At 40.6% G+C, this 72,089-nt stretch overlaps 2 long non-coding RNA genes across 3 annotated transcripts; one reads left to right on the top strand and one right to left on the bottom strand.

Annotated features, from left to right (window-relative positions):
- Positions 1-15,910: 15,910 nt before the first annotated feature.
- Positions 15,911-49,459, top strand: LOC113889828. 2 transcript variants are annotated; one of them, XR_003510359.1, is made up of 5 exons: positions 15,911-15,992; positions 16,349-16,555; positions 31,940-32,167; positions 47,005-47,086; positions 49,418-49,459. It is a non-coding gene; the product is annotated as an uncharacterized LOC113889828 (long non-coding RNA). The 2 variants fall into 2 exon arrangements; XR_003510358.1 differs by lacking the exons at positions 15,911-15,992; positions 16,349-16,555 and adding an exon at positions 28,080-28,128.
- On the bottom strand, positions 32,103-33,728 carry LOC113889829. The gene is made up of 2 exons (XR_003510360.1): positions 33,586-33,728; positions 32,103-32,635 (listed from the first exon to the last, which is right to left on the bottom strand). It is a non-coding gene; the product is annotated as an uncharacterized LOC113889829 (long non-coding RNA).
- Positions 49,460-72,089: the final 22,630 nt, after the last annotated feature.

Here is a 72,089-nt window from a genome sequence, read left to right on the forward strand (position 1 = left end):
GTCAGGAAGCAACAGTTAGAACTGGACATGGAACAACAGACTGGTTCCAAATAGGAAAAGGAGTACGTCAAGGCTATATATTGTCACCCTGTTTATTTAACTTATATGCAGAGTACATCATGAGAAACACTGGACTGGAAGAAACACAAGCTGGAATCAAGATTGCTGGGAGAAATATCAATCACCTCAGATATGCAGATGACATCACCCTTATGGCAGAAAGTGAAGAGGAATTCAAAAGCCACTTGATGAAAGTGAAAGTGGAGAGTGAAAAAGTTGGCTTAAAGCTCAGCATTCAGAAAACGAAGATCATGGCATCTGATCCCATCACTTCATGGGAAATAGATGGGGAAACAGTGTCAGACTATTTTTCTGGGCTCCAAAATCACTGCAGATGGTGACTGCAGCCATGAAATTAAAAGATGCTTACTCCTTGGAAGGAAAGTTATGACCAACCTAAATAGTATATTCAAAAGTAGAGACATTACTTTGCCAACAAAGGTCCGTCTGGTCAAGGCTATGGTTTTTCCTGTGGTCACGTATGGATGTGAGAGTTGGACTATGAAGAAGGCTGAGTGCCGAAGAATTGATGCTTTTGAACTGTGGTGTTGGAGAAGACTCTTGAGAGTCCCTTGGACTGCAAGGAGATCCAACCAGTCCATTCTGAAGGAGATTAGCCCTGGGATTTCTTTGGAAGGAATGATGCTAAAGCTGAAACTCCAGTACTTTGGCCACCTCATGCGAAGAGTTGACTCATTGGAAAAGACTCTGGTGCTGGGAGGGATTGGGGTCAGGAGGAGAAGGGGACGACAGAGGATGAGATGGCTGGATGGCATCACTGACTTGATGGACGTGAGTCTCAGTGGACTCCAGGAGTTGGTGTTGGACAGGGAGGCCTGGTGTGCTGCAATTCATGGGGTCGCAAAGAGTCGGACACAACTGAGCGACTGATCTGATCTGATCTGATATATATGTCAATGCCACTCTCTCAATTTGTCCCACCCTCTCTCCTCCACCCCACTGTGTCCACAAGTCTGTATCTCTATTCCTCTTCTTCAAATAGGTTCATCAGTACATTTTTTTCTAGATTTCAAATATATGCTTTAATATATGATATTTGTTTTTCTTCTTGATGACTTATTAATAGAATCAAATTTGCAAACACCTACTAGTGTTCTTAGTAGCAGTAAGCCAGCTGCAAACACCTACTATTGTTCTAAGTAGCAGTAATTCAGTTCTGTTTGTGTGTTTTGATTTTCTCTCCTTCTGGGAGGTGAAGCAGAGCCTCAACCACAGAGCCATCTGAATAAGCTTCTTCTCTCTCCCTTCTGCTTGTCTATTTTTAATTTGGGCAAAACTGAATTAACTGAGCTTGTTAAAACCGAGTGCTGACTATGAATGAGCCAGTCTCTATGTAGACTCAGTCATAAAATATGTGGTGTTGGTGCAGGGTATTTGAGATTTTCATGGTAGCGTTCAGAGATCTTTTCTGGCCTAAGATTAGAGAGTGAAAGCTATTAGAAAAGCTCACCTCAGGATGGACACATGGAGCCTGAAGTCTGAATCCTTTGAATATCTTTGGTCTGCCCTCATCTCTCTCATGTTTCAGCATAGGTGGGTACAAGTGTGCTCATCACCATTTTATAGTCAGTGAAGAATGAAGCCTGAGACAGAAGGATTGGTGTTAGGAACATGGACGTGTCTTGAGGACCTGTGGGGCATTCCCATTCAACTAAGTTAAACTCTTTATTTAGACTCAGAGTCATACAGTTCAGGGACTTCCCTTCTGGTCAAGTGATTTATATTCTGTGCTTCCACTGCAGGGGGTGCAGGTGGGCAAGTTCTTCATGCCATGAGGTGCAGCCAATGGAAAAAAAAAAAAAGAAAAAAATTTAAAAATCAGCAGTAATCACATTTTAAAAAGAATCATACAGTTCATCAGAATAGATTATTAGGTATGTTTCTTCTCTGGATTAATTTTACCCCAATAAACTATTGTTTTAGAAGCATCAACTCTCACTATGATGGAATCATGAAAGAATCACAAGACATTCATGCTAGAAGAAACCTTCCAGGTGAAACAGACTGTGGTTCCCTGATGCTATTCTAAAGGTCCTTGTTGGCCCTGAAAAAATTTTTCCAGTCTGGAAAAATGAGGAAAATGGGAAAATTCAGCCATTTTTAAAAAAATAAAGTTAACTCATTCCATTTAAAGAAATGCCTTGTATCCTATAATTTTGCTCTTCTTTCTTTTCTGATGTCCTCTATCCTTTTATTTAAAATGATTGTAATGGTAAGTGCCAGTTCTCTGAAAGGGATCTAAATATTTATCAAGTCAAAAGTTTGAATTCTATGTCAGGCTTCTGGTTTGTGATTACTCTGGTTTTATTGTTTGATCTATAAATTTCAAGTTTGAGAATTTAAGAGTTAAAACTTAAGACTTTCAACCAGCTCCTTTATTTTCAGATGGGAGAACAGAGACCCTGAGGAAATCACCAAAGAGAACACAACCAGAAAGCTGGAAAGCCAGAACCAAAGGCTGGCCTTGCTGTTCTTTCTGCTCCACATCTCTGTCCTTCAATAGGTAGGATGTTAGTCTTATTACCAATTCTGTGGGATGAAAAACATGAAGTGTTTTTTTTTTAAATTATTTTATTTTTTAACTTTACAATATTGTATTGGTTTTGCCATATATCAACATGAATCCGCCACAGGTATACACATGTTCCCCATCCTGAACCCTCCTCCCTCCTCCCACCCCGTACCATCCCTCTGGGTCATCCCAGTGCACCAGCCCCAAGCATCCAGTTTCGTGCATCGAACCTGGACTGGCAACTCGTTTCATACATGATATTATGCATGTAAACATGAAGTTTTTAAAGAGGAAGGGATTGGAGAAAAGGGAACTCTATTCCTCAAACACGCTGATGTATCAGACAATCTGAATACTTCATCTATGTTATTTTGTTTATTCTTTTAGACAACTCTAAAAGGAAGTTTAAAATTGGATGCACATTATAACTGGAGAAAACTAAGTTCAGAGATGTGAAATAACTTGATGATTCAGAGTCCACCAAATCACATTATCACCTAGTTATTGGTCATTCAACAAATATCTATAGAGTGTCTTCCCCATACAGGATAAGTCTAATGCAAGTAATTAAATAATTTAGCAAATTATAAAGTGATAACCAAGCAATCAGTAATTGTTTACAATTCCTCTCAAACAGTGCTGTTTATCTCCATTTTACAGATGAGGAACACAAGCTAACAGAGTTTAAGTGGCTTGCCCAAAGCCATGTATTTGCCATGTTGTTGAGCTGAGGCTGGCTTTCTGACTTTTAATCTTATCTTCCTTGCCCTATTTTATGTTAGGCGTATCTTTTTCTAGAGAGGAAACATGATGCACTGGCAAAACTTTAGTCTACAAAGGATCATGAGTCCATAAGCTGCAACTGTTGCTTTGAAAAGGCAGAAGTAAAAGAAGAGTTGATGGAGATACCAGACATGAAAGGGATGTAAGTTCTGGGCTTTCCAATAATAAGCCATCCTCCTCCAGATGATTTTAATAATCTCCAGCACATGTGTTCTAACCCCTTGATGCTGTACAATATGTGTAACCAAATAAAAGATCTCTCCAGATTCAGAGATTTACTGTTTGTGATGGGAAAAGGCCAACCAGATGACATCATTTATATTCCAAATATGAGCTGCTGCCAAAGCTGGTGATGTTAAGCTGGAGAAATTGATCCTCAACATTATTCTATGAAGGAAAAAAGAAAAAGGTCTTGGCCTAGATAGTATCATTTTTAAAAATTTATGTGACTACAAAGACAAGTTTAATAAACTTCTATTTTATCTAGAATTGCTTAAGTCCAATGTGTGGGTTGTTTAGGCACACAATCACTTCCATATATTGCAAGTTACCAGGTTAGGGACTAAGAGTTATCATTTTGTTGTTGCTATTGAATGCTGTTGAATTGGTGGGGAGATTGACCTGAGGCTGTCTGCTCCAGCAGAGCACGCAGCTTTCAGGGCTGTGCTCACTTGTTCCAAATCAAAGGTCCCCAGTTTATATGTGCAGTATAATAGTCTCTGCTCCCATTTCTCAACTTCTTCATGTCTAACACAATCATGGTTTCTTTTTTTTTCTTCAGGTATCAACATCCTGCACTACCATGAGATACAGGGAGAGTTGGCCCCATTACCAGTTACAAAGGTAGATCGTGATTCAGTTCAGTTCATTTCAGTTGCTCAGTCGTGTCTGACTCTTTGCAACCCCATAGACTGCAGCTCACCAGGCTTCCCTGTCCATCACCAACTTCTACTTAAACTCATGTCCATCGAGTCAATGATGCCATCCAACCATCTCATCCTCTGCCATACCCTTCTCCTCCCACCTTCAATCTTTCCCAGCATCAAGGTCTTTTCCAATGAGTCAGTTCTCCACATCAGGTGGCCAAAGGATTAGAGTTTCAGCTTCAGCATCAGTCCTTCCAATGAATATTCGGGACTGATTTCTTTAAAGATTCACTGGTTGAACCTCCTTGCAGTCTAAGAGACTCTCAAGAGTCTTCTCCAACACCACAGTTCAAAAGCATCAATTCTTCGGCACTCATCTTGCCTTATAGTCCAACTCTCACATCCATACATGACTACTGGAAAAACCATAGCTTTGACTAGATGGACCTTTGTTGGCAAAATAATGTCTTTGTTCTTTAATGTGCTGTCTAGGTTGGTCATAGCTTTTCTTCCAAGGAGCAAGCGTTTTTTAATTTCATGGCTGCAGTCACCATCTGCAGTGATTTTGGAGTCCAAGAAAAGAAAGTCTGTCACTATTTCCATTGTTTCCCCATCTCTTTGCCATGAAGTGATGGGACCAGATGCCATGAACTTAGTTTTCTGAATGTTGAGTTTGAAGCCAACTTTTTCACTCTCCTCTTTCACTTTCATCAAGAGGCTCTTTAGTTCTTCTTCGCTTTCTGCCATAAAGGTGGTGTCATCTGCATATCTGAGGTTATTGATATTTCTCCCAGCAATCTTGATTCCAGCTTGTGCTTCATTCAGCCCAGCGTTCCTCATGATGTGCTCTGCATATAAGTTAAATAAGCTGGTGACAATATACAGCCTTGACGCACTCCTTTCCTGATTTGGAACCCGTCTATTGTTTCCTGTGCAGTTCTAACTGTTGCTTCTTGACCTGCATACCGATTTCTCAGGAGGCAGGTAAGGTTGTCTGGTATTCCAATCTCTTTAAGAATTTTCCACAGTTTGTTGTGATCTACACAGTCAAAGTCTTCGTCATAGTCAATAAAGCAAAAGTAGATGTTTTTCTGGAACTCTCTTGCTTTTCGATGATCCAACGGATGTTGGCAATTTGATCTCTGGTTCCTCTGACTTTTCTAAATCCAGCTTAAACATCTGGAAGTTCACAGTTCACATAATGTTAAAGCCTGGCTTGGAGAATTTTGAGCGTTACTTTGCTAGAGTGTGAGATGAGTGCAATTGTGCAGTAGTTCGAACATTCATTGGCATTGCTTTTCTTTGTGATTGGAATGAAAACTGACATATTCCAGTCCTGCGGCCAGCTCTGAGTTTTCCAGATTTGCTGCCATATTGGTTTAGATCTTGATTAATCTAAACCAATATACACATGTCATTCCCCTATGACCAGTGATCCAAGAGTGACCTGTTATACTCAGACAAAGGAAAGGGCTTGGGTTCTGCTTGAGGGAAAGGACTTTTCATCTCTCTCTCTTGATATATGATTAAAAATAGGTATAGAGCCCCAATTACTCTTGGCATCCCATTTATAATTTCAGGGTGGAAGGATCAGGTTTAGAATGAGGCCAATGTTGGGGATGGCTGATTGGAGAGATGAAAAAAAATTCAATATATTTGATTATATCATTGAGCTTCAGATTGTCCTATGCTTTCCCTATCCTTAGACTTTTATGGAAATACTGCTTTTCCTTATTACTTAAGCCAGTTTTTATTTCTGTTGCTTGTAGCTGAAGCATCCTGATTGGAAGAGGTGACAGAATTTGCTTCCTGAGGTCCTATCAACTTTTTGCACCACACCCTCATGATGTTTGCATTGTCTTAAATCTATGCTGAATGAATCACTTTATGTGTTCAGTTGTCACCACATGTGGATTTAGTAATTTTAAATCAAGAATTACTCACTATACTCCCTGGCTCTTGTTGATACCACTTCCAGCTTCATCTCTAGCCCTGCTCATCAGTCACTCTATCATCTTTCAATTATTCTGATATGCCAGTCTTTCTCTCACCTCTAGCCTTGTTCATGCTCTTTCCACTGACTCTGACAATTTCCTTGATGACCTCTTTCCCCAAACTTCCCTCCCACTGAATCTTGACTTAGGCATAATTTCCCCTGGGAAGCCTTCTCCTCATTGACCTTCTTATACTTCTCTAGCATGCTCTTCTTCCTTTATCAGAGCGCTTTCCATTGTATATGGAAATGACCCATCATCTCTGTTGGCCTGTGGATCCTTTGAGGACAGGAAACATCTGTTTATAGTTTTGTTCCCAGTGCTTAACACATAGTTGGTACTACATAAAATATTTGTTGAAAGAATGATGAATTAATTACTTAAAGCTATTCAGACATGCCACATGCCTAGTGCCCAAGTGCCTTAATATGGCTTTCAATGATCTGGCCCTGACTTCCTGTCCAGACCCCTCTACTGTTACTTACCAGAAATTTCTTATTTAAAGTCTACTGAATCACATATCCTTTGCTGTTTCACGTCTCAATGCCCATGATAGGCATCTTGCTACTTCCTAAACCTACCCATTGTTTTGTGGCTCTGCTTCCTTAGGTGGGGAGGGTGCTATAAAATGATAAAATGAGTTAAAAACAAAAACAAAACCCACCCCAAAAAGCCCAACCTGGGTTCAAATTCTGATCACTCTTCTCAGTGACATTGGGTAGTATAATTCATCACTTGATCACAATGTGGGTATATAATTGCACCCAATGGGTTGTCATGAGGATAAATGGATTAAGAAGTCACCTGGCACAATACTCTTTGCACCAAATTCTTGGAATATCTGTTTGCTTAATCATTGTTGAACTCTGCCCTTCTGGCTTTAGAAACAACTGGCAATTTGATTCTATACTATTTCTTTGAATTAGTAAAATCAAAGAATAAAAATTGACCATGAAGTTTGGCTTCAGGAAAAGAAAATGTTTGTGAAGGAACAAAGTGGCCTTGCAGGGCCTTTATTTGTCTCTACTTTAAAGTCTGGAGAGTTTTGGGTCAGCGGGAATACTGTTTGGGGTTAGTGGGAATACTCTTTGGGAAATTAACTTGGTTTTGGCTAAAATGATTACTTCATTAAGGCTGAACCTGCAATTTCCAGGAAGTTTCAGAGTTTCCACAGTTTCAACAAAAATTTCAGAGCCCACAGGGCAATCCTTCAAGGCCAGATGAAAACACAATGGCAGGTGTTTAGTGGTGCTTTTCAGATGCTGCTGGGCAAGAGGTGAAGAACTGGGGAGAAACTCATTAAAACATGTTCCAGCTAGGAGGGAACCATGCTCTCTGGGTTCACAGAATAAGCTGGGCTGACTGTCCTTGCAACTTCCTCCCATCTTATTTGGTTCTATTTCTTGAATAAGCTCCTAGTTTCTGATCCCTGGCTTCAGCTCAGTGGTTTCTGTGGTTTGGGGCACTTTACCTTTTCAGCAACCAGCTTTTCCTTGACACATATTACAGGGGCAGAGGAGGAAACAAGATAGCTTCTAGAAAAGGGTACAGAAATTAGAGGCTGCATCTAACAGGACTTTGCCATCACTTAAATGTCTTCAGTGTTGATTGAGAGGGGACAACATGTGCTTTGGAACCCCAGAGAGTCAGTTTTGAGTTTTGGCTTATCCGCATGACTTTGGGCATGCTATTTAACCTCTTTGAGCCTCAGATTTTTCATCTATAAAATAGGGATAATATCTGCCTTGTAGAGTTTTTATGGTGACGAAATGAGGCCATGAATGCAAGACATCCAGAAAAACGCAGAATACTTAGTAGGTGTTTAACAAAGGTGACTTTATTGCTAATCTTTTATTATCACTAGAAAGTTGTATTCCCTGTAAATTGACTATAGTCACTTCAGAGTGGGGTGGGAGGGACAGTTCTCTTTTAACCTGATTTACATTTTATAAGGGAAGAGATATAATTCAGAAAGTGTCAGAATCACATTCACTTTATATTTTAACCTCTCTGAAAGCCTTATCCCTAGGAGAGAGGGCCAACACAGTGTCTTAGAATACCAAGAACCAGATCCACGTTCTTCACTGTGAATGAAGTTAAGGGTGGGGCGAGCTCTCCATGGAGGGAGAATTAAGTATGATCTCTCATAGAGGCAAGAAGTAAATGGGCAGAGAGAAGGAGAACTAAAGGTAGAAATGGCAGTAAGAATGTCCTGAGACTCGGTTTCCTCATTTGTAGAATAAAGAGGTGGATGACTGTGAACTGCCAAATTATTTACATTTCCTTCAAGGGGCCCAGGGAGAGCAGGGATGAAAGGAAGAAGAGAGAAGAGAAAAACAGTATCATCACTGTACTAAGGATCAGGAGTGGGTAGGATAAATGTAGTGATATTTTCTGTCTTTGGTCCATGGACTCCAGCTAATGCTTAAAGTCCCTTCCAACAATTTTCCTTTTTTTTTTAAAATTAAGAACCAACAAATAATCAATATTCCAAGGAGAATATACTCAAACTAAACATTTTCTGAACAGCTACAAGCAGCTAAGGATATGAAGATGATTAGAATGTGGTCCATGACTCCATTGACTCCTACAGTCTAGTGGGAGAGACAGAGACCATATACATCACTTCTGTTTAGAGCCATGAATGCTGTGATTGGGTAAGCCTAGGGACCGTGAAGTTTTGAGGAAGCAACTTGATGGCAAATTTTGGAGAGGTCACCCTCAAGGATGTGATACCTTGCTGAGTCTTGAAGGATGAGTAGGAGTCAGCCTTGTAAGGAAAGGGTCTCCATTCAGAGTGACCCTAGTAATCCTGGGTTATTTTTCTGAATCACCCTTGGGGCAACAACATGGAAATCATTCCAAATCATTGGCTTGGGATGGTTTATTTTGGATGTGCTCAATCACTGAGTACATATTTTTCCAGGATTTGTGAGGAGATGGATTTCCATGTGTGCTGTGCTTCAGCGTGTCTCCTCGGGGTGTTTATTTACTGTGCTTTATTCCATAACTTAGCAGGGTGTCACAGCTGGAGGCAGCTGGTGGTAAATAAATAGCTTCCATTACCCAATCCCATCATAATCCTCCATTCTGCTTCAGAAATATGGTTTCAGCCTATGGTTCCTTCACCCTCAAATCCATTGCAATATCAAAGCCCCGTGGAGTTGCAGGAGTTTCTTTTTAAAAATAAAATTGAGAGATAAAGCAAAAGACAATTTAGGGCACCAGGGAATTTAGACTCTAAGAAGGTAGACTTTCTTAGTGAAGCCTAATCAATCACATCAGTTCCTCGGTAGGAAAACAGAGACACAAACAAACCAAACTCCTCATATTTTGGTCTGCTATGAATGTGATTTTGGGGTGATTTAATTAAACATGGTTTGGTTGAGACTCCTCTGTGTGTCTCTGCTTTCCCATACTTTATCTCGTTTGGTGAATAATATGTGCTAAGGTTTCCAAACTAATAATGAATGAAGGCAGAGCAAATGGGAAGGATGAAGGAAGGAAACTAGAATTATCTGCTTTCTTCCTGGTAGAGGGTTGGTGTAATAAAATTCAGATCCAGACTCACAATTAATGTGGTGCTGTTGTATCCAACACTACAGTGCAGAAAAGAAGGAGGGGGCTCTTCATGAGTCAACAGCCAAACATTCTCAGTCCAGTTCCTTAATATATGCAACTTACAGGCTTTCAGTTATATACAAATTCAACCTAAGCTCTCCTCCTGTGCTGTCTGGGAGGAGGGGGTCTAGTGGTATACATGAAGAGGAGGGGACCACTTAGACACTTAGTGGAGGAGAGGAAGGCAGGCCTTAGATTCCTGAGTTAGCAAACTCTAAGAAGCCTCTAAAAAAGTGAAGCTGAAAACACACATTAGAAGTGTATATGGTATTTATCCATTGAGATATTTAGCATTTAAAAAGCAAAGTACTTGTCCAAGGGAGGAAAACATTGAGTGCATATTATTTTATTTTTTCATTTAGTATAGCATTAGCAAACACATGATGAAGTGGAATAAGGAATTCTTAGATCTTTGCCTTGATAACATCCCTGATAATATTCTTTTACTAGGCAGGTGTTTTTCTTGAAGTAATGCTTGGTAAGTCTCCATGAATAGCTCTTGGCAAGTAACAGATCAGAGAAAGACCGAACTATTGCCACAAAAACAGTTTCTGTTAGACTCTGAAACAACAAGTACCAATCCTGTTGGCACTTGAGCAGTCAGGAGGCCAGCGTGAAAAATGGAAGCCTTGTTGTAGAAATAAATGCATTTCTTCTTCAACAAGTTTGAATATGATCTCCCTTCTGAGCCTTTCCTGTTATCTTGATAAACTTGACGTCAAATGAGTTCTCTGAGGAGAACAGGAGAGACCAGCACATGAAGAAGAATCATGGTAGAAAAGAAAGCACATTTTGCCTTTTGGGAGCAATTCTTTCATTTTAACAAGATCCTATAAATAGTTTTTGTTCATTTATTTGTTTGTTTTAGCTGGGGACAGTTTTTTGTATCTATGGAGCCACAGTGTTATGGGGTATTGAACTTATTTCAAGGTATTCTAAAAACTGAGACCAGAAAAGATTTGCCACAGAAATTTGGATGCATATCTGAAGGCTTCCAAAATGCAAATGGTTAGTGTGTAGTTATCATAAAAGCAAATTTTATATTCATCTTGTATAAAAATGTTCAAGTTTGAAACTTATGAGAACGGTCATAAAGCTTGAGATCTGTCTGTATGCACAGAAAGATGCTATTTCATAGTATTAAGAAATTATTTTTTAATATTTCTATATTTCATTTGTTAATTGCATTTAATTATAGGCCATATTGAAAGCAAAGACTGGATAATCAAGTAGTTGAGATTTTTTGATGGTTTCTTTGTTTTGTATTTTGGTGTCCATTTAATTTAAGGAAAACTGTTCTCTATGGGCCCTATGCACATGTAAGTGTGCTAAAGCCAACAAAATATTTTTTTTGTCTGACCTTATCTTTTTCCTAAATTTACCAGCCCATAGTAGTATCATGCTATAGACGTTCTTATATAATCCTTATCATTTGACATTTTAAAATCTATTGACTTGTCCATAGATGGCACAAAACACCATTTATTAAATGTTAGAGCACTCATCTGCCCCAGCCCTTTTTTCCTTTTCTGCCTGTGGAGATAGAGTAGATGAGGAATCTTTCAAAATAGATGGATAGAGAGATTAATGCATAACTTGAGATATGCTATCATTTAGACCAAAGGGATCAGATGTTATCGGCTCTGCAACTATAAACGCTTTGAGGTTGTAGAATGTCACATGACTCATAGGCATAAAAGCTCATCTAGGCTTTTTCTTTCCTTTCAAGCTCTAATAGCATGACAAGAATCCTCATAAATTCACCCAGCACAAGACCTATATGTGGCAGTCTGCTGACTCCTTGGCTCCTGTGTTTCTTTTCTCAGCACAGCTAAGCGGCTTCGTTATCACCTTGCATGTTTAACTTGGTCTTTCCATTAGAAAAAGTCTGGCCACTGTGCTCCTATTTCCTTGTCCATAATGTGGGAATAATCATTCCTGTCTTTGGGGAGAAGAGGTCTTGTGAGGATTAAATCAGATAATAAAGTAGTATATCTAGTTCCTGATATTGAGCAAGTTTTCAACATGGTAATTTATACCTTCTCTGTCTCCTTGAAGGTCAATAGTCAGTGCTGTTTTAGGGGTGAAGTCCCCTAATTAAGTGTATATGGTGACTAAGGTTCAAGGTAACCTACTTAATAGTTCTGCAATGAATGTATATTTCATTTCTAAAATCTTGGTTTTTTAATCTTATTCCTAGGGTGGTGGGGGGGAGGAACTTATCCTGTATTTGAAGAAGAAACTTTGGATCTCTCTCTCTTTTCAATCTTGACCTAATTGGTGCTTTCCATCCAGCTGTTCAGAATGAGCCCCAAGGCTATTATAGCTTTTCCTGCCCAGCCAAAGTTTCCTGCCAGCAATGAATTGCAATCTAGCCTCATTCACCAATGCCATTAGTGATCTTTTAGACGACACAGTTAAGAGTTGAGCTCTCTTTGAGATCTAAAGAAGATTGGTTCCAATCCTTACTTCTCTGCCTTTCTCAAGATGCCTGTGACTTTCAAGAGACTTAAGTGATGGTGCCTATCTTTGACTCTGTTTTCTCTCTTATGAATGATCTCACTATTTCTATCTAATTTCTCTGTTCTACATTATATTGTTCCTCTGCCTTGATTTCTATGCAAAATCAGCTCGTACAGTTGAGCTGATTTATTTGTGATACATTTATTGAGGATAAACAGAGGATTCTAAGAAGGAATTTACACTGCTACAGTGAAAGCAATTTTAAATTTAGTGTGAAGCTTTCGGTATATTAGATCATTGTTTAGCAAATATCTACTCCATACTGCTACTTTTGCCTTCATCAGAGTTTACCTCTCTACTCCAATGATAATAGGCTTGGTCATGTGACTTGCCTCAGCCAACAGAACATTATCAAAGGTAACAAGGAGCAGAGGCTAGAAATGTGATGTGATTGTGAGAAGGGATCTGGCCCTTGCAGGACCCCGCTGGTCCCAGAGGAATGAAGGCCATATGTAGCAGACCTGAGACAAACACAAGGCCTAGAGCCAAAATTAGCCTAGACTTTCAAACTCACAAATGTTAGTTAATAATTACTTATTGTTGTTTTCTGTTTTGGAATCACTTGTTATACAGAAATATCTAACTGATACAAGGTCTCATTGTTCTTGAATATCTTTCAGAAATGGAGAATTTCTTTGGCCATGGTGAATTTCCACTGTTCTCTTCATTCTTTACAGCGGCCTAGTCCCATGCCATTTAATTTTTCTCCACTTCCCCTACTTTTCACTAATCTTGTCTTTTTCCTCTATCACCCAAAGTCATATTAATTTTGGATGTAGTGTACATTATTTCTTCTTTTCTGCCTTAGCTTCTGCATCCCCCAGAACGGTAGTTTCATTTCAAGATGCTTTATAAGTTTTTAACAAACAAAGAAAAATTTTCCCTTAGAGGAATTCTTGCTCTACTTGTTAAATCATTTTCTCTTATCTGTCATCTGCTCCCATCTCCATTCCCCATTTCAGAGCTCAGATCCACATATGGTAGCATCTTGGAGAATTTCAGCAATGATATCAGGTGGCAGGCCAAGCTTGATTGGTCTGGGCTTGCTTAGATTACAATGTTTGCTTAGTATTCATACTGGCCTGAGCATTTAAACTGGTGTGATCAACACTAAACAGCATGTGTCCTTGAAAAAGTATTGTGAAACCTCTCTTTTTGGCCCTACCTCTGGCCTCATTCTCCTATCCATTCCAATACTTCTGTAGTTCTATATCATTTGATTTTGTCTCCTAGTCTTTGGGCTTCCTTGGTAGCTCAGCTGGTAAAAAATCCACCTGCAATACAGGAGACCCTTGTTGGACTCCTGGGTCAGGAAGAACCTTGGAAAGGGATAGATTACCCACTCCAGTTTTCTTGGGCTTCCCTGGTGGCTCAAATTGTTAGTCTTTTATTCTCTGCGACTGTTTTGTTGTTTTTTTTAACTTTTATTTTATATTGAAGTATAGTTAAGTGATGGCACCCCACTCCAGTACTCTTGCCTGGAAAATCCCGTGGACGGAGGAGCCTGGTGGGCTGCAGTCCATGGGGTCACTAGGAGTTGGACACGACTGAGCGACTTCACTTTCACTTTTCACTTTCATGCATTGGAGAAGGAAATGGCAACCCACTCCAGTGTTCTTGCCTGGAGAATCGCAGGGACGGGGGAGCCTGGTGGGCTGCCATCTCTGGGGTCTCACAGAGTTGGACACGACTGAAGCGACTTAGCAGCAGCAGCATAGTTAAGTGACAATATTGTGATAGTTTCAGAAGCACAGCAATATGATTCAGTTATACATATATATGTATCTATTCTTTTCCATATCCTTTTCCCATTTAGGTTGTTAATATAGTATTGAGCAGAGTTCCCTGTGCTGTATATGAGATTCTTGTTGGTTATCCATTTTAAATACAGCAGTGTATATGTGTTAATCCCAAGCTCCCTAACTCTCCCACTGATTTTTAACTAGCAAGTATTCACTTGATCTTTCCTATTTCAGGTCCCTTATATAACTGCAACTTTCTTCTCTGCTCAACTTTAATGACAAAAGACTCCCATACACCAGAACAGTGCCTCAGTTGCCCTGATCAGAAGGCTCTGAGATAAGGGTAATCGCGGTTTTTCCATCCACTCAGGGCCTAATGAAGGGATGGGGGAAATACAACCCACAATCCCAGCCATGTTTGACACTGTCGTTTCTGTTTCTTGCCAGTACTGCATCTAGAATATCTTTCCTTCTGTGTTTTGGACAAAGTTCTGGCTGATTCTGTTCTTTCTGGAGCTGTTGCCTTCTCTGGCCTGGGCTCCTAAGATCAGTCTCTGTCCCACCCCTCTTGATTCCCATGCTCCCCAGAACTGTGTTTCATCTGCTACCCTGACCCATCCTTGTGACTTGTATGTAGAAGTGTTCACCCTTCTACAGAGTGACCACTGCTGTTTGCCTCATGTTCCTGCTGAAGCATGCCATTTCTTGCACTCAACACCTCTCTGCTATGGGCATGTCAGGCAGAAGGACTCTCAGGTTGTGGTCCTACCTTTTAGGAGCTCTTGTTGACACTCAGTACCCCAGTGCCTCCTGGATCAGAATCAGGGTCACTAGATATCTAAGGCACTGAACTGAAAGGATTATGGTGTCCCTCCCTCATATGCAAATCAAAATAAAATTGAATAAAGCCATAAAACTGATAGGCTAGGTGAAATTAAAATCACCTCCTCCTTCAGTTTTGTATTATTAATAGAACATTCTGGATCTACCAGAGCAGAACTTCTATTATATTGTTTCTTGTAAAATTACTCATTCATTCATGTATTTAATTATGTATTAGGTAACCTTTCCTAAGGCATGGTTCAGATGGCTGCAATTAGAAAACCCCACACTGATGAAATCTCTCAGCCTTGTTCACACTGCCCCACCCCTTGCCCATGTTACCTTTATGCACGCATGTGTTCTCAGTCGCTTCAGTCTGTCCCACTCTGCCTCCCCATGGACTGTAGCCTGCCAGGCTCCTCTGTTCATGGGATTTTCCTGTCATAATACTAGAGCTAGTTGCCATGCCCCCTCCAGGGAATCTTTCTGACCCAGGGATTGAACCCACGTCTCCTGCACTGCAGGTGGATTCTTTATCGTGGAGCTACTGGGGAAGCCCTGCTACCTTTATAGCATGTCTTTATACACTTGCATGCTACACATTTCCTCTTTCCAGGCCCTCCAGAACGATGAATGGTCTTGTCCACTATTTAGAAAGGCCTTCCTCTCCTGCTTCCTGTCTTGTGGGGAGAGAAACCTAGTTAGTGCTGTGAGTGGCTAAGCCTAGGTAGTGCTGTAAGGAGCACTTATATTTCCTTCACTAAATTTCCAGGCTGGTTTGCTTTTGCAGGGCAAGGACAGGGAGGGGCAGTGAGTAACGTCAGCAAGGCCTCTTATGTTGAAACCCAAACACACTCAGGTTGTGCGCTTAGAACCAGCCCAGGAAGGCTGCCAGGTGTTTATACTGCCTTTCCATGGAAAGCAAAGCTCTTTAGTTTTGTTTGCTTATTTGTTAAGTTGTGAAAGGGAAGTTTGAGTAAGACCCGTTCCTGGGCAATGAAGGGCAGAATGTTTAGAGGTCCTGATGAAATACATGACTGATCTCTAGGTGGGTGATGGTCTTGCTGTTTGATAGCTGGGGAAATTGGAGGTCCTTGGAGCACAGATGGGACAGGATCTTGTTCTGGCTTGTCATTTGGAGAGCTGTGTGCTTGTTGGAAAGTCACAGTCCCTAGGGAATATGGCTTTGTAGCTAAGAACCTAGGCTCTGGAATTAGTTCTGGGATTGAATCATAGTTCCACCTTAGGCAAGTTGTATCCTATGTCTGGGCCTTAGTTTCCTCAGTTAAAAGTGGGGATCATATCTTACTGGGCTCTTTATTTTAGAAATTAATGATATAATCTAGTTCAAACAATTAACTCAGTACCTGGAACTTCCCGGAAACTCTACTCCTTCATCTACAGGTGAGATATAGGACTTCATCTGGCTCACGTGTTCTTGGGATCCACGGTGGTACCAGGACTGCTCTGGGATGCTTGCTTTCACAGGCAGACACCCCTTTCTTGGCCTCTGGATGATCTTCAAGGTTTTCCTTGTCTTTTCTTGTTGTCCTGACAACTCAGGTCCTGACTCATGAAGAGCCTCTCTCCACATGAACAAACACATTGATGGTATGTATGTATCTTAGACCAGAAGTTGTGGTCTGTGTAACCAAGGGAGAATTTCTCTTGAGTCACAAAATTAGCTGCTAGCATTTAGACACTAGAGGTCAGAAAATGTAAGGGTGTATGTTATGGGGATGTTTTCTGCCTCTTTTAGCGGTCGCTTGTGTTGACCCCTCACTGAAAATGTCTTTCTCTTCACTTTACCCATTTGTCGTACTTACAGACAGCATGGAGCAGAAAAGAAGTGCTCACCAGGATTCAGTCTTGAATCTGCTACTGTCTCACAGTGGGACCTCAGGAACATATTTCAATATTTTGATCTCTTTGAGGCAGTATGCATGATGAGTATAGCATGGACTAGAGTATCTGGTTTCAAATCCAATTGCTCAGTGAGCTTTGTGACTTTGAACACACTGCTGACCTTTCTCAGTCTCAGGTTAGGATGGGGATAACAATAGCACCTCTCCCATTTCTTGTTGCAAAGATTAGATAAGATATAGTAATAATTAATGCTTCCTTAGTATTTCAGAGGTAAAGAATATGCCTGCCAATGCAGGAGATGCAGGAGACATAGATTCCATCTCTGGGTTGGGAAGATCCCTTGGAGGAGGAAATGACAACCCACTCCAGTATTCTTGCTGGAGAATCTCATGGATGGAGGAGCCTGGTGGGCTACAGTCCATTGAGTCACAAAGAGTCAGACATGACTGAGCAACTGAGCACAGCACAGCAGTAATAATTAATAAAGCTCACAATAAAATATACTAAATATATACATTTAATGTGTGTATATATATACATTAAATAGCTGATATGTGTGTGTATATATAGACACACACACACACACACACACACACACCCTTGGAGGAGGAAATGGCAATCCACTCCAATATTCTTGCCTGGAAAATTCCACAGACAGAGGAGGCTGGCAGGATACAGTCTATAGCATCATAAAGAGTAAGACACAACTGAAGCAACTGAAGACACACACATGCACACATATATATATACATACACACACACACAAACATATGTAGAGATATTTTTATCACTCATTTATTATACATACAGTTATATAAACATATATACAAGTATATCACTTAGAATTGTGCTCAGTGCATGGTTAATGCTAAGAGGCTGTTGTCACAGCCTCTTAATCTTCATTCAGTTCTTTTACTATTAAACAAGTGATGATAAAACTCCCTCATAAAGTTGTTTTAAGGTGAAGTATTTCCTTTTCTTCGTTCTTGTTCCCAGTCCAGCTCAACTTTCTCTTTCTCTCTCTCTCTCTTTCTTCTTTCCTCCTTCTCTCCCTCTCTCTTTTCCTTCTTTCTGTCTTTCAACTATAGGGTCTTTGTTGTTTGTTTGCTTTTTTAAAGTTATCAACTCAAGACATAAATACAAAGCAGAAAACAGTATAATTGCAACAATTGAGTCTGGAGAATAACAGTCTAGAGAAATATATAAAACATTTTTAGCTGGTTGAAAACAAAGCTTGCTAATAATTGCTTTCACTATGAAGTGCAGATGGTCAATACCAAAATCAGATTGATTATATTCTTGCAACCAAAGATGGAGGAGCTCTATACAGTCAGAAAAAACAAGACCAGGAGCTCATTGTGGCTTAGATCATGAACTCCTTTTACAAAATTCAGACTTAAATTGAAGAAAGTAGGGAAAACCACTAGACCATTCAGGTATGACCTAAATCAAATCAATTATACTGTGAAATTGACAAATAGATTCAAAGACTCAGATCTGATAGACAGAGTGCCTGAAGAACTATGAACTGAGGTTCCTGACATTTGTATAGGAGGCAGTGATCAAGACCATCCACAGGAAAAAGAAATGAAAAAGGCAAAATGGTTGCCCGAGGAGGCCTTACAAATAGCTGAGAAAAGAAGAGAAGTGAAAGGCAAAGGAGAAAAGAAAGATATACCCATTTGAATGCAGAGTTCCAAAGAATAGCAAAGAGAGATGAGAAAGCCTTCCTCAGTGACAAGTGCAAAGAAATAGAGGAAAACAATAGAGTCGGAAGACTAGAGATCTCTTCAAGAAAATTAGAGATACCAAGGGAACATATCAGGCAAAGATGAGCACAATAAAGAACAGAAACAGCATGGACCTAACAGAAGCAGAAGATAAGAGGTAGCAAGAACGCACAGAAGAACTATACAAAAAACATCTTCATGACCAGATAACCACAATGGTGTAATCACTCACTAGAGCCAGACATCCTAGAATCCAAATTCAAGTGGGCCTTAGGAAGCATCACTTCAAACAAAGCTAGTGGAGGTGATGGAATTCCAGTTGAGCTAGTTCAAATCCTAAAAGATGATGTTGTTAAAATGCTGCACTCAATATATCAGCACATTTGGAAAACCCAGCAGTCGCCACAGGGCTGGAAAATGTCAGTTTTCTTTTCGATCGCAAAGAAAGGCAATGCCAAAGAATGTTCAAAGTACTGCACAATTGCACTCATCTCACACTCTAGCAAAGTGATGCTCAAATTCTCCAAGCCAGGCTTCAACAGTACATAAACCGGGAACTTCCAGATGTTCAAGCTGGGTTTAGAAAAGGCAGATGAACCAGAGATCAAATTGCAAACATCCATTGGATCATCAAAAAAACAAGAGAGTTCCAGAAAAACATCACTTCTGTTTTATTGACTATGTCAAAGCCTTTGACTGTGTTCAGTTCAGTTGCTCAGTTGTGTCTGACTCTTTGTGACCAAAGGGACTGCAGCATGCCAGGTTTCCCTATCCATCACCAACTTGCAGAGCACGCTCAAAATCATGTCCATCAAGTCGGTGAACTGCCAACTGTCTCAACATCCTCTGTTGTTCCATTCTCCTCCTGTCTTTAATCTTTCCCAACATCAGGGTCTTTTCCAGTGACTCAGTTCTTCGCATGAGGTGGCCAAAGGATTGGAGTTTCAGCTTCAGCATCAGTCCTTCCAGTGAATATTCAGGACTGATTTCTTTTAGGATTGACTGGTTCAATCTCCATGCAGTCCAAGGGACTCTCAAGAGTCTTCTCCAACATCATAGTTCAAAAGCACCATTTTGGTGCTCAGCTTTCTTTATAGTCCAACTCTCACATCAATAAATGACCACTGGAAAAACCATAGCTTTGACTAGACAGATCTTTGTTGGCAGAGTAATGTCTCTGCTTTTTGATATGCTGTCTAGATTAGTCATAGCTTCTCTTCCAAGGAGCAAGCATCTTTTAATTTCATGGCTGCAGTCACCATCTGCAGTGATCTTGGAGCCCAAGAAAAGAAAGTATCACTGTTTCCATTGTTTCCCCATCTATTTGCCATGAAGTGGTGGGACCGGATGCCATGATCTTAGAATTCTGAATGTTGAGCTTTAAGCCAACTTTTTCACTCTCCTCTTTCACTTTCATCAAGAGGCTCTTTAGTTCTTCTTTGCTTTCTGCCAGAAAGGTGGTGTCATTAACATATCTGAGGTTATTTATATTTTTCCCAGCAATCTTGATTCCAGCCCTGCATTTCACATGACACACTCTACATATAAGTTGAATAAGCAGGGTGACAATATACAGGCTTGACCTACTCCTTTTCCTATTTGGAACCAGTCTGCTGTTCCCTTTCTGGTTCTAATCATTGCTTCTTGACCTGAAGACAAATTTCACAGGAGGGAGGTAAGGTAAACTGGTATTCCCATCTCTTTAAGAATTTTCCACAGCTTGTTGTGATTCACACAATTGAAGTCTTTGGCATAGTCAATAAAGCAAAATTAGATGTTTTTCTGGAACTCTCTTGCTTTTTTGATGATTCAGAGGATGTTGGCAATTTGATCTGGTTCCTCTGCCTTTTCTAAATCCAGCTTGAACATCTGGGAGTTCATGGTTCACATACTGTTGAAGCCTGGCTTGGAGAATTTTGAGCATTACTTAGCTAGCATTTAAGATGCATGCAATTGTGTGGTAGTTTGAACATTCTTTGGCGTTGCTTTTCTTTGGGACTGGAATGAAAACTGAGCTTTTCCAGTCCTGTGGCCACTGCTGAGTTTTCAAAATGTGCTGACATATTGAGTTCAGCACTTTAACAGCATCATATTTTAGGATTTGAAATAGCTCCACTGGAATTCCATCACCTCCACTAGCTTTGTTTGTAGTGATGCTTCCTAAGTTCCACTTGTTTTCATACTCCAGGATGTCTGGCTCTAGGTGAGTGATCACATCATCATGGTTATCAGGGTCATGAAGATCTTTTTTGTATAGTTCTTCTGTGTATTCTTGCCACCTCTTCTTAATATCTTCTGCTTCTGTTAGATCCATACAATTTCTGTCCTTTATTGTGCCTATCTTTGCAAGAAATGTTCCTTTGGTATCTAATTTTCTTGAAGAGATCTCTAGTCTTTCCCATTCTATTGTTTCTTCTGTTTCTTTGCACTGATCCCTGAGGAAGGCTTTCTTATCTCTTCTTGCTATTCTTATGAACTCTGCATTCAAATGGGTATATATTTCCTATTCTCCTTTGCCTTTCACTTCTCTTCTTTTCTCAGCTATATGTAAGGCCTCCTCAGACAACCATTTTGCCTTTTTGCATTTCTTTTTCTTGGGGATGTTCTTGATCACTGCTTCCTGTTCAATTTCAAGAACCTCTGTCCATAATTCTTCAGGCATTCTTTCTATCACAGTGTGTGTCTTTGACTGTGTGGATCACAACAAACTCAGAAATTCTTAAAGAGACAGGAATAACAGACCATCTTACTTGCCTCCTGAAAAATCTGTATGCAGGTCAAGAAGCAACAGTTAGAACTGGACATGTAACAACAGACTGGTTCCAAATTGGGAAAGGAGTATGACAAGGCTGTATATTGTCACCCTGCTTATTTAACTTATATGCAGAGTACATCATGTTTAATGCCAGGCTGGATGAAGCACAAGCTAGGATTAAGAATGATGGGAGAAATATCAATAATCTCAGACACACAGATTTTACCACCCTTATGGCAGAAAGTAAAGAAGAACTAAAGAGCCTCTTGGTGAAAGTAAAACAGAAGAGTGAAGAAGTTGGCCTAAAATTCAACATTAAAAAAACTAAGATCATGAAATATGGTCCCATCACTTCATGGCAAATAGATGGGGAAACAATGGAAACAGTGACAGACTTCATTTTCTTGGGCTCCAAGATCACTGCAAGTGGTAACTGCAGCCATGAAATTAAAGATGCTTGCTCCTTGGAAGACAAGCTATTACCAACCTAGACAGCATATTAAAAAGCAGAGACATTACTTTGCCAGCAAAGTTCTGTCTAGTCAAAGTTATGGTTTTTCCAGTAGTCATGTATGGATGTGAGAGTTGGACTATAAAGAAAGCTGAGCGCTGAAGAATTGATGCTTTTGAACTGTGGTATTGGAGAAGACTCTTGAGAGTCCCTTGGACTGCAAGGAGATCCAAGCAATCAGTCCTAAAGGAAATCAGTACTGAATATTCATTGGAAGGACTGATGCTAAAGCTGAAACTCCAATCCTTTGGCCACCTGATGCAAAGAACCGACTCATTGGAAAAGTCCCTGATGCTGAGAAAGATTGAAAGCAGAAGGAGAAGGGGATGGCAGAGGAATAGATGGTTAAATGGCATCACTGATTCATATGACATGAGTTTGAGCAAGTTCCAGGAGTTGGTAATGGACAGGGAAGCCTGTCGTGCTGTAGTCCACGGGATCACAAAATTCGGACAGGACTGAGTGACTGAAATGAACCGATGAAGTGCTCCTTTCAAGAGTAAGAAAAAAATTTCCTTCTCCAGAGGACCGTCCCAACCCAGAGATCTAACCCAGGTCTCCCACATTGCAGGCAGATTCTTTACCATCTGAGCTACCAGGGAAGCCCTTAAAGAAAAAAAATTAACTTAGACTAGAAATCCTAGATGTGATCTTTTAGGCAATTCTAAATGTCAAAGTTGAAAAAAAAAACATAGGCAATAATTTTGCACATAACTGTGTTTGCTTATGGAAAATTTGTTAGACAAGTGTGATTTCATTTGTTAGACAAGTATGATTAATCATGATTTAATAAAATAGTTGGATTTCTTCATGCTTTTCTAGCTAACCTATCATCTTCTGATCCTTCCAGCTCACATCACATCTCTTTTTCTGTATCCCCAGCATGTGATACCTAATAAAATTAAATAAATATTGTTTAAAGGATAATAAGAACCATAGTTTAGAATGTTCTTTTAAAATTCAAGGCTCAGGTCAAATCTACTTTTGCTTCTGTAGACTCTCCCAAGGCAACTCTTATCTCATCTTTCTCTATGTGCTTAGTTGGAGATAAAAGCTGTAAGGGAAACACTGTTTGCTCTTAACTGATTAACAGTCAAGACTGAAAACTGCCCTCAAAAATCCCCTTTTCGTATGCAGTTAGTTGAGGTTTCCCAGTCTCCCTTATATGAAGTGTGACCACGTGTCTGAGTTCCCTCCAAGGGTCTGTGAGCACAGTGATGGCTCTGCCTTCAGGCCTGGCCCACATCAGCCTCCCACGTTTGCTTCTCCATGCTCCTCTGTCTTCCAGCCCACTGCGATGTCGACACCTAGGGTAATCTTGGAAGCCACAAAGTAAATATTCCAAGCTTCCATCAGTATGGAGGAGAGTGGCCCTGCCAACACACACTAAGGACTGTTAAGTGAACAAGAAATACATTTTGACTGTGTTAAGCCACTGAAATTTTGTCTGTTTGTTACTGCAGCCTGGCCTAATACAATATTAGGTACATAAACAAATCAAATTTGGGGTCCAGAAAAATAGGATCACAAGTGAATCTGAGCTACCAAAGTGAAGGGTAATAGAAACTAACTTTCCTTTTGGGCTCACTGAATACCAAAACTAATACTTGGCAAGTGGCAGGTGCATTGCATAATTTCTCCCATATAATTTTTCTTGGAAGCCCTTTCTTGGAAGCCATAATGCCAGGTATTATGATCCCTGTTTAACAGATGAGGGATGTGAAATAGAGAAAGGTAATATAAATTGCACAGCAAGTGAGTGAGAGAACCGAGATTCAAGGCAAATCTGATGAAGTCCAAAGCTTTTGCCCACCCCTTACTGCCTCTGGGGAGATGTCCAGTCCATTGCTCTAGTCCATAGATGTTTAATGGGGGCAAAGAAAGCATCGTATAAGTTGATTTATGTCAGTCTTGTTTTCAGACACTTTGAATGAGCTGCTTATTTTTTTAACCACATAACTGAGGCTGTTTCATGAGAAGTCTCTACCCCTGCAGACTGGGGAATCATCCATCCCACAGGACTAAGTATGAACATAGGTGACTCTGTCAAGAGCCTGGCATGTGGCCTGGTGCCAGGGCAGAGCAGCTGATCCCAGCTTTCATGGCTCTATTTACGGTTCATGGCCTTCCTGGCCTCTGTCATACCCCTCAAAGTGGCTGCCTTGTCTACATTCCTTGGTCATTCTGGATAAACAGAACACCCTGGCCCACTTATGCAACTTTCAAGAGAGATTTCTAAACATAGAGATGTTTGTAAACCTTCCTTCTCCCACTTGTTTTAATGGAGTGTTGGGGTTTGGAAACCAGTTTTCCAGCTGGGTCATCTTGGGCACATCTCTGGGCTTCAATTTACCCCTCTGCAAAAGAAGCTGGTCTAGAGCTGGATATTTAAAACTTCGTATCACTAAAGACATCATTTGATATAATAAATGATTTCAAGCACCCTTTAATTTTCTATTAAAAAGAAAAAACTAAGGACATGTCTTATCTTTGGTGCCTAATACAATGCCTGGCACAAAACCAGAGTTCTGTAGATATTTGCTTACATGATTAGTGTCTCTAAAACTTCCTTAAGCTTGGTAGTCATTTGTGCTTTTTACCAAGTATTTCAAATGCTCTCCTCTCCCAGGCATATGGTAGGATGGCTCTGCCAAGTCCCCTCATGACTGCACTAGGCCACTAGACATGTTCTGGCCAGTGAGCTGTGAGAGAAAGGCTAAACATGTAGTCTCCAGGGCAAGATCCTCAAACCTTCCGTTTCTGTCCACAGGAAGAAGACGATATTCTCGATGGGGGCTATCTGGTCTGCCTGAGTCCTGGAGGGAGGACAGTGGCGTGGAGTCTTAGCTGACTCAACAGATGTGCAGCCGAGGCAGAGGCACACTTTTATTGTTTTAAAGCACTGAGACTTTTATTTATCTACTTATTTATTCTTAGCTGCACTGGGTCTTTGTTGCTGTGTGTGGGCTTTCTCTAGTTGCTGTGAGCAGAGGCTACTCCTCATTCTGGTGTGAGGGCTTCTCATTGCAGTGGCTTCTCTTGTTGAGGAGCACAGGTTCCAGGAGCACTGGCTTCTATAGTTTCAGTTTGCAGACCCTAGAGCTCAGGCTCAGTAGTTGTGGCATGGGGACTCAGTTGTCCCGCAGCATGTGGAATCTTCCCTGACCAGGGATCGAACCCATGTCCTTTGCATTGGTAGGCAGGTTCTTACTCATTAAAACCAGGGAAGTCCAATACTGACATTTTGAAGATGTTTATTGTCATAGTGTAATCTGGCCTGTCCCAACTGATTCAGTAAATTAGATCATAATCAGGTGGATTTCTCACTTTAATAACCACTTCCATCTACAGCCTCTAACAAGAATAAACAAAGTAGTGTGATCATATTCAACTGATAGTATTCCTGCCGAAATCAAAGCAATGTGATAATTTCAGTAGCAATGATCACAATAGATAGTTTATTCCACTTAAAAATATAATTTCTGTTAGGTTTTCATTTTTTATTTTAATTAAAATTTTTAAGTGAAGGAGAGTTGATTTATGATGTCTCAGGTATAGAGCAAAAGGATTCAATTATACATACACACACACACACATATATATATATATAGTGGTTGTTCAGTCACTAAGTTGTGTCCAACTCCCTGCGACTGCAGCACACCATGCTTCCCTGTCCTTCACTATCTCCCAGAGTTTGCTCAGATTCATATACATTGAGTTGGTGATCTATCTAACCATCTCATCCTCTGCTGTCTTCTTTTGCCTGCAATCACCGCAATTAGATAATTCATGACTCAGGGATTTCACTTGGGTTTCCTGCATGGTAGGCAGATTCTTTACCATCTGAGCCACCAGGGGAGCCATATATATATATATATATATATATATATATATATTCTTTTTCAGATTCTTTTCCATTTTAGGTTCTAACACCTCAATTTTCCCTGGGGAAATAGGATATAGAAGAGAGGTAACTAAATAATCATTGCCAGCATGGCTGGGTTCTGGTGAGGGCTCTCTTCTGGGTAGCAGACTGCCCACTTCTCCCTGTGTCCTCACATAGCTGAAGGAGAACAAGTGAGCTATCTCATGACTTTTATAAGGGCCCTAATACCATTCATGAGGGTTCTACCCTCTTGATTCCATTTATTAATCCCAGTTACCTCCCAAAGACCCTACTTCCTAATACCATCACATTCAGTTCAGTTCAGTCACTCAGTTGTGTCCGACTCTTTGTGACCCCATGAATCGCAGCATGCCAGGCCTCCCTGTCCATCACCAACTCCCAGAGTTCACCCAAACTCATGTGCATCGAGTTGATAATGCCATCACATTAGAGGGGAAGATTTCAATATATGAATTTCGGAAGAAATACAAACATTCATTCCATAACATTCTTTATACATTTCCCCTAGATTTTCTAAATGTCAATATCTTATTAAAATTTTAGAAATTCTTTTCTCTTTCTCTCTGTGTTTTTTGAAACATTTGAGAATAAGTTGTAGACATATTTCTTTATCCCTAAGTGCTTCAATGTGTTTTTCCTAAAAACAAAGTTACTCTCTTTTGTAACCACACTACAATTAGCAAACTCAGAAAGTTAGCATTGAGAGTATGGTGGTGGTGGTTAGTTGCGTCTGACTTTTGCAAACCCATGGACTGTAGCCCATCAGGCTCCTCTGTCCATGGGATTTCCCAGGCAAGAATGCTGGAGTGGGTAGCCATTTCCTTCTCCAGGGGGTCTTCCTGACCCAGGGATTGAACCCACATCTTCTGTATTTCAGGCAGATTCTATACCAATTGAGCAACCAGGGAAGCCTCAAACTATTATCTAATCTATGAACCTTTTTCAAAAGTTTCCAGTGTCCCAACAATATCCTTTATAACAAAAGAAAATTACGGCTTACTCATTATACTCAATTGTTATGTCTCTTTGGTCTTAGTTAATCTGGAGCAATTTTGTTCAGTCTCCCTATTTCTTTCATAGCACTGACATTTTTTAAATGTGCAGGTCAGTTATTGTGTGGAATGTTCTTCAATTTGGTTATCTATGTTCCCATAGGATTAGATTCAGATTATGCATTTTTGGCAAAAATATCACAGAATGATGTTACAGTCTTCTCAGTGCTTTATGTCAGGAGGCATGTGGTGTCTGCCAATTTTCTCTACTGTAAAGATCCTATTTTCTTCTTTATAATTAAGTAGTTTTGGAGAGATACTTTGAAATTATGTTGATATCCTGTTACTCCTCAAACTGTCACCCACTAGTTTTAGCACTCATGATAATTCTTGCCTGAATCAATTATCGTCATGACTGCCAAGTGGTGATTTTCTAAATCCAATATTTTGTCTGTTTTTATTAGTTGGCTTTCTACTGTAAGGAGTATCTTTCCCTTCTTCACCATTTGCTTAGATTCATACAGACTCATGCATGTATTCTTTTTTAATTTAGCGAATTACAATATTTGCTATATTTATTTTGCTGCTCATGTTGTACCATTGGTCACCTCTAGTCATTTTCCATATTTGTTTCAAAACTCATTGTTTTCAGAAGCCTGGTCCAGTCTACAGGGCCCAGTGAGCGTCTCAGTTCTTTGTGTGCCCTTGTATTATGAATGTCCCCTTCCTTACACATGTTTCTTGTTGGGTACTTCTTGGTTTCTATTTCCATATTAAATTGTGAGCTCGAGTATAGCGAGAGTGTCTGATTCATCTCTATATCTTCAGTGTTTAGTGCAGTGACTGGTGAAAGGGGGAAATTCAGTTCATCCTTGTTCAGAGCTTGAATGAATGGAAGAAAGAAAAACAGTGCTTAAATTTCTACCAATCTGCCTCAATCCTCTTTTGGGGCACTAGCTCCAACTAGCTAAAAGGAAATCATCTATTAATGTTCATAGCACGCTACTGTGGGTCTTGCAATAGCAAGGCCAAATCAACGCGGATTAAATTGTTGACATGTAGGAACTTAACATAAACGTTCCCCCCCATCACAGGGGCTGCCTGCCAACTCTGATCTCATATCCTTACTATTTCTTTACCGTTAATTTGATATGGTTCTGGTTTTCCTGTTGGTTCTTCATTCATTAAGAACCTCTCTTCTCAAAAATAAAATAAAGAGGTGTTATCAACCCTTCCACTGGAGGTGGTGAATTAGTGGAAAGAGTCTGGGCTCTTGATCAAGGGACTTGGGTTTGTTTCCTATCTGTGCAGCTAGATATGTGACTCTGGGTGAGTTATTAACTTTATTAGGTCTTTGTAGCCTTTACTCTGAAACAGAGCTCATAAGACCTGTGATGCAAAGGTATTCTGGGCTCCAAATGAGGTAAGCTCCATGAAATAACTTTGAAATTCTCTTGGAGAATCTGAATCTTTACTTGGTGTTCCATTTTGTCTGAGATGAACCTTCCTGGTCTCTGCTGCCTCTTTATTGGAAAATCCCTCCTTAAGATTCAGAATTCCACTCATATATTGCCTCCTGGTATGTGGCATCTTTGGGTGACATATTGTACCCTTCAGATCTCAGGTTTGTCTTACTACAACAAAAAGGGACACTGGGATATATATTTTCCATCCACAAGCCACACACTGAATTGTTCCCCCTGAACTGTACCTTGATTATATTCATGGTCCTGGCATTTATTTGTATAGATTCTTTGCACGATCCCTCAGTTAAACTTTCAGCTCTTGGACTCTGAAAGAATCATTTGGTTCCCAAAGGTTCCCCCTCTCAGGGTAATTCATGCCCCAAAGCTGAACTCCTATGTCAAACACTCTTTCCTGGCTCACCCTAACTCAATGGATTTTCCCTAGATCTGAGGAGAAGAGAAAAAAAAAAAAACTGTTAGAGATGGACAGGAAGACTACCCAAACCAGAACATGTGTATTAAAAAGGTAGCAGCTATTTTAATTAGGAATTTACAAATGGAGCCAGATGAGACTCATTAAACTTTTCCTTTGGTTGTTCATCCCCAATAAGGAGTATTCATCCCTTCTACCCTGCCTCTGTAGTGGTATTAGGTTTACAGTATGCTATAGTGAGAAGGATTTTATAGTTGTTCCCAGGATGGAATGGAGTAATTGATTTGCAATTCTTCCAAGGACACAGAAAGGGGGAATTGGCGGCACCTGTGCCATATTTGTGCCAACCTTGATCTAGTCCAACATCTTCTACAGTTAATGAATCTTATTGTCATCTTTGGACTAGACGTTCTTTCTGGTCCTTGACGGTTTTACATTCTCAGTGCCTGGTCCCTCCCATTCAGAAGGCAGTGTGGGTAAGATGCTCTCCAAAGGTGAGGTGTAGCAGGATGATGGATGATTTTTCTGCCACTATGTCACTCCTGAATTTTCATCACCACATTCCTGATTTGACAAGTGATTTAGTGTCCCAGGCTGGGGAAGGACTGATGGATGAATCGGTCCTCTGTGCATGGCCGTTGGGCAGGAAATTAATAAGAATGCTAGCTGACATGATCTATGGTACTGTAAGCTCATTATGCCTGATTAGCTTCCAGCCTTTCACTCCCTCTGACAGCTACAGGGCCTCAAGGTTTCCAATGGCAACCATTTCCCTTTCTCTAGCTGATTGCTAGGTCTCTGACCATGAAACCAGACCACCCCCTACCACCACAGACTTGTCAGAGTGGGGACTTTTCTGCATAGTGTTACCTCCTCCTCTTGGCAGTGGGAAGGTAAGCTCCTGGGTTGTCTAAGTGGTGTTGACAGTGAGGCCCTTTGAACTCAGGAAACAAAGTTTGAAGGGGTCAGTTCAGTTCAGTTGATCAAGTTCTTATCAAGCTACTTACTATGTGCTGACATCTGTATTCATTATGGAAGAGGCAATAGAAGGAGACCTCATGAAGCAGAAAATAAGGGTTTAATTTCTATAGCAAATATTTATGAAATACAGTGGCCCCAAGCACTGTGGTAGGCATCAGGAACAAAGGGTTATGGATAAGTAGATAAAATGAAATAGATGAGAGTGCCATAAATGAATTCAAATCAATATATATTTGAATTTACATATTATTATATGAATATAATTAAATATATATATGTTCAAGTGAATTCAAGATGATGTCTAATATGTATATATATTCGTATACAAACATACATATATTTATTCATGAATATATTCACACATACATATATTTATGTATATATTCTAAAAGCACCTACTATACCTATTATATCCTCAAAATTGGGTTAACCTCTCTTTGGCATCATCTTTGTCATCCTGAACCCTTGTCACCTCGTTCATACTCCCCTAAAACACACTTTTTTGTACTTTTATTTCACGTTTTACTTTATTTTGTTTTTCAAATAGCCATAGATTAGCTTACATTTGTCATTTTGAATAAGACATATGGGTTGAGATTTCAGTTTCAGTAGAGATGGGAGAGAAATGAATAGTGAATAAATCTAATTTAGGTAAATATTACTGGCAGTTTTTATAGTAATTATTTTTATGAATATAGATTCTAAACAAATCCACTTGAAAGTGCTATTGATTCTTCTCCCTTGGGCAGCCAAGTGGAGACTTTTCTATCTTGCTGCTGCTGCTGCTGCTGCTGCTGCTAAGTCACTTCAGTCGTGTCCGACTCTGTGCGACCCCAGAGACGGCAGCCCACCAGGCTTCCCCGTCCCTGGGATTCTCCAGGCAAGAACACTGGAGTGGGTTGCCATTTCCTTCTTCAATGCATGAAAGTGAAAAGTGAAAAGTGAAAGTGAAGTCACTCAGTCATTCCCGACTCTTAGCGACCCCGTGGACTGCAGCCTACCAGGCTCCTTTGTCCATGGATTTTCCAGGCAAGAGTACTGGAGTGGGGTGCCATTGCATCTTGGTGGAGTAGAAATGAGATAGATTTTAGCTTTAGGGTAAAACTCAAAAGTTACTGAGGCAGAGAGAGCTCTTCCCTGATCCCATTCATGAGGTGAGGTTTCTGTTACATGAAAAGTGTATTTTCTTTTTCAGGCAAGGGTTTATTGGGGCACCTGCTGCAGTAAGAGAGGGTGAGAAAAAAATAACATGTTCACTTGCTTGCTTGCTCACTGAGGTGGGGACGAGCTTATTCTTTATATCAGGTGAGGGTATGGATGTGTCCAAGGCTTGGACCAGAGGGTCAGCTTAGGCGTTTTGCCCACTCTTCTGTAGTGTGCATGCTCAATTGAAATTGAGTCTCTAAAAGTCATACAGTGCCATGCAAATTTTAATAATTATTATCTACTATGTAGGGCTTCCCTGGTGACTCAGATGGTAAAGACTCCACCTGCAATGTGGGAGACCAAGGTTTGATCCCTGGGTTGGGAAGATTCCCTGGAGAAAGGAATGGAAATTTACTCAGTATTCTTGCCTGGTGAATTCCATGGACAGAGGAGCCTGGTGGGCTACAGTCCACGGGGTGGCAAAGAGTCGGATGTGACTGAGTGACTCACATACACACACACACACACACACGCACACATACAACCTAGGACATGATAAGCGGGAAATAAAATGGTCAGATACACTTCTGCATATCTTTGGGTTGCTGCTGCTGCTGCTAAGTCGCTTCAGTCGTGTCCGACTCTGTGCGATCCCATAGACGGCAGCCTACCAGGCTCCCCTGTCCCTGGGATTCTCCAGGCAAGAGTGCTGGAGTGGGGTGCTATTGTCTTCTCTGATCTTTGGGTTAGGTCTAGTTTAATTTTAGCCTATGGAAAAGGATGAAGTTTTCTTCTTCCCACCATTCGTGGCCAACCACAGGGGACCTCATTAGTGACTAAGCTTGTACTTGCCACACCCCTATTGGCCTAAGTAATAGGGTCTGAAAATGTACATGGCCTTAGAACAATTCAGACATGGATTTAATAGCATTTAAAGGATAACAACCAGGCAGACATGCCCAGCCTCCCTGAAACTGTCTCTCAATGATCTCATAAGAAATTAACATTTGAGGTAGTGGGAAGTGCATTAGTCTGGGCAGATTGTGCAAATCTTAGTCCTTGATTAAAAGGGGGAGCAAAGGGCCTTGATCCTCCGCATTCCTTGGTCTCTTGTCATTAGCAAGACATTCTGGCTCAAGTTCGATTCAATTTGCAAAAGATTTTTCAAATACTTTAAGAGGCTGTGTTTTCCTCTCTTTCTTTCCCAGGGATCGTGGAGGGTGGTGTGGTTTGCTCGCCATGTGAACTCAAGTGAGTCATTTCAAGTCTCTGAAGCTGCTTCCTCATGTATGAAATGAAACTCAAAATCTCTACCCTGTCTACCTCTGAGGTTGTTTGTGGAACTGAGTCAGGAAAGAGAGAGAAGATTCCTTAAAACTCTGTGGAAATACAAGGATTCTTTATTATCAGGGGTTTCTGGAGGGAGTACAAGGAAGGTATGTTGCTGTCTTCACAGATCAACACCAACATTTTCAAAATCAAGTTGACACATACAAATTAATAGTCCCATCTTGATATGCTCACTGGACAAGAACAAGCAGAGACACTAAAGCACCGGCTGACCTGCTCACCCTGGCCCCATCCCACTTCCTGCAAGTGCGTGTTTGTGGTTTTGGACAGCTTGCGCTGAGAAGTGATCAGCTTTGATTTTCTTTCTTTTTTTCCCACACAGCCATAGATTAGCCTACTGTCATTCTGAATAGATATGAAGACTGAAATGTCAATTTTAATAGTGATGGTGAGAGCAAATTAATATACAGTGAATCTGATTGAGCTAAATATTACTGGCAGTAATTTTATCATGATCATTTTTATGACTATAGCGTTCTAAAGAAATAGAACTTGTAGGTTTGTTGGTGGTTCTCTTTCCCGTAGACAGCCAAGCAGAGCGTTTTCCTCTGATCCTGGTGGAGTAGAAAGGTGATAGGTTTTAGCCTATCTTAGGCTAAAATAGAACTCAGGCAATTCTGAGTTCCAACCTTGATCAAATTACTTACTTTCTACTTATGTATTATAACAGACCACTTTTTTTGTCAAACATTTTTAGTTGCACTTTCGTATCTTACAAATCTTGTTGCTTGCAGGCCTTCTCACTCTTTGAAACAATGAAATTCAGGGCTTTGGGGAGAAGCCCAGTACCTTTATAAAACAACAGAGCTATTGCTCAATTTTGACTTAATGTTAGGCATCTGAGTCCATAGCAAGTTAAAAGTTTAAGGGGAGTTTTTTGGAGGAAGAATACAGCAGTTAGGATTTGCATTCGGTTTCATGTCACAGAAATCTGGCTAGTAAGACTTTATCCATAGAGTTTTGTTTGGTCCGTTTGTGTGTGTGGGTGTGTGTGTGTTTTCTTACATAACAACAAATCCAGAGGCAGGTAATTCAGAACTAGTGTGGTGGCAACACAATGTTCTTTAGGACCCCATGATGGTTGGTTTTATGTGTGAACTTGGCTAGACTACTATAGACTATAGTCTCCAATTAGTGTTGGGAAGGCATTTCCTAGATGCAATTAAAATCTACAATCAGTTTTCTCTAGGCAAGGAAGATTATCTTAGACAATCTAGGTGGCCCTGATTCAGTCCATTCAGAGCAGATCTTCAAAGCAGAACTGAGGCTTTCCCGAAGAAAGAATTTCACTATAGATTGCAGCTTTTTCCTGGACCCCAGAGTTTTAGCTCACCTTTCCTGACAAGCTGCCTTACAGGTTTTAGACTTGCCTAGCCTAGACAGCCCCTACCATTACATAAATCAGTCCTTTGCAATCTAGCTCTCTCTCTGTCACCGTCCCCAACCCCCCAAACTAGTTCTGCTTCTCTATGGAACTGTGCCTGATACAGACCCAGACTCCTACCTTTCTCTGTCACCATCTTTAGTGCTTGCAAGTTGGCTACTGCATGGCTGGGCGTCATGCCTACATTCCTGGCAGGAAGAAGGGGAAAAGAAAAAGGACAGAAACCCAAAACAAACACCAGTCAAAGCCTGTTCTCTTTTAACAAGGAAAACCCTGCCCAGAGCTTTCCACTTGTAGCTCATTGGGGAGGACCGAGTCACATGACCAGGACTAGCATAGCAACCTTTGGGTCTGTGGAGGAGAGCACTTTTAACTGGGCACCCTGGGACCCTGAATAAAACAGAGGATCTAGAGTAAGGAAGGACAAGGGAATGGAGATTGGGTTGGCAACTGCAGAGAAGATTTTTAAAATTCCTTTATCATATAAAGAACAAATACTGAAAGTCTTAGATCGCAGTTTCTTCTGTGATAAGCTATAGAAATATTCCTGGCCCCACCTGAGGCAACCAGGCCTTGAAGTAGAAGAACACATGTGTAGGAAATGAGAGCCCTGAGGCCCATGCCTTCCAACTAGAAAGATTCTGGGAAAAAGAGAGAAATAAGAAAGGCAGGCAGATTGTGCCCTACCTCTCTCTGAACCTCAGCCCAACATAGAGAGAACATTAGGTGTTAGCTGCCTAGTATGTAGGCAGGCCGAGGCACTGCCCTTGGCCTTATATTTAGGACTCTGAAAGGAGCTACAAATTCGAACTCATTGGGACAGAATAGGGAGACAGAGGGATAACCAGAACTAGTTTTTTCCAAGCCATCCATCTCCCCTGTGTGCTATGAACAGGTGACCCAAATTTCCCACATGACCCTGGCAGGCTTGGAAGGTGATTGATTTCAGAGGCAGCAAGCTTGCCTTAGGGGCTTCCCAGCTGGTGCTAGTGGTAAAGGACCCATCTGCCAATGCTGGTAGATATAAGGGACACAGGTTCCATCCCTGGGTTGGAAAGATGTCCTGGAGGAGGGCATGGCAACCCACTCCACTATTCTTGCCTGGAGAATCCCATGGACAGAGGAGCCTGGCGGGCTATGGTCCATAGGACCGCAAAGAGTCAGACATGACTAAAACAACTTAGCATGCACCCAAGCTTGCTGTAGGACCTGCTGTAATGAGTAAGAAGAGCCAGGGCCAGGATGAAGAGCATGGCAGGGACCGGAGGTGAGGCCTCGGCAGAACCTGAAGTGTCAGAGACAAAGGTATGAACAAGTGCCCCAGGACCTTCAGGAGCTGACAGGGGGAATGGGAGGAGGTGGGGAAAGACATAGAGACCTTGAGTTACTTAGCTGTCACCATTGGTAGCAAAGAAGGGCACTGCCCAGACACAGGGGTAGTTGCCAGAAGTAATAGCAGTGGCCAGTCCAGGGAGCAGCTCTAAATGGTCCCTCCACAGAAGAGGGTGACAATGGTCTCAGAGTGTCCAGGTCTCGGTCTGCTGCCGTTGGTCTTTCTCCACTAGACAGGAGCAGGAGAAATGGGCCAAATATGAGTGACTGAGTCAGTTTCACCCAAAGAAAGCTAACTAACTGCAAAGGACTACTAACTTATTGCATCAGAATGTATGTGCAGCAGACTGCATTAGAATAGTCCTCCCATCCCCACCCAACTCCCCGGGAGATGGAGAGTCACTCATAGTTCAACTCATCAAAGTTAAGGAGAAAATGAACTATATTTCTTCGAACATTAGAATCAGTGTGTAATTTTGCAATCCCTCCCCCACCATGTAAGATAAAGACAATAACACCTCCTGAGGTGGTTGGGAGAATGTGAATGAATCTCTCCCCCTGTGTAAATGCTCAGGTGAGTCAGGCATGATTAATGGAGTAGCTTAATATTAGTCACCTGTACTGATTGGCAAGCAGGACCTAAACAAAGCAAGGCTTCCTATCACCCTTGGGATAGCAAAGTAAGGAAGGTGCCCAGGAGCACACATCCTGATCAGATTGTCACATTTTCTGCCCCACATGTTCCCCCTCCACCATCACCCATATGTGTTACTTTATTACCTTGTTTCTTTTCCTTCATAGTGCATCACAGTACTGTTTATGTATTTTTATTGTTTATTGTACATATCTAGAAGGGCAAGAGCCATATCTAATTTCCTGAAAACTTAGGTATATGATAGACATATATTCGGAGAAGGCAATGGCACCTCACTCCAGTACTCTTGCCTGGAAAATCCCATGGACAGAGGAGCCTGGTAGGCTGCAGTCCATGGGGTCTCGAAGAGTCGGACATGACTTCGCGACTTCACTTTCACTTTTCACTTTCATGCATTGGAGGAGGAAATGGCAACCCACTCCAGTGTTCTTGCCTGGAGAATCCCAGGGACGGCGGGGCCTGGTGGGCTGCCATCTATGGGGTCGCACAGAGTTGGACACAACTGAAGCGACTTAGCAGCAGCAGCAGCAGCAGACATATATTAACTAATTAGTTGATGATGCCATTGCTTTCTTAGAGCCCTATGAAATCCAAGCATGGCCCATCATATGTGGGAGCGTTTTCATCAAAGGTAAAAATAGCTTTCTCGCTGCAGTCACTATCCACTAATATAATTTGCTAATTTTAATTTAGTTTTCAAAACCAATGAAAAATTAGCATTTTAATAAATACCAACTTTGAAGTATTTATGAATTGAGATTCAAATATGTGATGATTTATTCTTATGTAAAATGCCTGTTTTTTTTAATACATTTACAATGCCAATGTAACATGAAACCAAAATATACCACTTCCAAGAAATCCACATCTAACCTCGCTTTCATTGTGATCTGTTTTCTATATTCTTTCATTACTCTTAGTGTTTTTTGTAGGGGAATGAAGCTCTCCTATTAACCTCAGTTCAGTGCAGTTCAGTTGCTCAGTCGTGTCTGACTCTTTGCGACCCCATGAACGGCTGCACACCAGGCCTCCCTGTCTATCACCAACTCCCAGAGTCCACGCAAACCCATGTCCATTGAGTCGGTGATGCCATCCAACTATCTCATTCTCTGTCATCCGCTTCTCCTCCTGCCCTCAATCTTTCTCAGCATCAGGGTCTTTTCAAACGAGGCAGCTCTTCGCATCAGGTGGCCAAAGTATTGGAGTATCAGCTTCAGCATCAGTTCCTTCCAATGAATATTCAGGACTGATGTCCTTTAGGATGGACTGATTGGATCTCCTTGCAGTCCAAGGGACTCTCAAGAGTCTTCTCCAACACCACAGTTCAAAAGCATCAATTCTTCGTTGCTCAGCCTTCTTTATAATCCAACTCTCACATCCATACATGACCACTGGAAAAACCATAGCCTTGACTAGAGGGACCTTTATTGGCAAAGTAATGTCTCTGCTTTCCAATATGCTATCTAGGTTGGTCATAACTTTCCTTCCAAGGAGTAGGTGTCTGTTAATTTCATTGTTGCAATCACCATCTGCAGTGATTTTGGAGCCCAGAAAAATAAAGTCTGGCACTGGTTCCACTGTTTCCCCATCTATTTGCCATGAAGTGATGGGACCAGGTGCCATGATCTTAGTTTTCTGAATGTTGAGCTTTAAGCCAACTTTTTCACTCTCCTCTTTCATTTTCGTTAAGAGGCTCTTTAGTTCTTCACTTTCTGCCATAAGGGTGGTGTCATCTGAATATCTGAGGTTATTGATATTTCTCTCAGAAATCTTGATTCCAGCTTGTGCTTCCTCCAGCCCAGCGTTTCTCATGATGTACTCTGCATATAAGTTAAATCAGCAGGGTGACAATATACAGCCTTGACGTACTCCTTTTTCTATTTGGAACCAGTCTGTTGTTCCATGTCCAGTTCTCATTGTTGCTTCCTGACCTGCATATAGGTTTCTCAAGAGGCAGGTCAGGTGGTCTGGTATTCCCATCTCTTTCAGAATTTTCCACAGTTTATTGTGATCCACACAGTCAAAGGCTTTGGCATAATAAATAAAGCAGAAATAGACGTTTTTCTGGAACTCGCTTGCTTTTTCCATGATCCAGTGGATGTTGGCAATTTGATCTCTGGTTCCTCTGACTTTTCTAAAACCAACTTGAACATCTGAAGTTCACAGTTCACGTATTACTGAAGCCTGCCTTGGATAATTTTGAGCATTACTTTACAAGCGTGTAGGATGAGTGCAATTGTGTGGTAGTTTGAGCATTCTTTGACATTGCCTTTCTTTGGGATTGGAATGAAAACTGACCTTTCCCAGTCCTGTGGCCACTGCTGAGTTTTCCAAATTTGCTGGCATATTGAGTGCAACACTTTCACAGCATCATCTTTCAGGATTTGAAATAGCTCAACTGGAATTCCATCACCTCTACTCGCCTTGTTCATAGTGATGCTTCCTAAGGCCCACTTGATTTCACATTCCAGGATGTCTGGCTCTAGGTGAGTGAGCACACCATTGTGATTATCTGTGTCATGAAGATCTTTTTTGTACAGTTCTTCTGTGTATTCTTGCCACCTCTTCTTAATATCTTCTGCTTCTGTTAGATCCCTACCATTTCTGTCCTTTATTGAGCCCATCTTTGCATGAAATGTTCTCTTGGTATCTCTAATTTTCTTGAAGAGATCTCTAGTCTTTCCCAATCTATTGTTTTCCTCTATTTCTTTGCATTGATCATTGAAGAAGCCTTTCTTATCTCTCCTTGCTATTCTTTGGAACCCTGATTTCAAAAAGGTATATCTTTCCTTTTCTCCTTTGCTTTTTACTTCCCTTCTTTTCACAGTTATTTGTAAGGCCTCCTCAGACAGCCATTTTGCTTTTTTGCATTTCTTTTTCTTGGGGATGGTCTTGATTCCTGTCTCCTGTACAATGTCACGAACCTCCATCTGTAGTTTATCAGGCACTCTATCAGATCTAGTCCCTTAAATCTATTTCTCACTTCCACTGTATAGTCATAAGCAATTTGATTTAGGGTTCAGTTCAGTTCAGTTCAGTTGCTCAGTCATGTCCGACTCTTTGCAACCCCATGAACTGCAGCACGCCAGGCCTCCCTGTCCATCACCAACTCCCGGAGTTCACTCAGACTAATGTCCGTCGAGTAGGTTATGCCATCCAGCCATCTCATCCTCTGTCGTCCCCTCTCCTCCTGCCCCTAATCCCTCCCAGCATCAGAGTCTTTTCCAATGTGTCAACTCTTTGCATGGGGTGACCAAAGTACTAGAGTTTCAGTTTTAGCATGATTTAGGGTAAGACCTGTTAATAGCTTGTAAGAAAGAAGTTCCAGAATGGCTTTCCAGAGTGCTTACTCCAAAGAATATGTGTGTGTATACATGTGTGTATTTCATATACATACACACTCACACATATATTTGTGTGTGTGTTTTATGTACATATACTCTGATGTCTATAATTATCACATAGAGTACATATATTTGAAGTATAGTACTTTGAGTCATGAAGTCAAAACCAGAAGGCTCCTAAAGTTCATCACTCCAGTTCCCTTGTTTCAGAGTTAAGGAAACTTAAATCCAGAGAGGTCAAGGGATTTTTCAAAGATCAGAGTCCTTAGGTGACAGAGCAGTGTTTTGCATAGCAAGCTCCTGACTTTTGTTTGCGAGCCCTTTCTAGGACTCAGTCTGCCTTCAATAAATGTGTCTTCCATCTGGCTGGGAATTGGGTCTTGCAACCAGCCTAAACACTTACCACTCTATTGGAGAGTAATGGTGAAAATACCCAATTTCTTAAACCCTATCAGTGAGGGAGCTCATTTGGAACCCTCTCTGTTAACAGGAAAATTTTGACCTTCTCCTGTAAGCTTCATTATTATTCCAGCAGGAAATTGGAAAGATTCTTAAGTCAAAAAGACTGTGCTGGAATGATAAGCCAGATAGAGCTGCTAATGGAGGGTATCTGTGGAGGAAAGCAGGGAGAAGGATGGAGGGGTAAGGGGAAGGATGGACAGATATGATGGAGAAATGAGAAGACAAAGAAAGGAGGGAGCCAGTGAGAGATTAGAGGGAAGCAGAGAGACAGATGGACTTAGGGAACATACAAAAAGAAGAAAAGAGAGGAAGAAAGAGAAAAGGGAAGGTGAAGGCAGAGACAAACACAAGATATCCAAAAGCCAGAGGACTTAGAATAAGCTTATTTTTAAAGGGTATATTAGTTATTTTTCCAGATACCATGTGCAATATATTTTTCTTCAACCTCCAGACACCTTTTCAGGTGAAGTACCTCCATATTTAAAGCATTGGGTCCAATTGCTAACCTAAAAAGTTCAAATAAACACACCATTTTCCTTGAATTTTCAGACTTGTTTGTAGCATACTGGCATCCTGGAAAGAAAGAGATACAGAAGAGAGACAAGGAGAGGAGAGGGTGAGGCGAGACAGGCAGAGCAAAACCAAGAGCTAGGAAAAAAGATAGATATGATTCAGAAGCTTAGACCAAGAAAGCTACATGAAGAGCTAGGACAGAGACATGTACCATGCAACTCTGTAACTCAACCGCAGAAGTGAAGAATGTGGGGGGCCTGGAATGGGAAATACTAGAGAATCAAAGGCCAAAAACATGTCTTCCAAGGGTAAGGGGTTTTGAGTGGAAGTAGATTTGAACTGTGAGATGATTCTCTCTTTAAAGAACAGAGTGGAGGGGTTCTTTTCAATACACAAATCTGAAGAAAGAATGGGGGATCTATTTTTTCTAACTTGCTTATACAATACTACAAGCTCTGGAGAGGTTATGAACTGAGTTTTGAGCCCCTGAAACTCACATGTTGAAGGCCTAACTCCCAGTGTGAATGTATTTGAAGATACAGCCTATGGGCAGATAAAAGGTTAAATGAGGTCATACAGTGGGGCCCTGATCTCATAGGCCTTATGTCCTCATAAAAAGAAGAGGAGGCACCATTTCTTTCTTGCTTCTTCATTCCCTCCTTCCTCCTCTCTCTCTCCATACACAGAGGAAAAGTTATCTGAGGACAGAGCAAGAACACAGCTATATGCAAGCAAGGAAGATATTGTCACCAGAAACTGAATCTGCCCACACCTTGATCTGCGGCTTCTAGACTCTGGAGAAAATTAATGTCTGTTGTTTTAAGCTACCCAGTCTGTGGTATTTTGTTATAGCAGCCTGGGCTGACTAATACAGGCCATATGACATTCAATTAGGTTTTGTCAAATGCCTTTATTTATAGGTGTCAAAATTTACAGCCAGCCCTGACAAATAGTGGTTCTCTATAAACTTGTGTTGAAAAAGATCAATAGGTAGGTATTTTTTACCAGTTTACATGAAGCTAATTATAATTTAATAGCAACAACATTAACATATGAGATAATAAGAAGCTATGCAAATGTTGGTTGATTTTGTATTTGATCCTCACAGTAACTCAAGAGACACAATTATGATTATCCTGCCCATTTTACAGATGGGAAAATGGTCTTACCCCTTTCATGCTTCAGTGTACTGAAGGTCCCTCATTAGGTAGGTGTCAGGGCCAGGCTCAAATTCACACCTTTTGGCTTCTTCTGTGGCTCTCTCCCACCAGAAGTGCTTCTTCTTGGGGAAGAAGTTAGAACTCACTTGCTGAAGTTACTGCTTTTTTGAATCTGTCTGAAAAATCTCATGTGTTCCTTCAGAGCTCAACGTGATCATAGCCAGAAATTTTTGGCAAAGATTTTTATCACCACAGTATGTTCTGAACGACTAATGGGTTGACGTGGATGGTGAAGCATGACATCTATCCATAATGCATGGAGGATGGGTAAGGAGGAGCAAGGGGAGGGGTGAGCAAAGCCCCCTCTGGAATCAGGAACACTATGTGAACCGTTGGAAGTTACATTAAACAGAGAGGAGGAATGTTGAAGTCCTGGAATTGAGAGAAATCCAATACTGGAGCGTCAAGGCAGAGTAATTTAGAAGTTCAGAGCAAGGAAAATAGAAAATGACATCTGATATAAGAAAATGTCTCTGACCTGGACAATAAAATAAAATTAGCTTGCACTGCATGTTGGGAAGGCAGGGTTTTAAAGAAAGGGAATTTTGGCAATGGCTAGTGACTTAGCTTTTGCAAGGGAAAAAAAAAAATAACTACATAACTATGCTTTTTTTCTTTGACTCCTGGGTGGACAGTTTCAAGTTGCATTTATTGAGCACCTGTCTACCATAGCTATGGCCAAATCAACAATGTTACCTTGTATTGGCTTTCTCACCTTCCTCTTTCTCGCCTGTGTTTTTCTGCTGCCCCTCATCCCCTCTTTCTGGAATCACTTCATAAATAAACTGCCTGCATTTTTGTCTTGAGTTCTGCCTTTGAGGGAAACCAGACTAAGAGAGTTGATTATAGAAGTCTTAGAATGACATTTTTGGGATTGATCAGTAGGCTCTTTGGGATCAAAAGCTTAGTTTCCAAGAAGGGAACTTCAACCAGGTGACACAATAAGATTTCCACCGAATTTCAAACTGTATTTTCACCTGGCCATTTTGGGCTCTGGTATCTTTAGACCAAGAAGCAAAGAAGGAGTTGCTGAGTTGGTGGGAGTAATGGATCCTGACTCCCAAGAGAAGCTAGGGTTGCTGCCACAGAATGGAGGCAGGGTTGAGTACATCAGAAACTCAAGGGACTCATCTTCCATGTATGGTGAGAATGATAAGTTGACAACTGAAGCAACCGTGCCCAGGAGCTGCCATGGGCTTAGACACCTTAGAGATATCATCTTGGGGCAGGTCGCCAGGAAAGCAGCCTAGACTGACTCAACTGCTAGATGGGAGTGACGGCAACCTGTAGAAGGTGTTGGAGGAGTGAAGTGATAGATACTAATTAAGGCTTGGAACGGCTGAGACTGTGAGGATCTAGATTGTTTCACTTGCAGAATAGCGGCTAGGCACCTCCTGGAAGGAGATGAACTTAATGGAAGGCATGAGCAAATCTCAGTTCAGTTCAGTTCAGTCGCTTCATCATGTCTGACTCTGCGACCCCATGGACTGCAGCACGCCAGGCTTCCCTGTCCATCACAGATCCCAGAGTTTACTCAAGCTCATGTCCATTGAGTCAGTGATGCCATCCATCCCTCTCATCCTTTTATTGTCCTCTTCTCCTCCTGCCTTCAATCTTTCCCAGCATCAGGGTCTTTTCCAATGAGTCAGTTCTTCACATCAGGTGGCCAAAGGATTGGAGTTTCAGCTTCAACATCAGTCCTTCCAATGAATATTCAGGACTGATTTCCTTTATGATGGACTGGTTGGATCTCCTTGCAGTCCAAGGGACTCTCAAGAGTCTTCTCCAAAACCACAGTTCAAAAGCATCAATTCTTTGGCACTCAGCTTTCTTTATAGTCCAACTCTCACATTCATACATGATTCCTGGAAACACAATAGTTTTGAGTAGATGGATCTTTTTTGGCAAAGTAATATCTCTGCTTTTTAATATGCTGTCTAGGTTGGTCATAACTTTCCTTCCAAGGAGTAAGCGTCTTTTAATTTCATGGCTCCAGTCACCAACTGCAGTGATTTTGGAGCCCCCCAAAAAAACGTCTACCACAGTTTCCATTGTTTTCCTGGCTATTTGCCATGAAGTGACAGGACCAGATGCCATGAACTTCGTTTTTTTAATGTTGAATTTTAAGCAAACTTTTTCACGCTCCTCTTTCACTTTCATCAAGAGACACTTTAGTTCTTCTTTGCTTCCTGCCATAAGGGTGGTATCATCTGCATATCTGAGGTTATTGATATTTCTTCTGGCACTCTTGATTCCAGCTTGTGCTTCATCCAGTCCAGCGTTTCTCATTATATACTCTGTATACAAATTAAATAAGCAGGGTGACAATATATAGCCTTGAAGTACTCCTTTCCCTATTTGGAACCAGTCTGTTGTTCCATGTCCAGTTCTAAGTGTTTCTTCCTGACCTGTATACAGATTTCTCAAGAGGCAGGTCAGGTGGTCTGGTATTCCCATCTCTTTCAGAATTTTCCACAGTTTATTATGATCCACACAATCAAAGGCTTTGGCATAGTCTATAAAGCAGAAATAGATGTTTTTCTGTAACTCTGTTGCTTTATCGATGATCCACAAGTTTGGGCTTCTCTAATAGCTCAGTTGGTAAAGAATCTGCCTGCAATGCAGGAGACCCCGATTAGATTCCTGGATCAGGAAGATCCCCTGGAGAAGGGATACGCTACCCACGCCAGTATTCATGAGCTTTCCTTGTGACTCAGTTGGTAAAGAATCTGCCAGCAATGTGGGAGACCTGGGTTCCATCCCTGGGTTGGAAAGATCCCCTGGAGAACAGAAAGGCTACCCACTGCAGTATTCTGGCCTGGAGAATTCCATGGACTATATAGTCCATGGGATCACAAAGAGTTGGACATGACTGAGCAACAGTGACTTTCAGAGGATGTTGGCAATTTGATCTCTAGTTCTTCTGCCTTTTCTAAAACCAGCTTGAACATCTGGAAGTTCACGGTTCATGTATTGCTGAAGTCTGGCTTGGAGAATTTTGAGCATTATTTTACTCGCATGTGAGATGAGTGCATTTGTGCGGCAGTTTGAGCATTCTTTGGCATTGCCTTTCTTTGGAACTGGGATGAAAACTGACATTTTCCAGTCCTGTGGCCACTGTTGAGTTTTCCAAATTTGCTGGCATATTGAGTGCAGCATTTTCACAGCATCATCTTTTAGGATTTGAAATATTTCAACTGGAATTACATCACCTCCACTAGTTTTGTTTGTAGTGATGCTTCCTAAGGCCCACTTGTTTTCACATTCCAGGATGTCTGGCTCTAGGTGAGTGAGCACACCATTATGGTTACCTCGGTCGTGAAGATCTTTTTTGTACAGTTCTTCTGTGTATTTTTGCCACCTCTTCTTAATATCTTCTGCTTCTGTTAGGTCCACACCATTTCTGTCATTAATTGAGCCCATCTTTGCCTGAAATGTTTCCTTGTTATCTCTAATTTTCTTGAAGAGACCTATAGTCTTTCCCATTCTGTTGCTTTCTGCTATTTCTTTGCATTGATCACTGAAGAAGGCTTTCTTATTGCTCCTTGTTATTCTTTGGAACTCTGCATTCAAATGGGTATATCTTTCCTTTCCTCCTTTGCTTTTCGCTTCTCTTCTTTTCAGAGCTATTTGTAAGTCCTCCTCAGACAGCTATTTTGCTTTTCTGCATTTCTTTTTCTTGGAAATGGTCTTGCTCCCTGTTTCCTGTACATTTTCATGAACCTCTGTCCATAGTTCATCAGGCACTCTATCAGACCTAGTCCCTTAAATCTATTTCTCACTGCCACTGTATAATCATAAGGGATTTGATTTAGGTTATACCTGGATGGTCTAGTGGTTTTCCCTCCTTTCTTCTATTTAAGTCTGAATTTAGCAATAAGGTGTTCACGTCTGAGCCACAGTCAGCTCCCGGTCTTGTTTTTGCTGACTGTATAGAGCTTCTCCATCTTTGGCTGCAAAGAATATAATCAATCTGATTTCGGTGTCAACCATCTGGTGATGTTCATGTGTAGAGTCTTCTCTTGTGTTGTTGGAAGAGGGTGTTTGCTATGACCAGTGCATTCTCTTGGCAGAACTCTATTAGCCTTTGCCCTGCTTCATTCTGTACTCCAAGGCCAAATTTGCCTGTTACTCCAGGTGTTTCTTGACTTCCTACTTTTGCATTCCAGTCCCCTATAATGAAAAGGACATCTTTTTTGGGTGTTAGTTCTAGAAGGTCATGTAGGTCTTCATAGAACCGTTCAACCTCAGCTTCTTCAGCACTACTGCTCAGGGCATAGGCTTGGATTACCGTGATATTGAATGGTTTGCCTTGGAAAGGAACAGAGATCATTCTGTCATTTTTGAGGTTGCATCCAAGTATTGCATTTCGGATTCTTTTGTTGACTATGATGGCTCCTCCATTTCTTTTAAGGGATTCCTGCCCACAGTAGTAGATATAATGGTCATCTGAGTTAAATTCACCCATTCCAGTCCATTTTAGTTCGTTGATTCCTAAAATGTCGATGTTCACTCTTGCTATCTCCTGTTAGATTATTTCCAATTTGCCTTGAATCATGGACCTAACATTCTAGGTTCCTATGCAATATTGTTCTTTACAGCATTGGACCTTACTTCCATCACCAGTCACATCCACAACTGGGTGTTGTTTTTGCTTTGGCTCTGTCCTTCATTCTTTGGAGTTATTTTTCCAGTGATCCAATAGCATATTGGGCAGCTACCAATCTGGGGAGTTCCTCTTTCAGTGTCCTATCTTTTTGCCTTTTCATACTGATCATGGTTTTCTCAAGGCAGGAATACTGAAGTGGTTTGCCATTCATTCCCTTCTCCAGTGAACCACATTTTGTCAGAAGTCTCCACCATCACCCAGCTGTCTTGGGTGGCCCCACATGGCATGGCTCATAGTTTCACTGAGTTAGAAAAGGCTGTGGTCCATGTGATTAGATTGGTTAGTTTTCTGTGATTGTGGTTTTCAGTTTGTCTGCCCTCTGATGGAGAAGGATAAGAGTCTTATGGAACCTTCCTGATGGGAGAACTGACTGAGGGGGAAACTGGGTCTTATTCTAATGAGCGGGGCCATGCTCAGTAAATCTTTATGCTTGAACAATGGGGTCAATAGCCAGTGAATAAATTCTGCCTCCACTGACCTCCTGGGCAAATAGTTCTGAGATACATTCTAGAAGACTCCTTAGGAGTGCTGGCAGGATCAAGCATCACTCTCCTGTGTGGTGACCAAATTAATAACGATTCATCCTCATGTAAGTTTTCTTTCCTTTTCTCTTTCTGTTTCATTTGCTCTGCTCCCAACTCCTATTTCCAGGAATCATTTCCCAAATAAATTATTTGCACACTAGCCTTTGTCTCAGTGTCTACTTTAGGGGGGTAGATAGGTTAAGATCATGTAGTTTTGAGATTGTCTTCTAATTGTACTGGCTAACTAGTCTTGTGTGTGTCTTAGTTGCTTAGTTGTGTCCGACTCTTTGCAACCCCATTGACCGCAGCCCCACCAGGCCTCTCTGTCCATGGGATTCTCCTGGCAAGAACACTAGATTGAGTTGCCATTTCCTTCTCCAAAAGGAACTATAGAAAGAAAGAAAGTGAAGTGGCTCAGTCGTGTCCGACTCTTTGTGACCCCATGGACTGTAGCAATACTATATTACACATATAGATATACAGATATAGATATATTAAGTAAATACTATATTATTAGATTTTTATTTGTTTTGATGAATTGGAGACTGCTTACCTTTTAATTTGATGCAGGTTCTATCCCTCAGTTAGGAAGATCCCATGGAGTAGGAAATGGTAACCCACTCCAGTATTCTTGCCTAGAAAATTCCATGGATAGAGGAGCCTGGTGGGCTACAGTCCATGGTGTTGCAAAGGACACTACTGAGTGACTAAGCACACACACACCTTTTAATTTACTTTGAATTATTCACGGTAGTCATTTTACTTACAGTTTGCAAACAATTTTTAACAATTCTTTTCTGTTGTCTATTCTTACCATCAGATTTTTGCCTTCCTGTGTCTGGTTCTCAGAATGATATTTGGGAATTCTCACTAGGGATGCTGATTAGATGGCTAATGACAAGGTGGGTAATGAATCTTTCATAACAATTTATATTTGCTATGGATTTTTCCCTAGTCTGTTGCTTACTTTCTAAATTAGCTTTTTTTATTTTAAATTGTTGATCTTATATTTAATGTTTAATAATAGTCAATGATTAGGGAGATTAAACTGTACATATTAACAACAAATAGCACTAGCTCTTAAAACTAGAACTATAACCAGAAAAATATGTTTATGGTATAACATTAAATGAAAACAGAGAATAATAAAACTGTATTATATTGAATACAATAACTATAAAAAAAGGTTGACAGTGATTCTTCTGAGATAGTAACAGATAGTATAGTACTCTAGTCTTGGGCTAAAGGACAAAAATATTTTTTAAAAATGTTATATAATGCTGTTAAATTCCTTAAAAATATTTCTAAAGTAAATAGCAGTTAAACACATGCAATTTTTGGTGTCAAAGTAAACTGATGTGATTCAAATCTGATTGCGTCTGTCTTTTCCATGCAGTTGGTAACACACAGGGCTTTGTTCTTTCATTTGGAGAAAGTCACACTTTATTAATAATAACAACCCAATCTCTTGAGGGATCACTGAGCAAAGGCACAGGGCTTTGGAATGCTAGGTTCTGCCCCTGCTTTCAGGATATTTGGAAAACATTTCCCTGGAAGCTAAAGGAGCAGGGAATTTGCTTTTTTTCAGTGGCCTCCTCAAACACATGTAACTTACTGGAGCTTAAAGACTTACATTTGTAAAAGCCATTAGTGTCGATTAATGTAGACAAATGATTGAAATAGGGACATTGGGAGGTGCAACTCCGCACCTTGTACCATTTATGGGCAGGAAATGAGGAACAATTAGGTTGGTGAGGCTGGAAAACACCCCACTAGCCTTGCCTGCATGGGGTCAGCTTCAGGAAAGCTCAGGGGAGTGTAATGGGAGAAGGACTGGGGCCAGGACAGCGACAGATGGGAGCAACAGACAGCAGCTTTGGCCAAAGCAGACTTCTCAGCTTTGCTTCTCCGTATTGGACGTTGCTGGTAATACTGATGACAACTTGCGCTGGGTTCTTACAGATACCTTGGACGTATACTCAGTTACTGACTAATTCATCTACTTTCTCAGTCAGCAAATGTTTTCTGAGCACTTAGTCTCTTCAAGGGATCCTGTGGCGAACGGGGCATAATTTCTACCTTTCTGGAAGTGATAGTCTAGGGAATTTCAGGGTAGTGTGATGGAACATGGGGGCTGTAGGAGCTCACAGAGAGTCACTTAAATCCAGTTGTAGATGTTATGGAAGGCTTTTCATAGGAGGTGAAGTGCAAGGTGAGATGTGATGGACAAATAGAAATTCTCATTTTAAAAAATGAGAAAACTGACTTAGAAAGTCGAAGCCATCTGCCCTAGCACGGAAAACAAAGAGGAAGCCAACTCATGTCTGGCTCTAAGGGCAAAATAACATAAATGTTTCCAATGGGAGTTGACCTACTTATATGCCTAATGCATTTTGAATTTTTTATTGAATTATTTGTGAAAAATTGCATTTCATACTCTCTGCTTAAGTAGGCTAGGAAGTGGATGATTTTTTTTTTTTCATTTTCTTACTTCAATTCACTCAAATACAGACTTCTCAAATAACTCCAAGGCACTTTGCTTTGCCGTAAGGGGCACATAAGCAAATTCTATGATGTGTCTGTGTTCTAGACTCATGGTCTGGTGGAGAAGGCTGTGATAAGGATGAGAAGATAATTTCTCAAACTGTGAGATAGGGGAGTAAGAAATTCCTTCTGGTTTTGTTTAGAGAATATGATTAAAAGATTTGGATAGACCTAAAGAGGTATAATATTTGAGTAAGGCCTTAAAGTTGAAGAGAGGAGAAGGGACCAACCTTATAAACAAGCCTTCATGTAATATGATATCATAGTGTGATGCTACATTTTGATATGACACTTTATGATAATGAAGTGTTATGTCTGCTGTTGGGTTTTTCTTTCTCCTGATTATTAACTATATCTCTTCCAACACCCATTTTTCTATCAGCCAACTCATATAAATGCTTACCTGGTTTAGTCTTTAAAATTGTACTTGGACTGGAAAATTTGATAACTCACTGAAGCACATGGTAGGTTAAATAACTGTTCAAACATTTTTAGAATGGGCATAACACAGGGATCGATTCTGAAAGAGATGGGAATACCAGACCACCTGATCTGCCTCTTGAGAAATTTGTATGCAGGTCAGGAAGCAACAGTTAGAACTGGACATGGAACAACAGACTGGTTCTAAATAGGAAAAGGAGTTCATCAAGGCTGTATATTGTCACCCTGTTTTTTTAACTTATATGCAGAGTACATCATGAGAAACGCTGGACTGGAAGAAACACAAGCTGGAATCAAGATTGCCGGGAGAAATATCAATAACCTCAGATGTGCAGATGACACCACCCTTATGGCAGAAAGTGAAGAGTAACTCAAAAGCCTCTTGATGAAAGTGAAAGAGGAGAGTGAAAAAGTTGGCTTAAAGCTCAACATTCAGAAAATAAGATCATCGCATCCAGTCCCACCACTTCATGGGAAATAGATGGGGAAACAGTGGAAACAGTGTCAGACTTTATTTTTCTGGGCTCCAAAATCACTACAGATGGTGACTGCAGCCATGAAATTAAAAGACGCTTACTCCTTGGAAGGAAAGTTATGACCAACCTAGATAGCATATTCAAAAGCAGAGACATTACTTTGCGAATAAAGGTTCGTCTATTCAAGGCTATGGTTTTTCCTGTGGTCATGTATGGATGTGAGAGTTGGACTGTGAAGAAGGCTGAGCGGTGAAAAATTGATGCTTTTGAACTGTGGTGTTGGAGAAGACTCTTGAGAGTCCCTTGGACTGCAAGGAGATCCAACCAGTCCATTCTGAAGGAGATCAGCCCTGGGATTTCTTTGGAAGGAATGATGCTAAAGCTGAAAGTCCAGTACTTTGGCCACCTCATTGGAAGAGTTGACTCATTGGAAAAGCCTCTGATGCTGGGAGGGATTGGGGGCAGGAAGAGAAGGGGACGACAGAGGATAAGATGGCTGGATGGCATCACTGACTCAATGGACGTGAGTCTGGGTGAACTCCGGGAGTTGGTGAGGGACAGGGAGGCCTGGTGTGCTGGGATTCATGGGGTCGCAAAGAGTTGGACACGACTGAGCGACTGATCTGATCTGATCTGAACACAGGGATCACAATTTCAGGAGCAAAATATATATGTGAGAGTGTTTGAGCATAAGGTGACTTAGTTCAGCTCAGGTCAGTTCAGTCACTCAGTCGTGTCTGACTCTTTGTGACCCCATGGACTGCAGCACACCAGGCCTTCCTGTGCATCATCAACTCCCAGAGTTTACTCAAACTCATGTTCATTGAGTCAGTGATGCCATCCAACCATCTTATCCTCTGTTGACCCTTTCTCCTCCTGCCTTCAATATTTCTCAGCATCAGAGTCTTTTCAAATAAGTCAGTTCTTTGCATAGGGTGGCCAAAGTGTTGGAACTTCAGCTTTAACATCAGTCCTTCCAATGAATATTCGGGACTGATTTCCTTTAGGATGGACTGGTTGGATCTCCTTGCAGTCCAAGAGACTCTCAAGAGTCTTCTCCAACACCACAGTTCAAAAGCATCAATTCTTCAGCACTCAGCTTTCTTTATATTCCAACTCTCTATCCATACATGACTACTGGAAAAATCATAGCTTTGACTAGATGGACCTTTGTTGCAAAGTAATGTCTCTGTTTTTTAATATTGTGTCTAGGTTGGTCATAGCTTTTCTTCCAAGGAGCAAGTATCTTTTAATTTTATGGCTGCAATTACCATCTGAAGTGATTTTGGAGCCCCCAAAAGTAAAGTCTGCCACTATTTCCACTATTTCCCCATTTATTTGCCATGAAGTGATGGAACCAGATGCCATGATCTTAGCTTTCTGAATGTTGAGCTTTAAGCCAACTTTTTCATGCTCCTCTTTCACTTTCATCAAGAGGCTCTTTAGTTCTTTTTTGCTTTCTACCATAAGAGTGGTGTCATCTGCATATCTGATGTTATTGATATTTCTTCTGGAAATCTTGATTCCAGCTTGTGCTTCATCCAACCCAGTGTTTCTCATGATGTACTCTGCATACAAATTAAATAAGCAGGGTGACAATATACAGTTTTGATGTACTCCTTTCCCAATTTGGAACCAGTCTGTTGTTCCATGTCCAGTTCTAACTGTTGCTTCTTGACCTGCATATAAGGATCCTGATAATATACTGAAGAGTTCATCCTTTTTTATTTTAATTTTTAAATTAATTAATTTATTTGTCTGCATTTAGTCTTGGTTGTCTCACGTGGGCTTGTTAGTTGCAGCATGTAAATTCTAGTGCCCTGACGAGGATGCAACCCAGGCCCCCTGCATTGGTAGCTTGGAGTCTTAGGCACTGAGAGAAGTCCTAGGAGCATGCTTTTTAAAAATAGGGCCAGTTGTTACTCATGGACCAATAGATTATGGCCAGGGAGCAAGAGGTTTTCAGAGTTACTAGATTGTCTGATTTTCCAAGAGAAATCTGCATTTTTTGTGGATAATCTAAAGTATTTTAAATGTTAGCAGTAAATTACTGCTTTAGAATATACTAAGTGAAACAATTACAGTTAAAAACAGTCTGTAAACTGGATCCTATCTATAAGCCAGCAATTTGCAATGGCTGGCCCAATAAAAACTCAACTAAGCTTTTGAGCACATTCCTAAGTTCCTTATTTATATGACTCATTTAATTCTCACAATAAACCTTTGGAAGCAGGAATGGTGATGAAGATGATCATGATGATGATGCCCATTTTACAAATGACGAAATGAGACAGAGGTTAAGTAATTCCAAGAACACCTAGTTATCAAATAGGAGAATCAACATTCAGTTGAAGGAAATCTAGTTCTAGAATTTGTGTTCAAGATCACTATACTGCAATGTTTCTCAAAATAAATGGCTTTATTTATTTTGTTTAAGGACTTCTTGACAACTATTGGAGGTACTCAGTGACCTTTTTCTCTTTTTTGGGGGGAGGGATTTTTCACTTGAGTTTTTTTTTTTTTTAATTTTATTTTATTTTTAAACTTTACAATATTGTATTGGTTTTGCCAAATATCGAAATGAATCTGCCACAGGTATACATGTGTTCCCCATCCTGAACCCTCCTCCATCCTCCCTCCCCAGTGACCTTTTTCTGATCTTAATTTTGTTTCAGATGGTAGGGGTGCGAGAGACTTCCATGAATATATGCAATCCCTCACTTATTTAAAGCATATTTTTCAGTAACATCAAACTGTATTGTCAAGAAGAATGGGCTTTGGAAACCTAGACTCAAGATTGAATTCTTGCTCCTCCAATTATTGGCTGACTTGAGTCTTGATTTCCTCACTTGAACAATGAGGATATTGAAAAATACCCTTCAGGGTTATTGTAAAAAATGGAAGTAATGCATGAAAAATAACTTGGCTCAAAATAAGTGCTTGTTAAGTTAGAGACAGTATGATGACAATGATCGTTTTGGCGAGGAATTTAACTAGTACACACAAGACACTGTGTTGTGGGGAATCAAATGTTAATCCCATAGAGTTCCTGTCATAAGAAAATTGAGGTGTCAAGTAGCTAAGTAGAGGAGAAAATACACTTTCATACATTTTTATAAATTGTGATAATATAAGGTACCATAAGAGGTGTACAGGTGAGTATGTAAAGTAGAGATCACCATCATTGGAGACCAGTGAAGACTTCTTAGAGGAAGTAGCATTTGAGCTATTTTTTTTCTTTGTTTTAAAGATAAACAAGTTTTAGGCAAGAGGATTTGAGGTTAAGGGGCCATAGATTAAATGAGATAGTTTGAGCAGAGGCACCAAGATGGGGCACATGGATGTCCTGATTGTGGAAATACTAATTAGTTAAGTGAAAGCAGAGAGCAGGATGTGTGGAATACAATGGCTATAGAAACATCTGTAGGGCCATTCTTCAGGTTCAACCAACAGTTAGCATTTTTTCTCACCAACTGGTACACGCAGGGTCTGTCTTCGCATATTACCTGGGCTGTAAAAGGGAAATGGAGGGGACAGCTGGCAAGTGTGCAAACTAGAGGGAAGGAACTTAATTTCCTGTTCAATCAAGGTTCACTGGCTTATGGAGAAGGGATTCCAGTTAGAAAGCCATATGTCCTCGAATAAAAGCAGGAGGAAGACATGTGGGATCCAAGAGTTCTATAAAACAAGTTGGAAATTGGGAGTTGTGAAAGTGTCTACTAGAAGAACCATTTGAAATCAATTGGCTCCACCTAAACTTTCCTAAGTGCAGAATGGAATACTTATCTGGCGAGTTCTCTCTTCACAACAAAGTCTACGTTCAAACCAGAAAAGCAATGCTATAGGGTAGGAAAAAGGCCAACTGTGGAATCATTCACCCCTGGGTCCAAAGTCTGGGTCTTTTCCTGACAAGTTCTAAGAACTCAAACAAGTCTTCTGTCTCTCAGCTCCTGAACCATATATTCCAAAAAATAATAATATTTATTGTGATTTAATGGTGTCATAATTAAACACTTTAAGAGGAGATGTTTGTATTTTAGGGGGTGTCACAATGCCGGTATCACCTGCAGCATGGTGTAAACAGTCCATTCTCTGTGGTGCATTATCTTAACTTGGTGTCTCTGTTATAACATCCTGACATATGTCCATCACCTTGTTCCAAATTCCTTCAGGCTACATCCTTATCTCTGCATCCTTTCAAATTCCACTCCACTACAACTGAGGATAGGTGTGCCCAGTCAAAAGCAGTATGGTGCAGGATAAAGAACATGGATTTGCAGTCATAAGCCATGGATTCTTAGCATTGGCTCTACCAATAAATGTGGCTTTTTGAGCTTCAACTGCCTCATCTGAAAAAAAGTAGTAAATAAATGAGACCATGTATATGAAAATATATGGTACAGAATAGGTACTTAGTACATGCATAATAAATGATAGGGGTGGAAAGAAGAAAGCCAAGCAATTCCTGGCCACTGGGTCTAGACATTGGCTGTCTTGGGGTAGGACAAGGTGGTGGGGATGGAACAAAATTATCCACGATAGCTTCAGTTGCAGATGACTGTAGTCTTCCTGTGCTCTTGCTGACAAAACAGGACAACTTGTTTCTTCCCTAATCGACTTGTGTAGTTAAGCCTGACAGGGGTTCCCAGATAGAAACCAGAACTATTCATTCCACAACCATCTCCTGAATTTTTCATATCTTTGTCTTTGCCCAGTATATGCCCTCCATCTAAAATTAATTTATTTTATATTTTACTCTCTGTTCTCTTTTGTTATACCACTGAGGCTGAAAATTGAGTCTTATTTTTATTACATCTCCTATGCTTTTCTCTCACGACCCAATAATCACAATAGTGTGATCACTCACCTAGAGCCAGACATCCTGGAATGTGAAGTCAAGTGGGCCTTAGAAAGCATCACTATGAACAAAGCTAGTGGAGGTGATGGAATTCCAGCTAAGCTATTTCAAATCCTAAAAGATGATGCTCTGAAAGTGCTGCACTCAATGTGCAAGCACATTTGGAAAACTCAGCAGTGGCCACAGGACTGGAGAAGGTCAGTTTTCATTCCAATCCCAAAGAAAGGCAATGCCAAAGAAGTCTCAAACTACCACACAATTGCACTCATCTCACAAGCTTGTAAAGTAATGCTCAAAATTCTCCAAGCCAGGCTTCAGTAATACATGAACAGTGAACTTCCAAATGTTCAAATCGGTTTTAGAAAAGGCAGAGGAACCAGAGATCAAATCGCCAACATCCGCTGGATCATCGAAAAAGCAAGAGAGTTCCAGAAAAACTTCTATTTCTGCTTTATTGACTATGTCAAAGCCTTTGACTGTGTGGATCACAATAAACTGGAAATTCTGAAAGAGATGGGAATATCAGACTACCTGACCTGCCTCTTGAGAAACCTGTATGCAGCTCAGGAAGCAACAGTTAGAATTGGGCATGGCACAACAGACTGGTTCCAAATAGGAAAAGGAGTACGTCAAGGCTGTATTTTGTTACCCTGCTTATTTAACATATATGCAGAGTACATCATGAGAAACACTGGACTGGAAGAAGCACAAGCTGGAATCAAGATTGCTGGGAGAAATGTCAATAACCTCACATATGCAGATGACAGCACCCTTATGGCAGAAAATGAAGAGGAACTAAAAAGCCTCTTGATGAAAGTGAAAGAGGAGAGTGAAAAAGTTGGCTTAAAGCTCAACATTCAGAAAATAAGATCATGGCATCTGGTCCTATCACTTCATGGGAAATAGATGGGGAAACAGTGGAAACAGTGTCAGACTTTATTTTTTTGGGGCTCCAAAATCACTGCAGTTGGTGACTGCAGCCATGAAATTAAAAGACGCTTACTCCTTGGAAGGAAAGTTATGACCAACCTAGATAGCATATTCAAAAGCAGAGGTGGTTTACTTTGCCAACAAAGGTCTGTCTAGTCAAGGCTATGGTTTTTCCAGTGGTCATGTATGGATGTGAGAGTTGGACTGTAAAGAAAGCTGAGGGAGAGGGTGGGAAGATTTGGGAGAATGGCATTGAAACATGTAAAATATCATGTATGAAACGAGATGCCAGTCCAGGTTCAATGCACGATACTGGATGCTTGGGGCTAGTGCACTGGGACGACCCAGAGGGATGGTATGGGGAGGGAGGAGGGAGGAGGGTTCAGGATGGGGAGCACATGTATACCTGTGATGGATTCATTTTGATATTTGGCAAAACTAATACAATTATGTAAAGTGTAAAAATAAAATAAAAAAAAAAAAGAAAGCTGAGCCCCGAAGAATTGATGCTTTTGAACTGTGGTGTTAGAGAAGGCTCTTGAGAGTCCCTTGGACTGCAAGGGGATCCAACCAGTCCATTCTAAAGGAGACCAATCCTGGGTGTCCTTTGGAAGGACTGATGCTGAAGCTGAAACTCCAGTATTTTGGCCACCTCATGCAAAGAGTTGACTCATTGGAAAAGACCCTGATACTGGGAGGGATTGGGGGCAGGAGGAGAAGGGGATGACAAAGGATGAGATGGCTGGATGACATTACTGACTCAATGGACATGAGTTTGAGTGAACTCTGGGAGTTGATGATGGACAGGAAGCCTGGCATGCTATGATTCATGGGGTCACAAAGAGTCTGACACGACTGAGTGATTGAAGTGAACTGAACTGAACTGATGCTTTCCTCGTATCACCTAACCCAAAGCTATGTATGTGGTAAGTTTTGAGGACTCCTTTTTTTCCTAAGGGAGGGTCAAAAAAAAAAAAGGAGGTTAAAAGAAGATAACTCAGATACTCAGTCTAGTCCAAGGCTGCCATTTCTCAAACTGAGATCCACAAATTATAGATAGCATTCCACAAAGCACCTGAAGATATGTGTAAAATGTTGCATGTAAATCTGAATATGTATTTTTTTCTAGGTAGGGTATGCATAGCTTTTCTCTATTTTAAAAGCAGAACACAATCTACAAAATGCTCAAACTCTACCCTTATGCTTCATGAATGAAGCTTAAAGAAGTACAAGCCTAATGAAGCACATATTTTAGCTAAAGTAATATAGTCACCAAGAGACTAATAGAGTCAGGAAGAGACACAGGACCTGCTGGTTTTCCTCCCAGAAGTCTTGACAAGCATACGTAATTCATTCATCCATTCATTCACCCTTTCAACTCTTTCTTATATGGTTACTCTGCATTACTTATTATTTAAGTGCTGAGTTTAGAGCATTGAACCAGACAGACAAACATCCCTGCCTTCGTAAAGCTTACTTTTTAAAAATTTTATTGGAGCATAGTTGATTTACAATGTTGTATTAGTTTCTGCTGTACAGCAAAGCGATTCAGTTATACTTAGATATGGATGCATATATCAACTCTTTTTAAGATTCTTTTCCCATATAGGTCATTATAGAGTACTGAGTCAAATTCCCTGTGCTGTACAGTAGGTTCTTCTTGCTGCTGTTGTTCAGTCGTTAAAACGTGCAACTCTTTGTGGCCCCAGGGACTGCAGCATGCCAGTACTCCCTGTCCTTTGTTATCTCCTGGAGTCTGCTCAAAGTCACGTCCATGGAGTCAGTGATGCCATCCAGCCATCTCATCTTCTGTGGTCCCTTTCTCTTCCTGCCCTCAATCTTTCCCAGCATCAGGATCTCGTCCAATGAGTCAGCTCTTTGCATCAGGTGGCCAAAGTATTAGATCTTCAGACTTAGCATCAGTCCTTCCAATGAATATTCAGGGTTGATTTCCTTTAGGATTAACTGGTTTGATCTCCTTGCAGTCCAAGAGACTCTCAAGAGTCTTCTCCAGCACCACAGTTCAAAAGCATCAATTCTTCAGCACTCAGCCTTCTTTATGGTCAAACTTTCACATCCATACATAACTACTGGAAAAACCATAGCTTTGGCTATATGGCCCTTTTTCAGCAAAGTGATAACTTTGCTTTTCAATATGCTGTCTAGGTCTGTCATAGCTTCTTTCAAGGAGCAAGCATCTTTTAATTTCACAGCTCAAGTCACTGTCAGCAGTGATTTTGGAACCTAAGAAAATAAAATCTGCCACCATCCACTTTTTCCCCATCTATTTGTCATGAAGGTTCTTACTAGTTTTTTATTTTATATATAGTAGTGTGTATACTTACTTTCTAGAGGAGAGAGGCAAAAAATAAACAATTAAAGTCATGCTATTGAATATGTCAGAAGGTGATTAGTGCCATGGAGAAAACTAATGGTGAGAAAGGAAATGGGAAGTGCCTCTGGAGAGGAGTGGCACTGGTTTAAATAAAGAGGTCAGAGATTTGGAGACTTTTGAGCTGTCACTGAATTACAGCTAATTCTTGTTATTTATGGACCTATGTTCTATAAAGTTGCCACAAGTACCAAATTAGAAAATACTGAACCTTGGCTCCTAGGGGAAATATAGTGTTAGGCTCCTCTGAGCCTCTGTTCACAACACCTTTGTCAACTAATCAATTCATAATCCTGTTTTATGTGAATTTCTGTTTAAAGATACCTTATTTAATATATATTGTTGAATCATTAGCCTTGAGCTCACACCCAACAGTGCTATAACTCATGGCTAAAGGAAGCTGGTCAAACACACACATATTTTTCTCTGTAAGGCACATCACAATCTTCCTACACTTAGAAACCCTAGACAGAATTGCAACTATGTTTGGTGGTGGCATTTTCAACAGTAAAATCACCAACAGAGAGCAAAAATGTGTGAAAAACCTGGCCTGTTAGAACACAAGGAGGACGCTCATTTATAGGGTGGGCCAAGATGAGAAGACCAAGCATCTCCTAGTTTGAACTTAGCTGGTGTCGTGTGTGATGAGCATCTCAAATCTTCTGCGCCTTGTGCATGTCTATGAATAAACATGAAAGCCCCCTAAGTATTGACTCGGGGGATTACAAATAAATTTTAGCAAGCTTGTGATTTCACACATATTTTGTTGTTGTTGCTCAGTCACCAAGTCATGTCCAACTCTTCATGACGCTGTGGCCTGCAGCATGCCAGGCCTCCATGTCCTTCAGCATCTCCCAGATGCTTGTCCATGTCCATTGAATCTGTGATGCCATCCAACCATCTAATTCTCTGTCACTCTCTTCTCCTTCCACCTTAAATCTTTACCACATCAGGCTCCTGTCCAATGAGCCAGCTCTTCACATCAGGTGGCCAAAGTATTGGAGCTTCAGCTTCAGCATCAGTCCTTCCAAAGAGTAGTCAGAGTTGATTTCCTTTAAGATTTACTGGTTGGATCTCCTTGCAGTCCAAGGGACTCTCAAGAGTCTTCTCCAACACCACAGTTCAAACACATCTGTTCTTTGGCACTCTGCCTTCTTTATTGTCCAGCTGTCACATCCATTCACACACACAGAATTGACAAATAATGAGGACCAACTCTAGTTGGCTTGCTGGGAATTGGAGGTGGTTTCCTGGGAGACTGATTGGTACCCATTGGTTTCCTAACTCTCTGCTCAGTGATCTTTAGTTGTTTATAATCTGTGCTTATTCGAAATGTTGGTTCTCAATTGCCATGGTATAATAAGACTTTTTTCTCTAAATCTACTCAAATGCTACTTAATGGGAAAAAGAGTGAGAAAAGCCAGATGTAGAAGCAGAGGAACTTTTTCATCTAGGAGTTTTGTTCAGGCAGACAGCCTGCTTGTATTTCCTGTAGACTTTTAAATTCAGGGGCCCAGATCCTAGCCGCTGTGCAGGGATAATTTGTGACTCCTTTACAGTGTAATTAATCCCTCCCCCCACCTCACCTCTAATTCCCCAAGTCCCCTTCCCTATGGACATGGTCCAAAAACATTAGCAAAGTTTCTTTTCTGATTTGTGACTTGCCCCAAAGAGCACAATGTCTCTAATTAGGTGATTTTAATCAAAAAGTTAAGAGCAATTTTACATTGTCTTTAAACCAAAATTTTATCCCCCTTCTTCCCCCCAAACCCCCCACCAACCTGGGTAATGCAATTCCAATTTTTAAATGAAAATCATTGGAAATGAAAATTGTTACTAAAACAACAGTTTGAGAAAGGCAGTTAATTCTAGAAAACAGGACTCAGCAATGCAGCTTGATTATGCTGCAGGAAGTCCTTGAATGGAGTGGAGAGATTGGTCTTAAACATCAGACTAAGGAGGAGAAGAAGCTCAGAGTCTAGACCTAGTTCTCTTGTATATCCTGTGTGACATTAGGCAAGATTCTCCCTCTCTGTGCTTTCATTTCTTAATTGGGAAGTGAGAGGTTAGATACTCTCTGCAGGGGTCTCCAACCTTCTTGGATCTAATGTCTGATGATCTGAAGTGGAGCTGATGTAATAATAATAGAAATAAACTGCATGATAAATGTAATGCATTGAATCATCCCGAAACCACCCCTTCTCCCAGTCTGTGGAAAAATTGCCTGCTAGGAAACCCATCCCTGGTGCCAAAAACGTTGGGGACCACTGCATAGGATAACTTCCAGCCTTAAGATTCTGGGACACTGGAAATATAAAATCTAATAGTACTCTTTATCTGTATCCATTAATTTATCAGAAAATATTTTGAAGTATGTTTTGAAGCCTAGCCTCTTTCTAAGAAAATAGTACTAAGGCTAAAAAAATTCAGAATTTGTAGAATATCAGAGTCACCATTGATGTGCCCAGAACATCTGTACTTAATGCAGCCATGGTATTCCTGGTAACACAGTCTACATTTCCTCACACAAGAGCTAAAAACTTGTGATCTCACCCTTGCCTATCAATTCATAGTCACTTTTCTTCATCCCAACCTTTATTTTTTAATTCCCCCTGTGTCAAGCCATGTAAAAGTTTTCTTTAATTCCCTCTCCGTATCAAGCACACTCACTTTTGCTCTCTTTGGGAAACCCATTTCCCCATTTATTCTTTTGGAAGGGGTTTATTTGTTCGATGTTTAAGAAACTGTTCATATCTCGGCTCTTCCGGAAAGGCTTTCAGGTCTTTACCAGGTCTATCTGACTTCCTTTACTCCATACCAGTAAAGAGTTCTAGGAAAGTGCTGGTAACTCTGGTAAAAGTTTATTTATAGACTCATATTTTTTGCTAGACTGTGAACCCCTGTCTACTTCCCTTACACAGAGTTTGATACATGCTATTCAGGAATGTTTGATGAATGAAGAATGAATAAATAAATCTAAGATAAAAAAAACACATGGAAAATCAAAGCATGATTATTTCATTATTTACCCCAAATTATGGGATCAACCTCTACTTAGTACTAGCCATGAATGCCACAAAAAATATGAGCCTAGTATTGCCAAATCTTTCAAATTTTCAAGAAAAGAAAAAAAGCCTGAACATTTATGTAAAATTTTACCACTTTTAATATTGGGAAGTCATTTAACCTGATCTCAAATCTGGTTTGGCACACAAAACATAGGCCTCCAGGTGTACAACCACTAGCCTAAGATAAGATTCAGATTCCTTTGCATATAGTCCATGCCTTTCCAAGTTTGTACCTGCCTCCCTCTATTCTCCACTTTATTTTTATCCACTCTTGGCAATCGCTTTCATTTCTATCATTCTTTGATAACAATTCATACTTCTATTCTGTAAGACCATTGCATCTACTTTTCCTCTTATGGTCTTTTCTTTCAATCTTCAGTTGGAGAAATGCTCTCATATTTCACAATCAGCTTCATGCAACTTTTCCATTTCCTAAGAAGACTTCTACTCCATAGAAAGAGAAACTTATTCCTCTAGGATTTAATAGAACTCTGGGTGGACTTCTATCATTGTTTTTGCCACCGTGTATTATAGTGATTTTCTGTAAGTTATTCTAGAGCATTCTTTTATTTATCTATTTTTTAAAATAGATAAATATATTAAAATAAAATAAAATCTCCACTGCACCAGATACTCTGTTCCTGTTAAGGATTCAGATGTGAAACCAACATTATCTCAGTCCCCAAGGAACTCACCATCTAACAAAAAGGGCCATTATTATATTTATCTCTGAATTTCTAGCACTTTTCACCAAATAGTAGGGGCTCTATAGGTTTCATCAAATTAGTCAAGTATTCAATTTTACAAGCATTTTTGGTGAACAGTGCACTCTGAGGAAGGCAAAACATGCCCTTGGTGTCTTGTATCTAGTAGGTACTCCATCAGTATTTGAAGACACGGGTAAGGCATGAAGCCCCCGTCTCCCCTAGATTATTACAATCTGCTTCAGTTCAGTTCAGTTCAGTCGCTCAGTCGTGTCCAACTCTTTGTGACCCCATGAATCGCAGCACTCCAGGCCTCCCTGTCCATCACCAACTCCCGGGGTTCACTCAGACTCAGTGATGCCATCCAGCCATCTCATCCTCTGTCGTCCCCTTCTCCTCCTGCCCCCAATCCCTCCCAGCATCAGAGTCTTTTCCAATGAGTCAATTCTTTGCATGAGGTGGCCAAAATACTGGAGTTTAAGCTTCAGCATCATTTCTTCCAAAGAAATTCCAGGGCTGATCTCCTTCAGAATGGACTTTTGGATCTCCTTGCAGTCCAAGGGGCTCTCAAGAGTCTTTTCCAACACTACAGTTCAAAAGCATCAATTTTTCGGCGCTCAGCTTTCTTCCCAGTCCAACTCTCACATCCGTACATGACCACAGGAAAAACCATAGCCTTGACTAGACGGACCTTTTTTGGCAAAGGAATGTCTCTGCTTTTCAATATGCTATCTAGGTTGGTCATAACTTCTTTTCCAAGGAGTAAGCGTCTTTTAATTTCATGGCTGCAGTCACCATCTGCAGTGATTTTGGAGTCCCCCAAAATAAAGTCTGACACTGTTTCCACTGTTTCCCCATCTATTTCCCATGAAGTGATGGGACCAGATGCCATGATCTTCATTTTCTGAATGTTGAGCTTTAAGCCAACTTTTTCACTCTCCACTTTCACTTTCATCAAGAGGCTTTTTCATTCCTCTTCACTTTCTGCCACAATCTGCTTAGGAATATTTTTATATCTATATCTGTATACTAATGGAAAATGATGATTGCACTTAAAGTCCCACATAGAAAGTGGGGTATAAGTATAATAGAAGTTTAATGTAATAAAAAGTAATCATGGCATGGTATACTTAAGAAAGACTCCAGTAAGGAGGTGGGTTCTGGGTTGTGGACTATAGGATTAATATGATTGGGTTTGGGAAAAGGTGTGGAGTAGATGATGTCTATGGATGCAGATGGGGATTTAGGAATGGGTAAGGCTTATTTGGAGGTGAATAAAGGAGAAAGAAGCAACAGAATGAATGCTTAATGAACACATCCAGTGGGCCATGTATGATCATACACACGACACACACAGTTATCTCACGTCCTTCCTTTAGGCAGGATGGAAGTTCTTGAGGATGGGGATCTTTTCTATTGGAGTCATCACAGTATCCCCACAGTAAGCAACATATTTTGCACATAGTAAACACTCAAAGTACTTGAGTGAATGAAGCCTTCTTTTATTTATCTATTTTTGTCTACTATGAAGTAGACATGATTGTCTCCATTTTACAAACAAAGAAACAAAGTTCAGAAACGGACAACGACTTTCCTAATGTCCAGGCCAATAGTCAAAGTGTGGATCACAACATCAGCATCTCCTGAGAATTTTCTAGGAAGGAAAATTCTTTAGAACTATGGAATCTGAAGTCGAGGTGGTTCTGATGCACAAGAAATTTCGAGACCTACCATTTCAGGGGAGAAGGTAGCAGTGGAAGTTTGGCCTGGCTTAAAATCCTAAACTACAATCTATTTGAAGCCAAAAAATTATATAAGACTACATTTTCTAAAGTTTGTTTTGTGCAATGTTTTCTAATGTTCCTAATGTTGATACACATTATGACAAAATAAAAATTTCCATGTTCAAGTATGTTTGGGAAATAGTGGTTTAGCAAGGCTGAACAGGTTTTGTTTTGTTTTGTTTTTTTCTTTTTTTTTACTGTAGAATTTCTCTGAGACTTTAAAGGGCACTAGGTCATGCATCTCTAACATAGCAATAGGATTTTTCCAGTCTCATATAAGACAGCATGGGTTAATAGTAAATGTGGGCTTTGGTGTTTGACGACTGTATTCTAATTCTTTATCATTGTCCATCTTTGTGACTTTGGGCAAAACTGCCAACAGCTCTGCTTCTCAGTTTCCTAATCTGTGCATGGATAAAAATAATTCATATGTCATGGGATTTTAAGATACTACAAGTAAAACATTTTTCATAATGTCTAGTAGTATATAGTAGTTAAAATAGATGTTGCTGCTGCTGCTAAGTCACTTCAGTTGTGTCCAATTCTGTGCGACCCCGTAGACGGTAGCCCACCAGGCTCCACCGATCCTGGGATTCTCCAGGCAAGAACACTGGAGTGGATTGCCATTTCCTTCTCCAATGCATGAAAGTGAAAGTTTCTTGCATTGGAGAAGTTGCTCCAATTGCTGAGCAATTGGAAGTTGCTCAGTCATGTCCGACTCTTTGCAACCCCATGGACAGCAGCCCACCAGGCTCCTCCATCCATGGGACTTTCCAGGCAAGAGTACTGGAGTGGGTTGCTAGCCACTATAATTGTTCTTAATCAAAATATTACAGATTGGCTCACTCAGCACCCATTTTATTCCATTTTTAGGGTGTCTTCCTACACTGGATAGACATCCCAAAGCTGCATTTGCTAGACATCCTTGAACTAAAATGCTGTGTTTGACTTGAGTCATGCCAGGCAAACAAGTTTTAAAAGGAAGAAGAGTAAATGAGAGGAGGGAGCTCAGAATGACTCAATCTTCTAGAAGGGGAAAATGGAGAGATGTTTAGTTTTGGGAAAAGGAAGTTGAGGCAGAATCTCGAATGTCCAGTTTTAGCATTATGAGTCTCCTGTGGCGTGTAGCAGCCATGATAGTTAGGACTCTGCTACAGGCAGTCTCACTACCCAAAGTGTGTTTCACAGACCAGCACTGGCATCACCAGTGAGCTTGTTAGAAAAGCAAAACTCAGGCCACACCCTAGACCTGTAGAATGGGAATCTGTTTTAACCAGAGTCAAGAAGATTTGTGTGCATATTAAAGTCTGAGAAAATGCTTACTGGAGTCCTATCAGCCATTCTTATGGTGCAGCTAGACACCTTACTTGGAGAAGGAAATGGCAGCCCACTCCAGTGTTCTTGCCTGGAGAATCCCAGGGACGGGAGAGCCCGGTGGGCTGCCGTCTATGGGGTCACACAGAGTCGGACACGACTGAAGTGACTTAGCATTAGCATAGACACCTTACTGACTGCATGTAGTACTTAATATTAGGTTATATAATGGTTTCTATAAAATTCTTTCTGCTCAAATTAGCTAGTGTCGGTTCTATTGACTACAACTGAAAGTTTGACCATATAACCACAAAAGTCATTTTTTGGTGAGGGGGGGTTAGCATGTGACACTTTTGAAAGCAGTTTTGTAAAACAATAGGAAGTAAAAGGTCACTTATGTAATAGGGAACCAGATCTTAGAGGGAAGTCTACTTCTGTTCTCTTGAATTAGCAAGTACAAACTTTGCATTGGCAAGTACAAAAATCCTCAGTTGACAAAACTGGATTGTGTTTAAAACAATCTGGAAATTTTCAGTGGAGGCACTAATTTGCTTCCATGCACTTTAAGTAAACATTTATTTCTCTTTGCAGAAACCTTTTTCATATGTGCAAATTGCCTTGGTTAGTTATAATGCAAGATATTAAGGTCATGTGTCAGAAACTGACTTAAGTCAGTTGGGTTAAACACACATCTTGGATTCTTTTTGGTAGAAAGTAGAAGGTTCAAAGAGTTTGGGGTGGGCACACTTTAGCTGCTCCCTTAAAACCTTGCTACCAAGTTATTTTAAAAGCTAATCTCAGATCAAATTATTCCATGCATATAAACATTTCATAAAAAACAAATATATCATTAACAAGCTGATACCAAACAGTTCATACATGTGTTTTCTAAAGTTGAATATCTAGCTCTTTGTCTTTTCAGTTACTATAAACAGAATTTTGAATAAAATGTGACTCCCAAGGCAAATATAGCAACTTCCCAGAGGCAGGGTTCTATGACTCTTGAAGTTACCACCAGCCATCCAGGGCAAAAGGTGGAGGCAACTTTCTGAAGAGTTACAACTTCTAAACCTTGCTGGATTCTTAACACCCTGAATATACAAGAGTGTGAGAGAATCTCTAAAATACTTTAGCCAATTGGTATGTATTTCACCAATGGGAGCCCATTCCAACATTTGTCTTGGTAATTTTCCAACTATAAATATCACCAATTAAATATATTTATGACATTCACTTTGCTAAATAACAAAGCCTTGGAATTGCTTCTAGCTGTTGATGTCATAGTTGCTTCTGACTACAGCCTTTTTCATGTAATGCCAGCTCATACCCTTTGCAGTTTCTATTCCTGATTAGAATCCTTGTGGAGGCCTCTGGGCTTAGTTTTTACCTAGGGAATGTACACATAATTTCACATTATTTATGGTGAGTAAATTACAGACAGTTTAGAAGCATGGATGTGGGTTTGTTTAAATAGAATTCTGGATTAACAGGGAAACCAAGTTTTAGTCTTAAAAATTTATGGCTGATTCATGTCAATGTATGGCAAAAACCACTACAATATTGCAAAGTAATTAGCCTCCCATTAAAACAAATAAATTAAAAAATTATTGATTCATTCCTTTACTCATTGATTACTGAGCCATATACTATACGCTGAGGTACAGAGATTAAAAGGGCAGCCCCTGCCTCAAGGGGAGCAGAGTCCACAAAACAGAATATGCAGTGAAAACAGTATAATAGGAACCATGGCAAGTGAGCCCCAGCTGCTGCAGTCACATTGATAATGGGTAGAGAATGAAGGGTTGGCCTGAAATGGGTGATGTCCCTGAGAAATTGACATCTAGGGGGAGTTTTTAGGATGAACAGAAGTTTATCAGTCCGTTCAAGGTAGACAAAAGTGGGCTGTGGGGATGGTGTTTCAATAAAGGCAGTGTGCTATGAAATTTACTTTAATGATGAGACCAGTAAGACCACATTCTTTCCCTTCCCCCATCTCTCATACTTAACAAGTTTGAAGAAATGAAGAGTTTGAATTGCTATATACTGTGAACTGGAAGTGATTGCTTTAGACTCAGAAAACCAAAGACTCATAGAATTATAACTACTATGCTGAAGACTTTTCACTAGGTATAAACCATTTTCTTTTTCTTTATTATCACTGACTGATTTTTTTTCCCTTTAAAAGAAAAAGAAAGAAAGTGAAGTCCCTCAGTCATGTCCAACTCTTTGCGACCCCATGGACTATAGCCTACCAGGCTCCTCCATCCATGGGATTTTCCAGGTGAGAAGTACTGGAGTGGGTTGCTATTTCCTTCTCCAGGGGATCTTCCTGACCCAGGGATCAAACCTGGGTCTCCCACATTGCAGGCAGATGCTTTATCATCTGAGCCAAAGACTTCCCTTTTTTCCTCTTAATGAGGAAGCAAAACACAGGCTTCCATCGCTTTTGTTATTATTTGTTTTCAGTTATTCAAGATATGTAGTTCCTCATACCCACAGTTTCATACAATATATTCCTCAGAATTTTCTGTTCATATCCTTATTCTGCTACTTACAAAGTAAGTGGACAATGTAATTCAACTCTTTAAACCCCTGAAGAGGTCCTGATATGGACTTAATTTGTTCTAAGAGTTACATCAAATAATTTACAATTGCCTAATCCCATGCTTATCCTATAGCAGGAACTGAATACATGATATTCACATGATAATGATGTGTTATTAGTGATACTAATAGTCACATTTTAAAAATGATAATGTTCTGTTGTCACACTGCACAGGTGAGACGAGGAGACTCATGTATGGTGGTGGGATTGGTCTAGGCCCGAACCGTTGAGCTGTTGATCCATCCTGACCATTAAATTTCCTTTTAGTTTTGGAACTGAGTTCAGAAAACCATCTTTATACAGGAGTGGCTCAATTTGGCATCTCCAGGTAAAGCTTCTATTTGGCATAAATGTGCTGCCCTGCATTCAAGCCCTGCCTCAACCTTCCAATTGCTGGCACCCTCATTAGTGCTGGCTTCCTGCCTGGCTTCAGGTGCTCAGGTCGTGGGTGTCTCCCAAAGTAAGTTCTAAGCCCTGCCTCCTTCACTGTCTTTCTAATCCATTACCTACCCATAGGTAGCTAATAAGGATCACCTTCTTCCAACAGTGACTTCCCTGGTGGCTCAGACAGTAAGGTGTCTGCCTACAATGTGGGAGACCTGGGTTCAATCCCTGGGTCAGGAAGTTCCCTGGAGAAGGAAATGGCAACCCACTCCAGTACTCTTGCCTAGAAAATCCCATGGACGGAGGAGCCTGGTGTCCATGGGGTCGCAAAGAGTCAAAAATGACTGAGCGATTTCACTTTCTTTCTTTCTCTTTTCTTCTAACAGTAGAAAGAGCATACAGTTTGCAGTCTGAAAAGCCTAGTATCCAGTCTTGGCTCTGAACAAACAGTGTGGCCTTGGGCAAGTTACTTCACCCCTCTGACCTTCTGTATCCTCAATTGTAGGGTTGGTATAAAATATGCATTTCAAGAATTGTTGCAGTTGAGGAAGATGATGAACGTAAAGCATTTCATACAGTGTTGGCACATAGTAGATGCTCAGGCTGCTGCTGCTGCTAAGTCGCTTCAGTCGTGTCCGACTCTGTACGACCCCATAGACGGCAGCCCACTGGGCTCCCCCGTTCCCTGGGATTCTCCAGGCAAGAACATTGGAGTGGGTTGCCATTTCCTTCTCCAATGCATGAAACTGAAAAGTGAAAGCAAAGTCATTCAGTCATGTCCGACTCTTAGTGACCCTATGGACTACAGCCTACCAGGCTCCTCTTCCCATGGCTTTTCCAGGCAAAAGTGCTGGAGTGGGGTGCCATTGCCTTCTCCAAGATGCTCAGGAAGTAGGTATTATTTTTTCTTGTTTTTATTATATATTTTTCTCATAATAATTTCCCTCCTGACTAATGCAAAAAAACATGTGTATAGGTTTGATCTTTTGGGGTTGTAGGAAGAAAATGGTAATCTATGGAGTTTTTTTTTTTGGTCTTCCATCAGCTCCTTTGCTAGTTTCACTGGACCCTTAGCACCTCTATAGAGATCAGAGACCTAGGGTCAACACCCCACCTCCTTAAGGCATAGTGACAGATGTGTGAGAGATAACACTCAGGAAAGACTGACTTACTAAATGCATTTTAAAGACAAAAAAAAAGCCAAGTCACAGAATACGTGGGTGTGGGTACAACCCAAAGATTGGTCTTTAAAAGCAATTTGGTTCAGGGTTTAGAGTGTTGTAAGGGTGCATTTTAAACTTCAATCCACTTAATCTGTTAGGACCAGCAGTAGCAGCAAATTAACTGTGTGGTTACTCCTCCCTTCCTCCCACTCTCAAGGGGTGGCCAGTTGTGAGGGGAAGAGGTGAGGGGGTGGGATTAAGTAGTGACATAAAAGGAACAAAGCAGGCCCAAGGCTTTAGAGGAGCAGAGAGGGAGACTTGGTCTTAATTAATTTCTTCCTTACAACCAGCCCCAGGGGCCTTGGGGAGAATCAATAATAGAAGGAAACTCTGGAAACAGCTAGAAAGACAGAGGGCAACAGGAATTGAACAGAGATAGGAAGCAAGCCTGTAAGAGTCCAGAAGGAAGCAAATGAGGAACTTGCCTTCCTCACAGCTGAGAAGGAGCTGGAGACTTGCCTCTGTTTGTGTCTTTCCCGCCACCAGATATAACGTATTTATGTGCATACTGTTTTGCAGTCACAGTAATTCTAAGGCACACACAATTATTTTTGCAGGATGCTGACTTTCCACAGGACTTAGAAATGAAGGGTGAAGGGAGGGCGGAGCTGATAAAGCACATTTACAGATGCCTAAATTGAGATGGTTCCACCAGAGGCCCATTCTCCCTGGCAGTTAGGTTAGATGCCAAATAACCTAGAAGAAAGAACAGATAGTAGGTACTATTAATACAGTGTTCCAGGTCTGTTCTTAAGAGCTTTATCCATGTTGTTTAACAAGCCTTATAATAACCAGATGTAGTAGGTGTTACCATCTCCATTTACAGAAATGCAGCTCCAAAGATAACTGACTTGCATGGACTCACACTGCTAGCAATTGTCCAAACTGTGATCTGATTTCAAAGCCAGTGTCCTTTTCCTCTCATTGTGCTGCATTTGTAGTTCGATCTTTAGGGACACAAGAGTCCCTTTAGCTATCGGAGAGTGGCAGTGAATCTGTTACAACCCTCACCTGGCAGTTGTATCAGATTTGATGCAAATTCTTTGATTTGATGGAACCTCTCTCTTCTATTGTGTAGCTGCCCACTATCTCTTTCTCCTCTTTCTCTTCTCTTCCACTCCCCACTTTTCACCCATGTGAATTTCAAGGAAAATGAAATCCGTATGTTTTTGATTCATTTGCACTTAACCCATCAAAACACAATTTTGAGAGAGAGTGGATTTGCAGAGAAGTGAATTTTAAAGGCCTCTCTTGCTGGAAAACAGGATGTCTACTCTGGCCAAAATCATAAAAACTTCAAACTTCAAGTGTTAGGGTTCAGCTTAATACATTGAAATAATGTGATTTGAGGGAGCTGTAATTTTAGAATAACACTTTGTTGCAAGCCAAGTATGAGAGGATATGAGCCTGCATTAGTGCTATCAGATGAAAACTTGAAGGTGCCCAGTTAAATATATTTCTTCTATTGCCATCATCACCATAAAAGACATTGACATTAGGGGCACAATAACATTCATATTTTAGAATTGGAAAAGATGCCAGAAGTCACATTATTCAATATTCTCAGTTTATGGACCAGGAAACTGAAGCTCAGCAAGATCTGAGGATATGCTCAAGGTCACAGAGCTGTACCTAACCCCTTGGGTCCTGGACTCTGAGCACATTGCTCTTTTTTTGGCTTATTGTAAAAAAATACAGATAACATTGTATTACTTTTACTAAAAATCTCTCTAAAATATACATCATTTTGATTTAGATGTTAATTTAAAAATTTTTTAAAATAGGATTTACTGTCTCTATGGCAAATTGAAAAAAAAAAATCTCACTTTGTATGTCAGCAGGCAAAATGACCCTAATTCACTTGAGAAAATGACTGTTGCACCTCACCCACAATACTGTACATCTTTGGTGGTGTTGTTTAGTTGCTAAGTCGTGTCCAATTCTTTTGCGACCCCATGGACTGTAGCTTGCCAGGCTCCTCTGTCCATGGGGTTTTCCAGGCAAGAATCCTGGAGTGGGTTGCCATTTCCTTCTCTAGTGGATCTTTCTGACCCAGGAATCAAGCCCAGGTCTCCCGCATTGCAGGCAGATCCTTTACCATGTGAGCCACCAGGGAAGCCCTGGTATACATCATAGATGGTAGTAAATGCTCCTTTACACATAAAAAGTAGATTAATTAAAAAAAAAAAAAAAACCAGTCTGTGCCAGCCACCTTACATAAGTTTCAGTAATAATAACAACAATATTAATAGCTGATAATTCAGAGGTAATATGCATATTATTTCTGAGTAGGGTTTTGCAGTCAGGGTCAGATCTGACTATGTAAGTAGCTATGTAATCCTAGGCAAAGATGAATGTTATCTTAGGCAAGTGAAGCCTCAGTATAAACATCTTTAAAATGGGATTAACAGCAATAATTACCTTAAGGGGTGTTCTGGAGATTAAAGTATGCACATAAGCATGTGTTTCAAATGTGCAAAGCAGGACATGATGTTGATAGCACTGAATGCTTACAATTTACAAAGGCTGTGCTGAGCAATTTACAATTGTTGATCTTAATCTTTATAAAAACACTACCAAATAGATATTATTATTATTATCCTCATTTTACAGGTGAAGAGACCCTGAGCTAAAGCAATGAATAAGGCTCCAACCCAAATCTGACTTCACAGCACATCTGTTTCTTTTATAGCACCACTTCATAGCACCATTGTACTTATTTTATTTATTTATTTATTTTTTGCTGTGTTTGTGGGCTTTATCTAGTTGCAGTGAGAGGGGGCTACATTGTGGTACCCAGGCTTTTCATTGTGGTGGCTTCTCTTACTGTGGGCACCAGCTCTAGGGTATGCAGACTTCAGTAGCTATGGCTCGTGGGTTTAGTTGCTTCACATATGTGGAAATGTGGAATCTTCCTGGACCAGGGATCAAACCCATGTATCCTGCATTGGCAGGCAGATTCTTTACCACTGAGTCACCATAGAAGCCCTACGTACTTTTTAAAAAATCAATTGATTTTTATTTAATTGAAGGATAATTGCTTTACAGAATTTTGTTGGTTTCTGCCAAACATCAACATAAATCAGCCATAGGTATACATATGTCCCCTCCCTCTTGAACCTCTCTCACATCTCCCTCCCCATCCCACCCCTTTAGGTGATTACAGAGCCCTTGTTTGAGTT

The sequence above is a fragment of the Bos indicus x Bos taurus genome, chromosome 3, assembly GCF_003369695.1.
Source record: "Bos indicus x Bos taurus breed Angus x Brahman F1 hybrid chromosome 3, Bos_hybrid_MaternalHap_v2.0, whole genome shotgun sequence".
Classification (NCBI taxonomy): Eukaryota; Metazoa; Chordata; class Mammalia; order Artiodactyla; family Bovidae; genus Bos; species Bos indicus x Bos taurus.